Raw genomic sequence first — 69,899 nt, forward strand, 5'->3', positions numbered from 1 at the left:
TCTACATAGTCCAACTGTGCCAGAACGTAGAATGGGTCCTGGTCTTTCTCTTACATAACATAGCATAACATAGAAGTCCAACTGTGCCAGAACGTAGAATGGGTCCTGGTCTTTCCCTTACATAGTGCCAGCGAACGTAGAATGGGTCCCACTGGTCTTACATTCCGTACTGTACATATCACATCGTCATATCATAGATCGAGGGCATTGGATCATCCAACGTTCATCGACATCAATCAACAATAAAGTATGCAATGCACATATTCGTGAATTCTAATGCAAACAACCTAGTACATCTCATGGCATTCATGATGCGTGAAGCATGCTAAAAAGTCCATTAATTGCTTTAAAACAAAATGAGTTATTCCACTCACCTCTGGGTAGCTCTGACCAGACACTGGATCAGCTGACTCACTGTTGGGGTCCTCGGTTCCTCGGGTCCGAACCTACACAGGTGGACTCAAATGAGGGACCAACAAACAAGAACATAACTCTAATCTACTCCCCAAAAACCCCCCTAAAACATCATGAAACAATCATAGAAAAACATGCAAGAGAGGGCTGGACAGGGCACTTTCGGCGGCAGGTTCGGCGGCCGAAAGTCCCTCCAGAGCCGAAAGTTAGGCAGGTTCGGCGGCACCTTCGGCGGCCGAAACTCTCAGATAGAGGCGAAACTCATGCATGTTCGGCGGCACTTTCGGCAGCCGAAACTCCCAGACAGAGACGAAAGTCTCCTTTCAGGGGCAAGCTTCGGCAGCCAAAGGCTGCCTCCACAAGCATGTTCGGCGGCCGAAAGTTCCTTCGGCTGCCGAACCTGGTTTCTCCCATTGTGGCAGAAACTCAGCTCTCTTATGCACATTTGCCTCCAACTAATCCAATCATGCAAAAACCTATTCTACAACATTCCCAAACATACACAAACAAGCATACAAGTTCCTAGGGGCATCAAACCATCAAAAACCCCAACTACAACACATCAAGCAACTCACATTATTCATAAACACATATAAAACCCATAAACCTAACCATGAGCTAAACATGCATTCTACCCCATAGATCTACTTAAAACTTACTTAAAACATGCAATGAGCTTAAGATCGGCTCTTACCTCGTGGAGATCAAGAGAGACGACCTAAACTCAGAGATGGGAGGGGTTGAGTTCCTTTGAACCTCAAAGCTCCAAAACTTTGCTCAAAGCTTGAAAATCTTCAAAACAACGTAAAAACTCATGAAAATCGAGTAGGATTGGAAGGAAAGAACTCAAGATCGGTGAGGGACGGCGGAGAGCTCACCTTGGCCGAAAATGGGGAAAAAGCTCGCCCGTTTTCGGCTAAGGGACCCTTTTATAGTGGCTGGCCAGGCCACGTTCGGGGGCCGAACGTACCTCCGCATGCATGCCATGTTCGGCGGCCGAACTTGAGGTTCGGCGGCCGAACCTGAGTTTTCCTCCAAGGTTGTTTTTATGCAAAAACTCATTTCCATATTACTTAAAACTATGAAATACCTTAAAACATTTTTATGAAGACATGTTTCTACCCTACTAGAGGCTTCCGACATCCGAGGTTCCACCGGACGGTAGGAATTCCGATACCGGAGTCTAGCCGGGTATTACACCACGAATCAAGGCCACAAGGCAGTTTTTGCCAGGCTAGGTCATAAGGCGGCCTCCACTAGACCACTCGAGCATTGTTCTCACGAATTAAGGCCACAAGGCAGTTTTCACCAGGTCAGATCATAAGGCATTTTTCGTCAGATCACTTGGGCGTTGATCCCATGAATCAATGTCACAAGGTAGTTTTCACCAGGCCAGGTCACAAAGTAGTCTTTACCGGACTGCTCGGGCTTCGGTCCTATGAATTATAGCCATAAGGTGGGCATCCGCAGTACCTTATGTTTGGGCTTTTGTTCTATTCTGTAAATTCACTAAGTCTCTTATTTCATGGCCATAAAACAGGTCAGTGACTAGGTATCATAAATGAGTGTTAGCCCCTTGAGCGAATCTTTTCTCCTCAAAAAAATATTATATGCAGAACATATAAACGCTTAATAGCAATAGAGGCAACATTCTTATTAAAAAGTATAAAAAGTTACAAAAGGGCAGGGTCATCAGCCTCATCCGCTTGAATCTCCATTACATTGATATTTTTGACATTTATTAGAGGAGAAACCCGGTCAGAGGGTACATCTTCATCATGCTCTTCTTCGACGGGAGTATCTTCAGCATGCTCCCCTCCACCCTCATTTTCTTCCTCAAGGAGGATGTCATCTATCCAGGAGAAATTCTCAGAAGGAAAATAAATGCTTCATCGGCTCCTTCTTCATGAAATTCTGGCCTTGAACAAATATCTCCCCGTGCTGAGCCACTATCTCCTGAAGTTCTGCCTCGGGCTCGGCTACCCTGGTTGAGGCAGCCCATGCCTCTGCAGCTTGAGCATGCAGCTCCAAGACCTGGCACTGCAATAGGCCCACTTGATCTCAACAAATTTAGCTCGATTCTCAAGGCCCAAATTAGAGGAAAGGGTCACGTCAAGATCAGCCTAAAGCTTGTCCACCGACTCTAGGGTCTCCTTCATTGTATCCTCAACTTCGGCAACCCGAGTCTTCAAGTTTGAACATGCCTCAGCGAAAAGCTCCTTATACATCTCATTTGCACCAAATTCTCACCTCAAGGCTCTAAAATGCTCCTTTGCCACAAAGGCGCAAAGGGCACCCTCCAACACAAAATGAATGACATTAACAAACAGCTCATCCGTCTCAACCTCATTCAAGTGACGGTGATTTGCAGGCCTTAAGGCACTTTTGATTAGCAGGAGACCCAGAGAAGGGTCGTCAAGGAATGAAGACGCTCGATTTAGCTCCAAGGCTAAACATTGAATGCTAGCATGCTAAGAAGACTCGACCCCCACACTCGCATGAACAAAGAAAGAAGGGGCTTCAGCAGGGAGCACAGGGATTGAGGCAGAAGCACTCGGGGTCAAAGATTCAAGCTGAAGGGGTGCCAAATCCTTAGCCGTAGGTTGGGGAGGCAAAGGAGGAAGTACAATCACCGACTCCAAAGGGCGAGCACATTTTGCAGCGGAACTAGCAACCCTAGCAGCAATAGTCTTGCCCTTTTGAGCTACATGTACCACCTCGGCGAATCTACTTGACTTGGCCATATCTGCAAACAAAAAGAAAAATAAGTAAGAAATTCAGTTAAAAAAATAAAAAGGATGAAAAGAGAAGTACTCCGATCCTGAGATAGGAGTGTGCTTTCGGGAAGGATGGGCGGGTGAGGAGCGCGGATCTGGCTTGCTGGCAGATGGCTCTGCTAGGACAAGATGACGTTCCTCACCGCTTGAGTAATATCAATCTTTCTTAAGGCTTTAGTCATCGCTATAAGAGAAGTTAAAGCCTTGTCTTCCTCTCTCCTCGGACTGACCCCATCATTCTTCAGCTCTACCCAATAGTGGCAGCTGGTTTGAAGGTACCCAAGACCCCCTGATGTACGATGACAGAGAAAAAAAAACTTATTTTTCCATCGTTTCAAAGAAGAAGGCATCTGGTAAAAAATGTTCAAGTACTTTCGACTACCAAAGTATCAAAACTTCTCATTTTTATGGGTATCCGGTTGGTATAGCTGGGATAAAAGTGCTACACTTAGTTCAATGTGATTGTTAAAACACATGAACTGAAAGACCACTAAGATTCTCTAGCCATTAGGATGAAGCCAGGCAACAGAAGACTTGTAAAACCGGAGGACCTCCACAAAGAAGGGGTCTAAAGGGAAATGGAGATCCGCTTTCAATAGCTCCTCAAAGACAATGATAGTGTCACCAGCGGGTATTAAGTCATTAGCACGAACATGGGGAGAAATAGCAAAAAATTGAAAAGAATCCCGAGGAATGTGATAGGTATCATACAAATGATCCATGTTGCTATCCGAGAAGACGGACGAGATATCGCTAAGGGAGCCAATTTTGTTCTCAGGGGCCTCCCTCAATGGAACAATGGAGGCTGGTGCTCGGATGGGGCCATCAAAAGAGGATCTGGAAATAGAAGCCCCACTAGAGGAGGAAAAAGGTGTTCCTATCCATATTAAAAAAAGACAACAAAGTTATCGTGAAACAGGTAAAGATTTTAACAGAAACGAAAAGAGAGTTGTAGAAGTGAATTCCTCTAAAAAAAGGGAAGTTGCAGAAGAACGCAAAAGTGATGCTTGGAGAAGACGATGGACCTTTATAAAGATGGTTTCAATAGCAGGTATTAAATGAAGCACGATAAAAATTACAGTAGTCATCAAAAGGATCGGTAGGCGAAGCAACGTGAGTAGCAAGAAACCAATCTTGAGAGGCAACGTGTCCCGGACCTCGATAAAAGATGTCCCTTTCAAATCTGAAGAAACTAAGACTAGTGGGGGACGTTTGATGTTACATAACATCTGCCCAAAATAAGTTATGAATTGTCACCACAAAACAGGGGTCATGTGGTAAGGATCTGACAAGTAGGAAAAGCGGTCCTACTCGATGAAAGGGAGACCCGGATACTTTAACACTCAGCATACCGTCAAGACTTGCCCTCTCCCGATAGGTCGAGTCTCGGCACAGCCGTTATCAAGCACATTCCCATTTCACTTGTGATCGCGAGATCACCAACCTATTGTTAGTATATATGCCCTAGGCCATTATCTTGGATCTTTTTGTATGTCGTTTTGGTTATTAATAAAAGAGGTTTTTATCATTATTATTTGTTTGCATGTTACATAATAATGATTATCATCCCTAGTTACTTATTATTATGTTGATAATAATAAAATATAACTGGTATGATTATTGATTGATAATCCTGAGATGATTATGTATATGTTGATATAATTCAATAATCATAAATACTTGTTAGAGAACAAAGCATTGGATGGATCCGCATTGAGATCACTACATGGGTCATTGTCATAAGTGAATCTCAAAGTAGTTATGTCTTAATCCTTTGACTTGAGATTGTCATAGTTTCCAACATAAGGACTGTTATGTTTTGACATAACCAAACGTTGTCTTTAATCGGACAATCGTAAAGGTTATGATTGAGCATAATAGAAATTATGTAGAAGATAATAAACAATCAAGATAGGATTTGTCCATCTCTATAAGAGAGATATCTTCTGGGCCCCTCGATAAGTGAGACTGAGAAATGCATGGCCGTGCTCAAATGAATTGATAGTGTGATCAATATCATTTGAATTTATCAGTCTACTTAGAGATCGAGAAATTATAAGTTTGAACATTATAAGTTTGACATTGACCATGACTTATGTTCAAACTAGATATTGTGTGACAAAGAGATTAATTCATGTTCTATTTATTAGGCTTTTTGGACTATTGATCCTCATATTAGTTGGGTAGTCATAATGTCTTGCTAGAGGCCACTTAGGACTTATGAGCCTTGTGGGACTGGGCCTATTGCCAATTAATGTGAGCCTATTGGGTCACACACAAAAGAACGTTGTTGATGTGCTATGTCATATTAATGGGCTAAAAGCCCAAAGCCCATTAATATAATTAATAATAATAAAGTGTTTTATTATTAATCATTAATATAATTAATAATAATAATAAAGTGTTATTATTATTATTGATATTAATTATTAATATAGTTAATAATAATAAAGTATTATTATTATTAATTATTTATTATTATGAGATAATAATATTTAAAAGATCTGCAGTCTATATGTAAGTGTTACAGATAAAGGACTCTATTACATAAGATATTTGAGTATCTGCGAGATTGTGATAGTGGGTTCTGAGCACAACTCTTTTAGGAAAAGAGTTGGTGGAAAATAAAAGACTGAAATATATAAATACTCCTACTACGAATTGTGGGTGTTGACGACGGTTTTGAGAAAACTCAGTCTAAAAGATTGCAGATTGTGGAGCACATAATCTATCCATCTTTGAGAGAGCTAGCACTCTAGAAGGATAGAAGACGTTCGTGTGGATACCATAGAGGGTGTTCGTTTGAAAAGGCAGCACCATCAGTCCGGCATTGTTTCTTCTTGACGAGATTAACAGGTTAGTCTCATATCCATCTTTTGAATTAAACGAAGCACTCAGATTCTGGGAAAAGAAATCAACAGAGACCGCGCGCCTCATGGGTCGCGCGCCCGGTGGGTCACGCGCTCGATGGGTTGCGCATTTTCTTGGCAGTAGTCGCAGGATGAACCCAGCAGCTTTGACGTCTCCGGGGAGCGCAAGCGTTGCGCCGTCTCCAGCCTCTCAGGCTGGCAGCTTGAGCAGCCAAGGATTCGTCCAGTGGGCCGCCGGGGCTTCGAAGCCGAGATGTGTCTTGGCTCCTCGTGATTTATGCGAATCGCGAGTTGCCGGTGCCGTTTCGAGCTCGACTGCGAATGGATGATCGGAGTTGCGCAACTGTTGCGCGATCTGGTTGTCGACCTCACCGTCGACGGCAATCCATGCTGGCGACGAGGAGTGGGCTGCTGGATCTTCGGGCAGGAGCTATCTTGAGGAAGAAGAAGCCACAAATTACAATTTTGCCCTTAATTAAAAATATATATATATTAATGAGAAAATAAATTTTAAAATTATTTTCTTTTAGTCTTTAAATCAGATTTAAATGACTATGTAAAATAATTTTATTATTTTGTCATATATTAGTATGAGATACTATAATATATATATGCAAGACAAAATAATTAAAATTAAAAGTTGAACCCTCACTCTAAAATTTTAAGTTTTAATGCCACCCATATATTAAACACCTATCAAGACTAAGATCACCAAAATGCAGGTTTTGCCAAAGCAAAGTGCATTAGGTTATCCTAGTAAGATAGGATGAGTAATAGTTACTCATTTATTTAATTTTGGTTGAGCTTAATTAGGCTATCAAAACGGTTTTGGGCCTAAGGCATTAGATGGGGTATAACATGCATTTGACATATGATGTCAACACCTCATAATCTAAGAGTTACATTAGATGTAATTGGTAAGGGGTTATCTACCTAAATAACTTAATTCTAAGCGTCATGCCAAAGCTGACTTAGAATTAGGCGAAATATGGATCTTAGCCCACTAAAATATTATTATTATTTTGAGGGTTGTTGTAACGCCCTGGAAATCCGGACCGCTACCGGCGCTAGGATTCAGGTCGGCTTAAGGCCGCCGGAACCCGTAGCAAGCCTACATACATCCTGTTTACCTGTTTAATCCCATACATGATCAACAAACATACATAAGAATTAAAAACTTTTCTTTTTCTTCATTCACCAAACTCAACCTGTGCATGCACTATGTTCATCATATACATAAACATTAATCCCTCTGTGGGATTTCATCAAAGCCTCAATGGGCAATATATATATCCTGTGTTGAGTTGGTTCACATATACATCATAAAATAAGATCATGTACATACCAAGGGATTAACATATACTATGGTCAAGCACAACTCTATCCTCAATAACACAATTACATAAACATAACTGTTCAAAACTTTACATTACATTCTTATCATTTGTCATGTCCACATACTCTAGCTATTACATACATATGACTTTTCTCTTCTTTTCTTCTCTATCAATCTCATACCTGCAAACCTGGGGTTAGGGGAGAGGGGTGAGCTAGATGCCCAGTGAGTAGAACTATATAAAAAAAATATTTAAAACATGCTATAATGGAATGCATCATTGCACAAACATTTCACATCATGGAAGGACCGACCCAAAAATCCCTCAGCTTCATGCCCGGCCCTATTATGGGCACCACAGGACTTCGTATTGCCCGGCCCTATTATGGGCACCACAGGACTTCGTAAATCGGAGCTATTGCCCGGCCCTATTATGGGCACCACAGGACTTCGTCTACAGGACTAGTGAGTCGTGCAATGTCCCTCCTCATCAACCACAATATAATAATGCAATGTAGCATATTCGTGATTCTAATGCAAACATCCTATATTATAGCCATGATGCATGAAACATGATAAAATATTCACTTTCTTAATTTAAAAGATTAAGTATAGTTCCACTCACCTCTGGCTGACTCTGTCAAACTCTCAGCAGCTGGCTCACTGCTGGGGTCCTTGGTTCCTCGGGTCCGAACCTACACAGGTGGACTCCAATGAGGGACCAACATATATAATCATAACTCTAATGTATCCCCCAAAAAACCCCCTAAAACATCATGAAAACATCTCAGAAAATATGCATGAAATGGCTGAACAGGGCACCTTCGGCGGCACCTTCGGCGGCCGAAAGTCCCAGACAGAGACGAAACTCAGCTAGGTTCGGCGGCACCTTCGGCGGCCGAAAGTGCCAGACAGAGACGAAAGTCTCTTTTCGGGGGCAACTTCGGCAGCCGAAAGGCCTGCCTCCCCAGCCATGTTCGGCGGCCGAAAGTACCTTCGGCTGCCGAACCTGGTTTCTGCCAAAGGGCAGAAACTTGGCTCCCTTTGCACATTTCGCCTCCAAATCTATAAATCATGCACATTTTTCAACCAAAGCATGCATATAAGTTCCTAGGGGCCTCAAACATGCATATACCCCATCTACAACACTTCATTCATACACAATCAAGCTACATTGTTCATCAAAGCATCAAAACCATAAACTCATCAACAAACCTAAACATGTATCTCTACCCCATAGATCTTGCATAAAACTTGTTTAAAACATAATGTAAGCTAGAGATCGACCCTTACCTCTTGAAGATCGAGAGTGGAGGCGATCTAACTTGGAGTTGGGAGAGATTGAGCTCCTTGGGTCTCCAAGTTCAAAACTTGCTCAAAACTCGTTTCAAAAGCTTAAAAACTTCAAAGCAAGATGAAGACTTGTTAAAACCATGAAAGATCTAAAGGAAACACTCAAGATCGAGGGAGGAGCGGCGGAGACTCACCTTGGCCGACAATGGGAGAGAAAAAGCTCGCCCGTGCGGACCAAGGGGACCCTTTTATAGTGGCTGGCCAGACCACGTTCGGGGGCCGAATGTGCCTCCGCATCCATGCAATGTTCGGCGGCCGAACATAAGGTTCGGCGGCCGAACCTGCACTTCCCTCACTTAGACTTTCGGGGGCCTAACGTGCCTCCCAAAGTCCATGCATGTTCGGCGGCCGAAAGTGAGTTTCGGCGGCCGAACCTGGGTTTTTCCTTAAAGAATTTTCATGCTAAAACTTATTTGAAATCATACTTAAAAACATTAAAAACATTAAAAACATGAAAACATTTTATAAAAACATGCTTTTACCCTTCTAGAGGTTTCCGACACCCAAATTCCATCGGACGGTGGGAATTCCGATACCGGAGTCTAGTCGGGTATTACATTCTCCCCCCCTTAAGAACATTCGTCCCCGAATGTTCCTCAACTAGTACATGCATAGCAAAACAACATAACATACATATAAAACACATAGAGACTAACCTTAAAAGAGATAGGGATATTGCTGGAGCATGGACTCCCGTGTCTCCCAAGTACATTCTTCCATATTGTGGTGGTTCCAAAGGACTTTCACCATCGGGATTTCCTTGTTCCTTAGCTTTTTGATCTGAGTGTCAAGAATCCGCACTGTTTGTTCAACATAAGTGAGATCCTCTTGGATCTCCACATCAGGCTCACTAAGAACCTTGCCCGGATCTGACACGAACTTCCTCAACATGGAAACATGGAAAACCGGATGGATTCTCTCCATAGAAGCAGGCAAGTCCAGCTTGTACGATACGTTCCCAACTTTTTGCAAGACCTCAAAGGGTCCGATGTACCGCGGAGCTAGCTTACCCTTCTTTCCGAACCGAACCACCCCTTTCATTGGGGACACCTTGAGCAATACTAGATCCCCCTCCTGAAACTCTACCTGTCTCCTGTGGATGTCTGCATAACTCTTCTGCCTGCTAGTAGCAGTCTTGATTCTTTCTCTGATCATGGGTACCACTCTGCTGGTGATCTCTACAAGCTCAGGCCCTGCTAAGGACCTCTCTCCAACCTCTTCCCAGCAAACAGGTGACCTGCACTTCCTCCCATACAAAGCTTCATATGGAGCCATCCCAATGCTAGCATGATAGCTGTTATTGTAGGCGAACTCTACCAAGGGTAGATGTTGCCTCCAAGAACCGCCAAAATCTAGCACACACATCCTGAGCATATCCTCTATTGTCTGGATGGTCCTCTCTGATTGTCCATCAGTCTGGGGATGGAAGGCAGTACTGAAATCCAACCTGGTACCCATAGCATTCTGCAGACTCCGCCAAAACCTGGAGGTGAACTGGGTCCCTCTATCTGACACTATAGAAACTGGGACCCCATGCAGCCTGACAACTTCATCCACATAAACCTGCGCTAACTTATCCACAGAGTAGTTGCTCCTAACAGGGATGAAGTGAGCAGATTTGGTGAGTCTGTCCACAATCACCCATATGGAGTCTAGTCTGTTGGATGTTGCCGGTAACCCCACTACAAAATCCATAGCGATATTCTCCCATTTCCACTCTGGAATCGGCAGTGGGTTAAGCATTCCAGCCGGCTTCTGATGTTCCAGCTTCACCCTCTGACATATTTCGCAGGCTGACACGAACTGTGCCACTTCCCTCTTCATAGCTGGCCACCAATACACTCCCTTCAGATCCTGGTACATCTTAGTGGCTCCAGGGTGAACACTGTACCTTGCATTATGAGCCTCTCTCATAATGTCTCCTTTTAGCCCGATGTCATCTGGTACACATAGTCTATTCCCATAGCGGAGGATCCCCTTACTATCGAACCTGAACTCACTGTTTTTGCCTGACTGAACAGTCCCGGCAATCTTTACTAACTCTGGGTCCTCATGCTGTTTCTGAGCCACCTGCTCCAGAAACACGGGTGTTACTTTCATCTGCGCAATCAAAGCACCAGTACCAGACAACTCCATCAGTAGACCCTCATTGATGAGTTTATATAATTCCTTCACCACCGGTCTCCTCTCTGCCGTGATGTGGGATAGACTGCCAAGTGATTTCCGGCTTAAGGCATCAGCTACTACATTAGCCTTACCCGGATGGTACTGGATCTTGCAATCATAGTCACTCAACAGTTCTACCCATCTCCTCTGCCTCAAGTTCAGCTCTCTTTGGTTCAAGATGTGCTGCAGGCTCTTATGATCTGTGAAGATCTCACATTTTACCCCATAGAGGTAATGCCTCCACATCTTGAGGGCAAAGATAACTGCTGCCATTTCCAGGTCGTGTGTGGGGTAATTCAACTCATGCCTCTTCAGCTGTCTAGAAGCATAAGCGATCACCTTACCATTCTGCATCAACACACAACCCAGGCCTACTCTGGATGCATCACAGAACACTGTGAAATCCTCATTGCTGTTTGGCAGAGCTAACACTGGTGCTGAAGTCAACCTCTTCTTGAGCTCCTCAAAGTTTTCTTCACACTGATCGGTCCACTCGAATCTCTGGTTCTTTCTGGTTAATCTGGTTAAAGGAGCTGCAATCTTAGAGAAGTCCTGAACGAACCTCCTGTAGTAGCCAGCCAAACCCAAGAAGCTTCTGATCTCTGTCACTGAGGTGGGTCTTGGCCAGTTAGTCACAGCTTCAACCTTCTTGGGGTCCACTTCTATCCCATTCTCTGACACTATATGCCCCAAGAATGATATGCTCCTTAACCAGAACTCACACTTGGAGAACTTGGCATACAAGCCATGTTCCCTCAAGGTCTGTAATACAATCCTCAGATGCTGGGCATGCTCCTCTGCATTCCTGGAATACACTAGGATATCATCTATAAAGACAATAACGAAGTGATCCAGGTATGGTCTGAATACTCTGTTCATGAGGTCCATGAATGCTGCAGGGGCGTTAGTTAACCCAAACGGCATTACAAGGAACTCATAGTGCCCATATCTGGTCCTGAAAGCTGTCTTTGGTGTGTCTTCTTCCCTTATCCTCAGCTGATGGTACCCTGATCTTAGATCTATCTTGGAGAAACAACCCGCTCCTGCTAGCTGGTCGAATAGATCATCGATCCTTGGCAATGGGTACTTGTTCTTGGTAGTGACCTTGTTCAACTGCCTGTAGTCGATACAAAGTCTGAGGGATCCATCCTTCTTTCTCACAAAAAGCACTGGAGCACCCCAAGGTGAGGTACTCGGTCGGATGAAGCCCTTGTCTACCAGATCTTGCAACTGTTCTTTCAGTTCCTTCAATTCTGCTGGTGCCATCCTGTAGGGAGGGATAGAGATCGATCTAGTTCCAGGCATCAATTCAATCTCGAACTCTATCTCCCTAGCAGGTGGTAGTCCTGGAAGCTCTTCTGGAAAGACATCCAGAAATTCTCTGACAACTGGCACTGAGGCTGGCTCCCTGACCTGACTATCTAGCTCTCTCACGTGAGCTACATACCCCTGACATCCCTTCCTAAGCAGCCTACGAGCCTGTAGGGCCGATATCAGACCTCTAGGCGTACCCCTCTTGTCTCCTCTAAAGACAACCTCTGACCCGTTCTGATCTCTGAACCTGACTACCTTGTCCCTGCAGTCCAAGGTAGCACCATGGGTAGATAGCCAATCCATCCCTAGAATGACGTCAAAATCTGTCAAATCTAGAACCACAAGGTCGGCGGAGAGGCATCTTCCCTCAACAAACACTGGACAGTACCAGCAGACTGACTCTGCCGCCGTCGGGTCACACTTGGGTCCACTGACCCATAGGGGACACTCTAACCCAGAGACCATCCACCCTAGCCTCTCAACTGCCCTCGGAGAAATAAAGGAATGAGATGCACCCGGGTCCATTAATGCATACACATCAGAACACCCAATGATGAGATTACCTGACACCACGGTGTTGGATGTGTTCGCCTCCTGCTGAGTCATTGTGAAGATCCTGGCTGGAGCTGATGGACCTTCACCTCGGGAACCAGAAGAAAAGGCTGCCCCTCTCCCTCTACCTCTGCCACTGCCCTGTGTTGTGGCTGGAGCTGCTGGTTGTGCCACACTACCCGAAGCTGTCTGTTGGGGCTGGCCCATGAAAGGTGCTCTAGGACAATCCCGAGCTATGTGTCCCTCCTGGCCACATCTGAAACATGCATTGGTCCCCCATCGACACGCTCCCTTGTGTGGCCTCCCACACCTTTGGCATTCTGCACCGTCCGAGCCTGAACTCGAGCCACCGCCTAATCCCAGACCGGATTTCAGCTTATTCCAGAACTTATTCTTCTTGGGCTTCTTAGTGCTACTCCATTTCTTACTACCTGAACTCTGAGTAGAGGGTCCTGGCCCTCCTCTGCCTGGGGTCTTAACCCCTGAAGACTGGGTCACTGACTGCTTCACTGACCCCTCAACTATGGCACTGGCCTCCATTCTTCGAGCCATATCTACCACCGTGTGAAAACTCTCCCTCTCAGCTGATTGAATCAATGAGGAGTACCTGGACTGTAATTTCATGACATATCTCCTGGCCTTCTTCACATCTGTATCTAGAGCTTGCCCTGCGAAGGGTAATAGCTCCAGAAATCTGTCTGTGTACTCCTCTATGCTCATGTCTTCTGTCTGTCTCAGTTGTTCAAACTCAATCATCTTCAACTCTCTGGAACTATCTGGAAATGCCCATCCAGCAAACTCATTGGCAAATTCCTCCCATGTCATACTGTCTAGTCTCGGGTCTACATAGCACTTGAACCATTCCTTTGCCTTTTTGCACTTCAGGGTGAACCCTGCCATCTCAATGGCTCTTCTATCATCTGCCCCTAGCTCATCAGTGATCGTCTTCACTGCTCTCAGGTATTCAAAGGGATCATCCCCTGACTTATATTTAGGAGCATCCAGCTTAAGGTAAGCTGTCATTTTCACCTTACTCCCACTGGCTGAGCTAGGTCTAGGAGGTTGAGTATCTGGGGCTACTGGTTCTGTAGGAGGTGGAGGTGGGGATGCAGCATTCCCCGAGGTGGGGTTTGCTGGGTGAGGATGGAAGGATGAGGGTGGATAGGCTGGGTACTGTGGGTACGGTGGATAGAAAGGTGGATAAGGCATGTGAGTAGGGTAGGGATTAAAGCTGGAGTAATCCGACGTACTTCCCATCGGATACCCGGGACTCTGTGCATAGGGTGGGTAATAGGGTGGAAAACCATACCCCGAGGCCTGAGTGCCTCCTTGTGACTCCCCTGTCCCTTCTTCTGACATGCCGACATCCAGATTCCCATCCCTTCTCTGATCTTCTTCCATAACCTCCCTCACATCTGAAGAACTTCCTCCTCTTTCTGTCCCCCTTCTGCTAGTATCAAAAGACCTTCTAGGGTCCCTTGATACTCTTTCTCTGTTTGTTCTGCATGACATTGCCCTAGGCAATGTGGGAGGACGGGCGCTTGTGCCCTCATCCTCTGGTGGGACTCCTGTCAATCGTGCAGATCGACGAGTTCCTCTCATTCTGTTTCTGAAAAACAGCACATAACTCACAAGCATTAGCATCATATGGTTCATGTGGAGTCACATGAACCTACATCACATACATGGCAAACATAGCATATCATTTATGCGCATGAATATAGTCATGGCATATCACATCATCATAGCAAGACAGGACTCTACATCCTATCCTAGTGGACATGACCTTTCCTATTGTGCTTGACCCTCTAATACTTCTATGAGCCCGACACGCTAGGTCCGACCATGTGAACCTAGGGCTCTGATACCACTCTGTAACGCCCCGGAAATCCGGACCGCTACCGGCGCTAGGATTCAGGTCGGCTTAAGGCCGCCGGAACCCGTAGCAAGCCTACATACATCCTGTTTACCTGTTTAATCCCATACATGATCAACAAACATACATATGAATTAAAAACTTTTCTTTTTCTTCATTCACCAAACTCAACCTGTGCATGCACTATGTTCATCATATACATAAACATTAATCCCTCTGTGGGATTTCATCAAAGCCTCAATGGGCAATATATATATCCTGTGTTGAGTTGGTTCACATATACATCATAAAATAAGATCATGTACATACCAAGGGATTAACATATACTATGGTCAAGCACAACTCTATCCTCAATAACACAATTACATAAACATAACTGTTCAAAACTTTACATTACATTCTTATCATTTGTCATGTCCACATACTCTAGCTATTACATACATATGACTTTTCTCTTCTTTTCTTCTCTATCAATCCCATACCTGCAAACCTGGGGTTAGGGGAGAGGGGTGAGCTAGATGCCCAGTGAGTAGAACTATATAAAAAAAATATTTAAAATATGCTATAATGGAATGCATCATTGCACAAACATTTCACATCATGGAAGGACCGACCCAAAAATCCCTCAGCTTCATGCCCGGCCCTATTATGGGCACCACAGGACTTCGTATTGCCCGACCCTATTATGGGCACCACAGGACTTCGTAAATCGGAGCTATTGCCCGGCCCTATTATGGGCACCACAGGACTTCGTCTACAGGACTAGTGAGTCGTGCAATGTCCCTCCTCATCAACCACAATATAATAATGCAATGTAGCATATTCGTGATTCTAATGCAAACATCCTATATTATAGCCATGATGCATGAAACATGATAAAATATTCACTTTCTTAATTTAAAAGATTAAGTATAGTTCCACTCACCTCTGGCTGACTCTGTCAAACTCTCAGCAGCTGGCTCACTGCTGGGGTCCTTGGTTCCTCGGGTCCGAACCTACACAGGTGGACTCCAATGAGGGACCAACATATATAATCATAACTCTAATGTATCCCCCAAAAAACCCCCTAAAACATCATGAAAACATCTCAGAAAATATGCATGAAATGGCTGAACAGGGCACCTTCGGCGGCACCTTCGGCGGCCGAAAGTCCCAGACAGAGACGAAACTCAGCTAGGTTCGGCGGCACCTTCGGCGGCCGAAAGTGCCAGACAGAGACGAAAGTCTCTTTTCGGGGGCAACTTCGGCAGCCGAAAGGCCTGCCTCCCCAGCCATGTTCGGCGGCCGAAAGTACCTTCGGCTGCCGAACCTGGTTTCTGCCAAAGGGCAGAAACTTGGCTCCCTTTGCTCATTTCGCCTCCAAATCTATAAATCATGCATATTTTTCAACCAAAGCATGCATATAAGTTCCTAGGGGCCTCAAACATGCATATACCCCATCTACAACACTTCATTCATACACAATCAAGCTACATTGTTCATCAAAGCATCAAAACCATAAACTCATCAACAAACCTAAACATGTATCTCTACCCCATAGATCTTGCATAAAACTTGTTTAAAACATAATGTAAGCTAGAGATCGACCCTTACCTCTTGAAGATCGAGAGTGGAGGCGATCTAACTTGGAGTTGGGAGAGATTGAGCTCCTTGGGTCTCCAAGTTCAAAACTTGCTCAAAACTCGTTTCAAAAGCTTAAAAACTTCAAAGCAAGATGAAGACTTGTTAAAACCATGAAAGATCTAAAGGAAACACTCAAGATTGAGGGAGGAGCGGCGGAGACTCACCTTGGCCGACAATGGGAGAGAAAAAGCTCGCCCGTGCGGACCAAGGGGACCCTTTTATAGTGGCTGGCCAGACCACGTTCGGGGGCCGAATGTGCCTCCGCATCCATGCAATGTTCGGCGGCCGAACATAAGGTTCGGCGGCCGAACCTGCACTTCCCTCACTTAGACTTTCGGGGGCCTAACGTGCCTCCCAAAGTCCATGCATGTTCGGCGGCCGAAAGTGAGTTTCGGCGGCCGAACCTGGGTTTTTCCTTAAAGAATTTTCATGCTAAAACTTATTTGAAATCATACTTAAAAACATTAAAAACATTAAAAACATGAAAACATTTTATAAAAACATGCTTTTACCCTTCTAGAGGTTTCCGACACCCAAATTCCATCGGACGGTGGGAATTCCGATACCGGAGTCTAGTCGGGTATTACAGTTGTATTTTAGTGGGAGATTATTATCACCTCAATATTAATTTACTAAATTAATTATGTTTGCATATTTTTGTAGATAATTATGGCTGCTAATAACAATTCCACCTTATCACTGCGATCTATCCTTGAGAAGGATAAACTGAAAGAAAATGGGACTAATTTTGTTGACTGGTTTAGAAACTTGAGAATTGTTCTCAAGCAAGAGAAAAAGTCATATGTGCTTGATGAAGCTATCCCAGAACCACCTCCTGCTGATGCTACTAATGCTGTTAAGAACAAGCATAAGAAGCATATGGATGATTCTAATGACATTGAATGTCTTATGTTGGCAACTATGTGCCTAGAACTTCAGAAGGATCTAGAGCACCTTGAGGCCTATGAGATGAGTGTCCATCTCAAACAGGCTTTCCAACAACAAGCTAGGTAGGATAGGTATGAAACTACCATTGCATTGCATGATTGCAAAATGGCTGAAGGTGAATCAGTTAGTGCTCATGTTTTGAAAATGAAAGGCTACATTGATCACCTTGCTAGGCTTGGCTACCCTTTGAGTTTAGAACTCTCCACAGATTTGATCCTACATTCTTTACCTAGCAGTTTTTCTCAGTTTGTCATGAACTATAACATGAACAATATGGAGAAATCCATTCCTGAGCTGCATGGGATGCTAAAGACAGTTGAGGTAAATATCAAGAAAAGGCCTACCCAAATTTTGAATGTCAATAAGGGTAAGCCCATGAAAAATAAGGGAAAGCCCAAGCCCAAAGGTGGTAATGGGCCTATGGGACGAGGCAAGCCTAAATGGCAATCCAAGGCAAAAGTTCCTAAGGAAATAGTTCCTAAGGAAGGAATTTGCTTCCATTGCAAGGAACCAGGACATTGGAAGAAAAATTGCAAACTCTATTTGGATGAGTGCAAGAAGAAAAAGAGTAGTGAGACTACGACTTTAGGTATTTATGTTATAGATATTAATTTATCTATTTCTACTTCATGGGTATTAGATACCGGATGTGGCTCTCACATTTATACAAATGTGAAGGGTCTCAAAAGGAGTAGAAAATTGAAAAAGGGCGATGTGGACCTACGTGTAGGCAATGGAGCAAGAGTTGCTGCCATAGCTGTAGGAACATATGAACTTGTGTTGTCCAATGGGCTTTTGTTAGTTTTGAACAATTGCTTTTATGTTCCCACTTTGAGTAGGAATATTATTTCAATTTCTGTTTTGGACAATGAAGGCTTTTCATTTCTTATTAAGAATAAGAAATGCTCCATTAATAAAAATGATTTGTTTTATTGTATTGCAAATTCATATGATGGCCTTTATGTCCTTAATCTAGATGATTCTAGAGATAACAATATCTATAACATAACTTCTAAGAAAACTAAGCCAAATGAATTAAACCCAACATATTTATGGCATTGTCGTCTTAGCCATATAAATGAGAATCACATGTCTAAACTCCATAAGGATGGTTTATTAGATTCATTTGATTTTGAATCATTTGAAAATTGTGAATCTTGTTTGCTTGGTAAGATGATAAAGGACCCTTTTACTGGACAAGGTCAAAGGGCTTCAGACTTATTGGGCTTAATACATACAGATGTATGTGGCCCACTAAGCATTAGTGCCAGGGGAGGTTACCAGTACTTCATTATATTCACTGATAATTTCAGTAGGTATGACTATGTCTACCTAATGAAGCATAAGCATGAATTTTTGAAATGTTTAGAACTTTTCAAAATGAAGTACAAAATCAACTTGGTAGAACTATTAAAGTGCTTCGATCTGATCGAGGTGGTGAATATTTGAGCCAAGAGTTTGATGAACATCTTAGAAACTGTGGAATTGTTTCACAATTGACTCCTCCAGGAACTCCACAATGGAATGGTATTTCTGAAAGGAGAAATCAAACTTTATTAGATATGGTTCGATCTATGATGAGTCAAACAAATCTCCTTTTATCGTTTTAGGGTTATGCCTTGGAAACAGCTGCATTCATTTTAAACCGAGTACCATCGAAAGCGGTTGAAAAGACACCATATGAGTTATGGACTGGTAAAATGCCCAGTTTGTCTTTCCTTAAGATTTGGGGTTGTGAGGCTTATGTGAAACGCTCAAATAAGTTAGCTCCAAAATCTATCAAGTGCAATTTTGTGGGGTATCCTAAGGAAACCAAATGATACTATTTCTATATTCCCTCAAAGAACAAAGTGTTTGTTGCTCGAAATGATACCTTTTTAGAAAAGGAATTCATCTCTCAGAGATTCAATGGGAGTATAGTGCGACTTGAGGAAACTCAAGAACCACAAGAGAGCATTGAACCGCTGGTAGAACCACTTCCAGAACCACAAACAGTTGTGGAAACTGAAAGGGTAACACAAGTCCCACACAGATCTGATAGGACACGTCATCAGCCTGAGAGATATGGATTTCTCATGACTGACAGTCGTAAACTTTTGCTCGAGGATGTGTATATGACACAACCTAAGGGTTTTATAATCCCTGAGAATTCTGGAAAGATTTGCAAGCTTCAGAGATCCATTTATGGATTGAAGCAAGCTTCTCAGAGCTAGAATCTTCGTTTTGATGAAACAATCAGGGACTTTGGATTCATCAAAAATGAAGATGAACCTTGTGTTTACAAGATGGTTAGTGGGAGTGCAGTTGTGTTTCTAGTCCTATATGTGGATGACATATTACTCATTGGAAATGATATCCCTACCTTGCTAAAGGTTAAGACTTGGTTAGGGAATTCTTTTTCAATGAAGGACTTAGGTAAGGCCGCATATATCCTTGGTATTAAGATCTATAGGAATAGATCTAAGAGGATAATCGGTCTGAGTCAAAGTACTTATATTGACAAAGTGCTGAAAAGGTTCAGCATGCAAGACTCCAAAAGAGGATTCTTGCCCATGTCTCATGGTATTCATCTCAGCAAGAATCAATGTCCTATGACATCTGATGAGCGAGAACGGATGAATAAGATCCCTTATGCTTCTGCTATTGGATCTATCATGTATGCCATGTTATGTACTAGACCAGACGTCTCATATGCCTTGAGCATAACGAGCAGATATCAGGCAGATCCCGGTGAAAGTCACTGGACAACTGTTAAGAATATCCTAAAGTACCTTAGAAGGACTAAGGATGCATTCCTAGTTTATGGAGGTTTGGAAGATGAGCTGGTTACACAGATGCTAGTTTCCAAACCGACATAGATGACTTCAGATTGCAGTCAGGATTCGTATTCAATTTAAATGGTGGAGTTGTTAGTTGGAAGAGTTTCAAGCAGAGCACTATAGCAGATTCTACAATAGAAGCTGAGTATATAGCAGCATCAGATGCAGCTAAAAAGGCAGTCTGGTTGAAGGAATTCATCTCAGAGTTGGGAATGATTCCCAGCATTGCAAAACCTATGGACCTTTATTGTGATAATAACGGTGCCATAGCATAGGCAAAGGAGCCCAGATCTCACCAGAGATCTAAACATATACTCAGGCGATATCACCTTATTCGAGAGATCATTGATAGAGGAGATATCAAAATATGTAAAGTAGACACAAATGACAACATTGCAAATCCACTGACCAAGCCTCTTTCACAGGTCAAGCATAGCACACTAGGTCTATGGGTATTAGATACTTATATGATTAGGCCTAGTGCAAGTGGGAGATTGTTAGTGTATATGCCCTAGGCCATTATCTTAGACCTTTTTGTATGTCGTTTTGGTTATTAATAAAAGAGGTTTTTATCATTATTATTTGTTTGCATGTTACATAATAATGATTATCATCCCTGGTTACTTATTATTATGTTGATAATAATAAAATATAACTGGTATGATTATTGATTGATAATCATGAGATGATTATGTATATGTTGATATAATTCAATAATCATAAATACTTGTTAGAGAACAAAGTATTGGATGGACCCGCATTGAGATCACTACATGGGTCATTGTCATAAGTGAATCTCAAAGTAGTTATGTCTTAATCCTTTGACTTGAGATTGTCATAGTTTCCAACATAAGGACTGTTATATTTTGACATAACCAAACGTTGTCTTTAATCGGACAATCATAAAGGTTATGATTGAGCATAATAGAAATTATGTAGAGGATAATGAACAATCAAGATAGGATTTGTCCCCCTCTATGAGAGAGATATCTTCTGGGCCCCTCGATAAGTGAGACTGAGAAATGCATGGCCGTGTTCAAATAAATTGATAGTGTGATCAATATCATTTGAATTTATCAGTCTACTTAGAGATCGAGAAATCATAAGTTTGAACATTATAAGTTTGACATTGACTATGATTTATGTTCAAACTAGATATCGTATGACAAAGGGATTAATTCATGTTCTATTTATTAGGCTTTATTGGACTATTGATCCTCATATTAGTTGGGTAGTCATAATTTCTTGCTAGAGGCCACTTAGGACTTATGGGCCTTGTGGGACTGGGCCTATTGCCAATTAATGTGAGCCTATTGGGTCACACACAAAAGAACGTTGTTGATGTGCTATGTCATATTAATGGGCTAAAAGCCCAAAGCCCATTAATATAATTAATAATAATAAAGTGTTTTATTATTAATCATTAATATAATTAATAATAATAATAATAAAGTGTTATTATTATTATTGATATTAATTATTAATATAGTTAATAATAATAAAGTATTTTATTATTAATTATTTATTATTATGAGATAATAATATTTAAAAAATCTGCAGTATATCTGTAAGTGTTACAGATAAAGGACTCTATCACATAAGATATTTGAGTATCTGCGAGATTGTGATAGTGAGTATGGAAAACAAAAGACTGAAATATATAAATACTCATACTAAGAATTGTGGGTGTTGACGATGGTTTTGAGAAAACTCAGTCAAAAAGATTGCAGATTGTGGAGCACATAATTTATCCATCTTTGAGAGAGCTAGCACTCTAGAATGATAGAAGACGTTCGTGTGGATACCATAGAGAGTGTTCGTTTGAAAAGGCAGCACCATCAGTCCGGCATTGTTTCTTCTTGACGAGATTAACAGGTTAGTCTTATATCCATCTTTTGAATTAAACGAAGCACTCAGATTCTGGAAAAGAAAATCAACAGAGATTTTTATTTTTTCGCTGCGCAACTGGGTTGTAATAATCTTAGGATTTCCTAACACCTATTAGCTAGCGATGACTATTATTGAGCAATCGGTTACATCATCGCTAAATTTTCAGCAAACGATATATTTATCTCAATTTTCTTACAATATCAAAGGGGAACAATCACATAGGCAAAGTTATGCTATCGTTAATACTACTAAAGTTTTGGTTTATCTATTGTATTCTCTCTATTCTTCAAGTTACTGACTTGAGTATTAGAGTGACTAGCGTGGATATCCACCGCCACCTCACATTTCCTTTCTCATCAGTTTCAGCCTACTATAGCGCAGTATCGTTTCGGCTATGTTATCAGTCTAATCTCATCAACATAAAAAATATCGAAATTTATTATGATAATAAGTAATTACTATCAAATTAAACTGTAGTTTAAGTGCTACAGTGAAAACTCCAAAAAAACTTTTTAGTAGCTTTTAAGGTTGCAAATTTAAAATTTTTTCTAAAAATAGTAAACGGATCAAACCGGCTCTCTATTTTCTCATGCACACTTATTTTATTTCCTTATAATTTTATTTCTTTACTATTTAAAATTTGTTTATATTATTGAATATATATATATATATATATCTATAGAAATGAGTTTTACTTTATTTCATAATTTTGTTGCAATTTACATGGAAATTTAATTTTTTCGAGTATTAAAAAAATTTTATCTAAAAAGTAATAACATATTATGCAAGATAATAACTGATCAGTTATGATTGAACCGACAGAGATAATATTTTTAATCTTTAATTAAATTTATTTCGTATTATGTTAATTAAAAATTATTTTTAAAATAAATTAAAAATAATATAAATATTAACATAATTATGATTAATAATTACTGTAAGTTTTATATATTTTATTTCATAGTTTATGATATTTAATAATTATAAAATTAATTTATTTAATATTATAAAATTTTTTATTATAATCTTTATTTAAAGTAAAAAATATTTATAATATTGCACAAGTGAATTTAGTTTAATGTTATTCATTTTAAATTTAATAGAATTAAATTACTTATTATACTAAAAATAATTTATTAAATTTAATAAATTTTAATATTTAAAAATTTTAATTATAAACATATATTATGTAGTCTACATTTATCTAATTAGTTACAAATACATAATTAAAATGCACTCCGAGACTTAGCCTGGTGAAAGTGCATCTTTATAGTCTTGTGAGGTCAAAGGTTCGACTCCCCACCCCTATTTCAAAAAAAAAAAAATACATAATTAAAATTTAAGTAGACAATGATTTTATTGTTTAAATTACTTGAAAGTTAATAAAATTTAAAATTTTTATATATTTAAATTTATAAGTAGATTGTAATTTTATAATAAATTCATTATATAAATTAATTTATTATTAATAAATTTTTAAATTTTGAATCATATATAAATAAAAACTTAAATTTATGGTATAAAATTATTAAATAAAATACAAAATAATTATAAAATTATTAGATAATTATAATTTAAAAAAAAATTAAAAATGAGAAAAGTGAAATAAAAATAAAGTGGAAGCTGATGTGTAAACTTGTGTATTTGAAATTTAAAAGTGATTGGCAATAGAAAACATTGATTAGACTTGAGAGTAATGTTAGCAAAAATTTAATAATTGGGAGCTTCTCCACTAGATTCATGTGATCCACAAGTTTGCTGTCTCTTCTCTTCCTCAACCATCAACATGAATTGCTTTGTACTTTTCATAGGAATCCTATGCTTATTTTCATCCATGCCTTGTGACTATCAAAATTTACTCTTACTTGTTTATCAAAGGAAGCTCCATTTTTATTTAAATCAATTACTCTAAAGTATGAATTGAGATGGTGCTTGTCAATCTTTCTAAATACGGAATGCCTTTAAAAATTTAAAAGAAATCGCTTTAGTCTTCAATAATTCTGCCCAACGTGAATTAAACGAGTCGAATAAGTGAATTTCAAAAATCGAATGGTTTATAAAAAAAATCAATTACTTTACTATAATTTTAAAAAAATATCATACTAATCAATTTTTTTTAAAAAGTTTAAAAACTTATTTGATACACTTTGAAATTCAAACTATGTTTTTTCATATAATTTTAAAATATTTTTTAAATAATATTTAAGAAAATATCTTTAAACATAGGGTGTGCAATCGGTCGGTTTGGTTTCGAACCAAACCGAAATAATTAAAAATTAAATTGTAAAAATATTAAAAATTGAAAAGATTGATTATAAAAATATAATCGAACCGAATATAATCGATAAAAATCAATTCGATTTGATTCGGTTTGATTCAAATCAAAATCTGTAATTTTTTTTAATTTTCTATTTTTAATTTCAATAGAATAATTTAATAAATATTTCACATAAATTTATCAATAAATATTGTCTGAATATATAATGATAATACTTAAAAAATCTATAAAAATCCATGTAAAATTTTAAAATATGTATAAAATCAATATTTTACATAATAAAATATGTATAAAATCGGTTATTTGGTTTATCGGTTATTTAACACGTTTAAACCGAACCGAATTGAAAATCGAATAAGTTGAAAAATACTAATCAAATCGAACTGAATATTTCGATTAATCGAATCATTAAACCGAAATTGATCAGTTCGATTCAATTTTTTAGTTCAAACCGATTTATTCTCTCCCCTATTTAAACATACTTATTATTATATTTACTTTATTGACATATTTATTTGATTGTACATTATTGTTAATTGTAATTATATTGCAAATTATTATATTTTTTCATTATTGTAAAGGAAATTTATTAATAATCATTTAAAAATGAAGGTTTAAATAAATTTCAATAGGTATATAACAATTTCAAATTTTATCATTAATAAATTTTATAATATAATATTAAAAATATTATAAAAAAATAAATCCACATATTATTAGAGTTTATAAGTTAGTTTTGATTGAAGTGATAAAAAAAGGAAAAAGATTGAAATTGGTTACACCTAAAATATTTAGTGTAAAACAAAAATACACACAAGAATAGCATAGCATAGTTGTCAAAATGTGGTTCACACCAAAAATACCTTAGCTGGCCAGTTATGGTCCACCTCTCTTATTCTTCCTTTTGAAAATGACCCTATTCATAGCTTAGCTGCCTTAATTAATACTGCTTTTCTAATTTCCATTTTTATTATTTAAAATAATAAATATTTCATCTGTTCATAAAATATAAATTTATTTTTATTTGTATATAAATTAAAATAAATAAATAAATAAATTTTAAGATGAAATAGCGTATATCTCTTTTATTTTAATAAGAAATTTTAATTTAATAAATCTGTCCAGTTTAAATCGGTGAAATTAATAAAGTATAAAATAATTAGACTAGGTAAAGAATCAATTTCATCCTTTTTACCAGATCGTGGGTTGATAATATTGGAAAAAATAAGGAAGAAAAAAATAATAATTAAAAAAAAAAAGAGAGAGAGAGAAGGAATCCAATAGAAAGTGGTTAGTTGGGATATGTCTAATCTGAAACTTTAAGACAAGATTGACTAATGCGCTCCAACTTTTTCTTTATAGATTCTAGAATACTTGCTAGTGGTATGAAGATCCTTTTCATATTCCCCTTAATTCATTTATTTTTTAAATAATTATTTTTTATCTTTATTATTTAATAAAATTAATTGTTTATTCTCACTATTTTTTAAAATATATTAAATAATTTATGTATTTTCATAACATTAATTATTTAATGCCATTGGATAATTATAGAGATTAAATTATTATTATTTTAAAATTATAAAAATTAAATAATATAAATATTTAAAGTGAGTATTATTTTACAATCACATATTTCGGTTGGTAATAAATATATTTAAATAAATTTAAGAGATTTTAAATTTTATTTTTTTATATAAAAAAATTATTATTTTTTAATTAAAAAATTAAATAATTAAATTTTATAAAATATAAAATATTTTAATTAAGAGATTTTAAAATAAAAATAAATTATTGGATTTTAAAAAAATTTAAAAACCTAATAATAACTTATTAATAAAAAGAAAAGTCAATCATCCATCTGTCCACTAAATTCTAACAATTAAACCAAACGCATTTCAACATCCAACTGAATAAAATTCAAGGTTAAATGTTGGGTTACGAAAAGCCCCTCTTACCATTTAAACACAGATGCGAATATTCAAGGACCGACAAGTTTCTATTTCCACGCGCCTCCACAAGACAGTTGAAGTTGTTGCAATGACATCAGACCCTAAACCGATGTAAGTATTAAACACTCGCTCTTGGTGAGAGTGGGTTGATGACTGTGTATAGTCAGCATCAAGCGCCCAATTCAATCTTGAAGGTATTTTCTCTCTTTTCCATTCGGTCCATTCCTCAAGTAGACTTGTTAATTAATTAATTATTTATATAGAATATATATTTTAATTTTATATAAAAAATAAAAAAATTATTAAAATATTCATCGATAAAAATAAAATTAATTATTATCAATTAGATAAATTTTATCAAACATAAGTTTATTTTTTATTTGATTAATATAGAAATATTTAATATATTAGTAAAATTCACTAATAATATATTATTTAATTTTTAATAATATAACATAAATAAAAGACATATAAAAAATATTAAATAAAATCTTTTTTTTTTTTGGTTTAGATCCCCTATACAGAAAGGTTGTGGTGCACCTAATTTAAGCTGAACCTAATTTGTATATATTTATATTTTAATTTAATTAGCTAAATCTTTACTAATTTTAATTAATATGTAAATTTTTAAATTTAATAATTTATATAATAATTTAATAATTTAATTGGCATAATATGTGTATCATTTTACACATATTTTTTTATATAAATTAATGATTAAATAACTAAAAAATATTTAATATTTAAATTATTTTGTATTTTAATTCAAATGTTTAATTTTTAATTTAATTAATTTTATATTTGCATTTGAATGTAATTTTAATTAATTTTTAAAAATTAAAATATAAAAGTTATGTCAAATTTAATTTTTTATTATTTTTTAAATATAAATTAATTTTATACGTAGAAATAATATTAATTTATATTTAATTATAATTAAATAATATATTTAATTTTAAATATATTAGTAATTCAACGATTAAATATATGGTTCTAATTTCAAGAGTAAATAAATTTTATTTTATATTAATAATTATAAAAATTTTATAATAAATATATTATTTTTAATTATTTTATATACATTATTATTTTATATTAAATAATATATTTACTATAAAATATTTTATTATTTTTAAATATAAACTAATTTTATATATGAAAATAATATTAATTTATATTTAATTATAATTAATTAATATATTTAATTTTAAATATATTAATAATTCAACGATGAGAATTTTAATAATAAATAAATTTTATTTTACATTAATTAGATAGAATCTGAATCAGAGTGAATTAACCTGTAATTTTGCAATTTATTTCAACGGTCACCGTGGGGTATTTTAAGATAGAGCATGATCTCTGTAAAACAACAAAAGAGAAACTTTTCTACTACAATAGAAAAAGGCACTATTAAAACCCCGCTCCCATATTTAAACCCCACCATTACTGCACTACGAAAAAGCCCACTCCTTTGCAATTTTGCACCCACCATTTTTTTCCCCTTTCACAGACTAGGGGCTGCCTCTGCCTTCTTCCACTTCTTCTTCTTCTTCTTCTTCTTCGCTGTTGTCTCTGTGTGTGTGTCTTCAAAGACCATATTCATGTCTGGCTTGTATGCACAGAATTTTTCGCCTTCAAGAACTCTGTCTCCACATATAAGAACAACCCCTGATGTTGATAGGTAGCTTATATAACAATTTTTCATCTTTTTATTTTTAGAAATAATTTCTCTGATTTCTGTTGATTTCTGGGTTTCTTCTCTTTTTTTTTTTTCAGTGGTCAGTATTTGGCTGAGCTGCTTGAAGAGCATCAGAAGCTTGGACCTTTTACTCGAGTTCTTCCTATATGTAGCCGACTTTTGAATCAAGGTTATTCTTTAAACTTTTCATTTTTAATTTCGATCTATGATTTTCCTGTTCGATTTTCCATTTCTTGTTTTTAACTCTGTTGTCTGGTGTATTTAATCCTCCCCTCTTCTTCTTATTTGTGAACGAAAATAAAAAATTAAAGCTGAATTTCCCATAAAGATGGTGTCCTTGGTTTTCTTCTCCTTGTTCATTGAGGCTTTTGTTATTCTTATTTTTAATTCTATTGAATCACTACTGAATTGGAATTGGATATGTTGTCTTCTTTAGAAATAAGGCTTGCAGTATGCTTACGTAAAATTGCCCACCTTAGTGCATTGAATTTATCAATCTTTTGGATTGGGGAAGAGCCTTGTGAATCTTTTATGTGTACATTGCTGAAGCTACTTCTTCCAAACACAAGTAATTTTAATTGAGAAATGAGAAATCTGTTATCATTTGTTAGATTCCATGGATGAGTATCTGCATAAAATGTTGAAGACAACATCATAAGAGAACTGCATCTTCCAAATTATGTTTTGGAGTCATGTCTTGCTGTTTCTTGGTTAAATTAGTTAGAGATAGGAGGGCTGGTTAAGTATCTTAAGTTACTGGTCCATTCTGAGTTTGGTCATGAGGGATTCAGGATCTCAAACTTGCAAGGATAACAAGTTTAAGGAGTAGAAATTATGTTTAATTGCAGTTTTGCAGGAAAACCAAGTGGTTTTTCTTGTTAAATTATGAATTTTAGTGCCCTGTATGGGATTGCATCTACCTTTTAATGATCAAAATCTTCCTCTCCTTGTTTTGATTTGTAGGGTGACCTTTGGCAGAGAAGCTTACTCAGCACTTATGTGGTGGCTTCCTGCTCTTGAATTATGCAAAACTTTTTCTTTCTTGCTTTCTTTCTTCTTCTTCTGCTTATGAATCTTTATTGTTGATTAACGTTGAAATGTGAGCCTCCTGTGTTGTCCATACTTCATTTTGCTCATCTTTGGCACCTCTTAGTTATAAGTATGCAACTTCACAAAGAAAATAGTTAACTGTTTATGGATTTTCATCTTTTCTTTTCAAGAGAACCTAAAAACAAGAATTGCATTACTCTTTTATGTCAGCAGAAATATTGCGGGTTTCTGGAATGATCCCCAACCTGGGGTTAAGTGACTTTGATAGGCTGCAACGTGGAAGCTTGAGCCCTATGGCTTCTTCTGACTTATTGCCAAATAATAGAAGCACGGGGATAATTGGGTGGAATGGGCTGCCACATGAGGTAAGCTTTTACATCTAACTTGAATGCAGTCCCTTACTTTTGGCAATTGGCTTTCATCTTTATATTGCTTGTTCTGTCAGAAAATAGATGATTAATGTTTCACATTTACTTGCACATTATTAACAAGAATTGGGAAAGCCTAAATTAAGAAACGGAGCAGATATACAATGTAGAATATCAATTTTCTTTAATAAGATGCCTCTATGTCCACTTTTTACTAACTCACTGGTCTAGACATTGTACGTTAAGGTCCGTCTTCAAAGGCTTCTTAGTAGAAACTTCCTACTTTCATCAATAACCTACATTATGGCAATTGAACAATGTATTTAATTTTTGCTTCATTTAGAACACAAGTACTCTTCAATTGAACAACATTCTTCGCTTCCTGTTATGTTTTCTTATTAACATGGCTTGATGGTCAAACAAGTTTACTGCTAATACTCATCATTAGTTTAAATAGATGCATCTTCTATGACTTGCTTCACATGTTTTCTTTGTCATAATCGTTCTTTTTCTTTCTTCTTTTTCCAATCTAATAAATGTATTAATAAAATCCAATTACTGTAGTATAACATCATATTCATTGTATAGCAGAGATTAGGAATGCAGGGGATGAATGTGGACTGGCAAGCAGCACCAGCAAGCCCAAGTTCCTATGTTGTGAAGAAAATCTTGCGTTTGGATATTCCTGTTGATAGCTATCCAAATGTAAGTTATGCTATTCAACTTGGGATGCTCTTTGATATCCTTACCATTGAATGTGCTTCCATAAACTTTTAGTTCTTCAGCAATTTGATTGAGAAGTCTAACATTTTGTTTCTTTGTGGATTTTAGTTCAATTTTGTAGGCCGGCTTTTGGGTCCTAGGGGCAATTCGTTGAAGCGAGTTGAAGCTTCTACAGGGTGTCGCGTGTATATTAGAGGAAAAGGTTCAATAAAAGACCTAGAAAAGGTAATTTTTTTTATTATAGGACTGATCCCCCACCCAGCAATGTCCGAGCCGAGAATTTGGGACGATTATTTTTATTACTACTACTACTAAAGACTATTTGGTTGCTTAAACCATTTGTTTTCTCACCGGCCAAAGAACCAATAGGTATCAAGGGAACAATGGGATGAACTAAATGTGGATTTATTTTCTGGTCTTTTCTTTTATGCTTCAATCTGTTTGGCTTGTCAATTTCTTACTAAATTTTTCCTATGATCTTTTATTCTAAAGGAAGAGTCATTAAGGGGAAGACCAGGCTATGAGCATCTGAGTGATTCTCTGCACATTATAATTGAGGCTGAGTTAGCTGTCAACATTATTGATATGCAAATGAGACAAGCACAAGAAATCATTGAAGAACTGCTTAAACCTGTGGTATGTCTACCGGCCTCGTCCTTTATTTAGATATTATTTAGCTAGTCTAAATCTCAAGGAACATTACTTCTTTTAATTATTTTTTTTATCTTTTTTAAATGTGATAGTTTCGTTTGGTTCACGCATTTGGCTTTGTGGGATCACTCTTCGACAATTTTTTTTTAGGATAAATTACTATAATTTCCTTCGAGTTTATCAAAATTAACTATTTAGTTTCTATTTCTTAAAAAAAACTAATTAAAATGTTCTTATATTTTATAAATAAAACTATTTAGTTCTCTTATCAATAAATACACGAATGTTTAGTTTGATCTAGAAAATAGAGATGAAGTAGTTAATTTTGACCAACTACAAGGACCTAATAGTAATTTGTCTTTCTATTTGTTTCAATTAAAAAGAAAATTTTGACGATCTATCTTACATTTTTCTGACTGAAACCTGATTTGTGGGTATTCCTTTGCTTATTTTTCTGCTATTCAATGTGTAAATAAGTCCAATTAAGCACTTCTACATTTACTCGATGGCCAAATAAGTTCAATTTAATTTTTTTTTTACCAATTAAGCCCATGCACTTTTATTCAATGGTCAATTAAGCCCTCCTTTCCTAGAAACTCACTTATTTTCATTCATCTTCCAATTTGCAGGATGAATCACAGGATATCTACAAGAGGCAACAGCTGAGAGAATTAGCAATGTTGAATTCTAACTATAGAGAAGAGAGCCCTGTACCAAGTGGCGGCGTCTCTCCTTTCAACTCGAGTGGAATGAAGCGTGCGAAAACCGGCCAATAGTGTTTCAGGATCAAATCTCCTCATTGGTTTCTTTAAAAATATTGTTTTAATATTCTTCTGATTATATGTGAATCCTGTATAGCTACTAAGAAGTGGTTTGAAGCCATGGCTGGTAGTTTTCAACCTTTGGTTATTTGTTGGGTAACACAAAACTTTAACAAGGGAAAGGAAATAGAAATTCATTTGTTATAACTTTTCTCCATGTAATTGCTTGCAGGTGTACTACAAGTATTAACAATTGTTAAATTTATTCTGTAATTAACATGAAGTCTGTATTATATAGATGCCAATAGTGGAATCAGGTGTTGGTTTTGATTGCTGCTACACATTCTTTCAGCAATGTGAATTCTTCTCCTAGAAGAGTTATTTTGTTTTTTTAGGGTGATTTACATTTTTGTTCCTGAGTTATACTACAATTAATGGATCAGTCTATTTATTTTCAAAATCGAACACTTAAACCCTTTTATTTTCATTCCGTCCAAATACAGTCCTTTCATCCATTTTTTCTTCATCCATTTCTCCTTTAATTCAAGACTGATTAAATCTTTCAAAATTATTTTTTCTTTTCATATTATCTTTATTGCACCATACAACACATATAAAAGAAACTTTTACGTTTAAAAATCTAAGTCTTTTTTCTTTCAAATTCTGCAGTTTTGATGTATTAAAATAGATCAGTCTTGAATTCAAATTCTGTAATTTTTTCAAAGTTTTCACCATTTTCAATATCTTTAGTATCAAATCAAATTAAAAATTTAAAATTCTAACTTAGTTGTCATTTCTTAAATTTTCTAGATATAGATTTCAAGTAACTATAAACATTTAAATCATTTAATTTTTATATATTAAAACATATCAGCTCAAAAATAATTTGAAATTTTTTGTCTATAAATTTTCTGAGTACAGAATTCAAATAATTATAAACACTTAAATTCTTTATTTTTTATATATTAAAATAGATCGATTCTTGATTTTAAAGTTTGCAATTTTCTCAAAGTTTTCACCATTTTCAGTACATTCTATCTTTCTCGATCAAAGCAAATATTACAAAATAAACACTTTTATTCATTCAAACACCTCATACAACTAAACCATTTTTACTACTACTATAAGCAATAAAAATATACAAATTAATAATAAAGTTTTTAAATTTTCTAATACACATTTTTCAAATTGCTATTTATCTTTCAAGGAGAGAATGAGAAAGAAAGAAGGAGGATTTGAATTTTTAGATGTAAAAATTTCTTTTATATGTGTTGTATGGTGGAATAAGAGTATTGTGAGAAGAAAAAATAATTTTTAGAGATTTGACTACCTATTTCAAAGAGAAATGGATGAAGAGATTGTGTATTTGGCCGGAATGAAAATATAGGAGTTTAAGTATTTGGTTTTAAAAATATAGGGATTGATCCGTTAATTATAGTATAATTTAGGAACTAAAGTATAATTTACTCTTTATTTTATTTTTTAAAAAAGCACTATTTAGTTCTATAGTATAGAAAAACTCACTAATTAATCTATTGGTTTTAAAAAACATATTACAACATTTATAATATTTTAAAAAGTCTATTCATTAATTTTAACCATTAAATATTACAAAATAATATAAAATATCTTCAATATGGAAATTTAAAAGAAATTTTTATAAAACTGAAAAATCAATTAATAAATTTTTTTATATCACAAGAATTAAATAGTAAAATAATTAAAAATTACAACTAATGGAATGATTAATTAATAAATTTTTAATATTTTAGAAATATTTTAATATATTTTTTAAAATTAAAAAATTAACTAAGTTTTTATTATATAATTAAATAATAATTATTTTTTTTTATTTTTCCTTTGCATGTTGAGGATCTGGCAAAATGAGTCTAGCAGGACAGATGCATAAAACAGTAACAAATTTATTAGTTCATCTTGTAAGAAACACTCAAGGCCAGCAATCTGTTTCAAACTCGCCCCATCTTCCACCACCCAATCATTTTTTATCATTTTTTTCTGATTTTGTGACGGACGGAAATAGGATGTTCTGTTTGTCTTGAATCCCACAGTTTGTCTAAAACACTCGAGTACGTTAGGTCAAAGGGCATTTAACTCGATTTAAGGTCTTGATTTTGATTCCGTCTCCGTTGTTCTTAAATGGATTTTAAATACCATTAACGTGGTTTTTTTTTAAAAAAATCCAACAATTTATTTTGATAATAATTTATTATTTTTTAAGAAATTAATTTAATTTATATATTTAAGTACATAAATATTATAATTTTTAATAGAAAATATATTTAAATTATTATAAGATTATACATTTAATACGCAACTTATTTTTAGCATATAAATTTACATTTTTCAATGATAAATTGAAATAATCTTCTTTTAATGAATAAATTAAGAATTTTCATTAAAATCCAAATAACAATTAAAATTTGATCAAAATTTACAAAATAGTTGGGGTCATTTATATAAATATTTTTTCGCCATTTAAATTCTATACTAAGTTTTCAACGTTTTTCAAAACGTGTAAACTGCAACATAACGAAATTTTCGTTGAAACGGTCGTTTTTGAGTATTTGATCAATTCGATTTAAAATTAATTTAAATTTAATAAATTAAAAATTAAAATTTTAATATAATTAAAAATCATATTGAATTGATTTTGATAAAAATTAATTTAAATCAAATTAATTTAATTTAATTTGATCCGATTCGGTTTAATTAATTAATTTTTTTAGTTTTTATACTCTAATTTTAATATTTTAAAATTTAATTAAAATATTTCAAATTTAATTATAGTATAATTTTTCTGTATTATAAAAAATAATATAATATCGATTCAATTCAATTTCACAAATTTTTTTAATTAAAATCTAACTAAATTGAAATAATCGTTAAAAAAATAAAAAATTAAATGAAATACTACTTATTCTTAGTCTTGAACACATCAGATAGATAAACTCTTCAAAAAATTTTAAAAATATTTATTTATTTTCAAATAATTATTCATTTGAGAGTCAAAACGACTATCATTAAACTCTATTTGAACCTTTCTGTTTTTGCATATTAAACAAGAGTGGAAAAGGTTTCCCACAAAGTTATCATAGCAAATGTTGCAACACCATATGTGAATTTTTCTTATTTGATTTTTTAACTGAAGTTTTTTTTTTTCAAAATGATTTTAATTGAATTTTAAATTTGAAAATGGTAAAAAATAAATCTCACAATCAGTCTTTTGTTTGTTGTTATTAGATTATTTGATGTTTAATAACAAATAAAATTATTTAATCACTATCAAAAACAACTCGTGATGCGTTTGATATCGTCATTAGAATTATATATATTAAAAATTACAAATTTTAATCTATAGTATATTTGATATATTTTAATTTTAAAAATATAAAAAAAATAAAATTGATTTATTTGAATGTGGACTTATTTCAAGGAAATAAAAAAAGTCATTGAAGGTCCAGCAGCCCAATGGGCTTAAAGAATAACAGAATCCAGAAAAGGTCAAATTGCTATGGCTGCTGCAGCTGAGTGCTGCCCTGCCCGGCCCTGCAAATATAAACACCGCTCTTCATGTGATGTGTGAAAAGCGGGTTCTGGCTTAATCGTCTACTGATAATCAGGAGGAGGAAATCAAAACCCTCGGAAGGAGAAGAAGAAGAAGAAGCAAGAGATATGGGGAAGCAGCCTGTGAGAATGAAAGCGGTGGTGTACGCTCTTTCACCATTTCAACAGAAGGTTATGACTGGTCTCTGGAAAGATCTGCCCTCCAAGATCCACCACAAGGTCTCCGAGAACTGGATCAGCGCCACCTTACTTCTCACCCCTCTCGTCGGCACCTATACGTACTTCCTCTCCTCTCTCTCTCTCTCTCTCTCTCTCTCTCATCTTTTTCTTCTTATTTTCATTTAATTTTCATGGTTGTGGTGTGAAAACCCTATTCCCAAATAAGATTTTTTCACATGAGAAAACGATAACTTTTGGGTTTTGTGAAAATGGAAGAAGATCCAATAAAATTGATGTATCAAACTCGTGCTTTGTTTCTTCGTTGATGTTGATTATTGTAAGTGTTGGATTGATTGGGTGTAAGGATCAAATGAATCTAACAATGAGTTTCAAATTGCTTGAAGTAGTATTTATTGTTATAATCTGTTGTACGATTTAACCAATTCGCATATTTAGTTGTCCATTGTGTCTCCACAAATCGGCAGACTCATACTATCCATATTAATTGTGATTGTTGTTTGCTAGAACAGTTGGCAATTCCATTTACCAGAGTTTTATTTGTACTGTTTTATTTTGTGCCACTCTTGAAATGCTAGTATTATATCATCTATGATGAACTTGCTACATTTGAGCATGGTTATCTTGTGAATTGTAAGAGCATGAGTACTTTCTTGGTGCTTGTATATGAGAGTTGCATTGTTCTACTTCTATTCTTGCTTTAGATGCCTTTTTCATCAAGTATTTCATAATCATTTTGCAAATCTTTTTTCCTTAAGATATGGAAAGTATAATCTAGGTGCTATTTTCCAATTTAAGATGCATAATTTGTTTTCTTTCTTCTTTTCGATGTGTTCTATCTTCTATTAAACTATGAAGGAAAACCCATGGTCTTCTAATGTGTCCCAATGTGGCTGCAATGTTCTTTTTAACCATACAGGTTCAGGAAATTTTTTTCCATAGGATGTTAGTTACATGCCTAAATAATAAAAACAACCACCACATCTTTATCTAGGGATTTGTCTGTCTTTGAAATCTTCAATTTGAGCAATTCCATTTTGCTTTCTTTCTGTGTTTTTATTGGTTGTAGCTAACAGTTTGTTTATTCTCATTTCTTTTCATTTCTTGTAATCCATGCAGTTATGTGCAGAACTTCAAAGAAAAGGAGAAGTTGGAGCATAGGTACTGAGGTCATGCATGTGATCAAAGGACTGTTTACCTTTTTTTTGTGGGAAACTTGATAATTTTCTTGTTTCACTAAAAAAATAAAGCTCAATGCTTGGATTTTAGCTGCAGTTGCAGTTATCAATTTTTAGCAAGCTTTTGTTATGAATATTTCTATTTGTAGCCAAGGTTTAATCTATACTTGTCCTTGAAATGCTTTCTGAATTGCTAAATATTGAACAAATTTGGTGTTGAACTCTTGTCCATTATTTGATGCTTGTCATTCTAATTGTTGCTCAACTACACGAGTAGAGAATTCATCAATCTATTTTTAATGAATTTTTGCACTATTTTTGATATTCTAAGTTCCTTATCCTACATTGAGTATGGGTAGTGCATGGGAGAGATTGTTGGGGAGTGTGTCCGTGTTATATGTTAGTCCTAAGTGACCTCGAAGCAAATTTAGGTTTGTTCCAATGATTATGTGAGCAGTAAAAGAGTTGGAGCCCTCTATAGTATTACCATGCTATTGTGTCTCAGTTATTGTTCTGAAGTAGGTTGTAGCTTCGTAGTTAAGACTTTCTTGACAACCTCGAAAGCCGTGTGTTTCAATCCCTGGTGTTGTCTCTTTTGTTTTTTAGCTTTTATGATTTTAACACTTCATCATATCTTACCCGTCCATTAGAAGATCTTAGCCCTTAAAATTATGATATAGATGCTTCTTTACTTTCAAACCCTAGAGCCACTTTCCTTATTCTCTTCTTTTCTGCCATCACTTCCCTATCCTTTTCTTCCTCTTGATGCCATTTTCTTTCCTTTTTTTTTTTTTTTCTTACATGATAAACTCCTTCAAGATTTCAACTAAAGCTCCATATACACCGTACAGGAAGACCCAGCTTTAATGTCATCTTTTCCTGTTTTTCTCTTTCAAGTTTATTCGTAGTTGTACTTTTTTTTTTGGTTGGGGCTGGGGGGGTGTTTAGATGGTGAGTTTGTCATTGAAGATGAAATATCATGGTGTTATTCTATATGGGTGATTTTTTTATTGATTTATTGATTGATTCAAGTTTTATTTTAATTATTATAATTTTTTTAAAGTTCACCACTGTAGGATTTAATTTTTCTTCTAAACTGACATTTTATTATATCGGTTTTTCTTTTAGTTCTGTTTTTTATCTTAAGATTTCTTGATTTTGTCCTTCATCTTATTTTACCTTACAGATTGTATTCTTCGAGATGAGTGTGTCAAACCGTAGGTTGTGGAACTAATTTTCTCAGTTTTTGGGTTGAACTGTTTTTGGGGAACATTGAGTATATAGCTTTTTATTTATGAAAAGAGAAGAAATAATCTTTTAAATTGAACTGAACTGATTTCTTTTGGTTTTATTTGTTTGGGTATTTCAGTTTGGTTTGGTTCTTAATTTTCAAGAATGGGAGTATTGTGATTTATATTCGTGGAATCTGCCATACCTATTAATATGTCAACATGCTTGTTTTATTTGGAAGAAAAGATTTTCCATGATTCTCATCATATAGGTAGGTACTGTAAAGCGTCTCCCTTCTATCATCAATTCAACAATAATTTAGAGATTAATAATTCAGGTATTATAGTTTTAATGACCAAATACAATACTTTTAAGGTCTATTAAATAAAAAAGTTCAAAAATTTACTAATTTTTGTATTTATATTTTAACTTTAAAATCTTTAACAATAAAATAAATTTTTATATTTTTATTTCAATTTTAACTATTTGATTTAATCAATTTTTTAAAAAAAATATTTAATTTACGTGTCATATCACGATCAAAAATTTAAATAGTTTTGTTGATTTATATTTATATTTTAAATTTTAAATTTTGTATAATAAAATTATACCTTTCTTGATTTATCACAATTATAATTAAAAAAATTAAATTAAATCTGAAAAAATTAATAGTATATTATAATATAATTTTTAAATTTAAATTTTATATTAAAAATAAATTTACTTTATATTTATCATTATATTCTATAATATTAAATAAATTTTTATAAATAAAATTTTATTATATAAAATATCACTTATAAATATTATATATTAAAATATTTCATTAAAGATTTATATTTATTATTATAAATTATATATATATTTTTAATATATAAAAAAATTATATTTTACATTAATAAGTAAAGTCATCTTTTGTTAATTTTTATAAAAATTTAAATATATTAATGACATTTTTTATAAATTATTTAAAATATTTAATATTTTTATTTTGTTCATTATATAATAAATATATTTATGATAAATATTAATTTATTGATTGATCCAATAAAAAGTTATATTTCATCAATATTTTTATACTATACTATAATTTTTTTACATTTTAAATTTTATTAAACTAATGGCTGTATAAAAATGCAAAATAAATAACGGGATTAAAAAAATATTATTAAAATAAAAAAATATATTTTAGAATTATTTTATTAATATAATAAAACTTCAAAAATTATATTATAATTTTTTAATAATTTTTTTATATTTAATTTATTTAACTAGATTTTAATTAAAATAAAATAAAAAAAATTTATTTTTATTATTTTAAATTTTTTTTGAAAAGAATTTTTATTATTTAAATTTAAAATTTAAAATATAAATATAAATTAATTTAAATATTTCATTTTTTTATTCAAAAAATATTTTAAAAATAATCTTACATAACAGATTATAAAATTAAATAACTAAAATTAAAATAAATATAAAAAAATTAATTTTATTATCCAAGATATAAATGTGAAAAACAATAAATATTTAAAAGATTTTTCTATTAGACTTATTTTTAATAATAAAAATTGTACATGCCTAATATATCTTAGGCTGAATTATTAGAAGATTTTACATAATATTACAGGCATATGGTTATAGAGAACTTTGGTTGGAATGAAAAGAGAAATTTGGCTTTTGGAATTTAATTCATTCTTCAATAGAAGCGCAGCGCAGGATAATGAGACGTAATAGCGCAAGATAAGATGTCAAGTTCATGTTTTTTTTTTTCTCAAAAGAGCTGAAAATAAAATAGGGAAAGTACACTAGCTTCATATCAATAACATTAACTCATCATGTCCAAAAAGTCTAAGACACCAAGACTTTCAAAGAAAACCTCCCTCAGCAGCATAACTACTCAGGCATAAGCATTCAAAAATGCTCTACCAGGTTGACGCTGTGCCAATGGTCCATGACATCCGAGAAGCTACAAGACAAGACAAATATACAACCAATGTTTAGCTTCCATAACATTCAACTAAATAATATGGATAATGAAAAGCATGCAGTTTTCACAATTATAAAAATTGTAACAAAACCAAAGGACCAGATGCTAACCTTGGCATTGACTCCATCTGATATAATGCGGTTCTCTGCCTTCAACTTCACATAATCAGTGCGGTTGAACTTGGTGAACCCCCTGAAAATTACAGGTAGCAGGTCGGTAAGTTACACTCAAAACGACTTGGTAAATTTCCCATGGACACAACGAATAGAATATCCCCACCACACAATAATTTAAATACCAATCTCTAATGCCAGGAGAATAATTCTTCTGTTATTACTACAAGGAAAAAACAAATTGGATAATAAAATAAGACCTACGCCTTTAAATCTTTCCTTCTCTCAAGTGAACATGTAAACATAAGTGAGCGATATTTTAATAAACACATAATTGCACAGGAAATCATGGGCAGCAGAAAAATTGGAATAGAGTCCTGAAAATATAAAATAGAGAGATAACATGATGGGGAGAAAAAGAATAGAACATACCATTTCCTGCTGACAATGATCTTTTGGCGACCAGGAAATTTGAATTTTGCACGGCGGAGAGCCTCCTGTGCATGATGGCTGTTGCTGTCCTTGCAACGAACAGACAGAAGAACCTGGCCAATGGCAACTCTTGCACAAGTGCCCTGAGGTTTGCCAAAAGCACCCCTCATACCAGTTTGGAGCCTATCAGCTCCAGCACATGAAAGCATCTTGTTGATTCGCAAGACATGGAATGGATGTACCCTGACCCTCAAATGGAAAGCATCCTTCCCAGCAAACTTGGCCATATACTTGTTGCAAGCAATACGGGCAGCCTCAAGAGCTTCACTGGAGACATTTTCCTTCTCCCATGAGACCAAATGTACGCAGAAGGGGAACTCATCCACTCCTTTTTTCTTCATTCCTACATCATAGATCCTGATTTTGGGATCAGGCACACCACGGCAGTAGCGAGATTTTGGATATGGCTTATTTTTTATCTGGCGGTAACATCTTGCTGGTCCTGCAAAAGTCAGAAACAATAGAAGATCAACCCAGTGTAGATAACACTCCCATTCAAAATTCAGTCCCCAACACAACCAAAGCTTGTAGAACAAAATACAACTCATTAAAATCAATTACAAAAGAACATATATTCGATCCTATTGCATTCAAATTAATAAAAAGTGACAAAAAACATCTGATATAGATATAAGTTCATCTCATCACAAAACAACATAAAGATTTAACAAAAGATCTGAAGAATCAAAATTCACAGCACTTAATCACCAAATTGTACTGATCACAATATCAATCAGTTCTCAAAAATCCTAGTTTTTCAATAATATTCAATATTACCCACATAATTGACTTGCTAAAATTCCTCCTCAGAGTTTCTACATATGAAAAACGGAAATAATTCTAATACAAATCAAGATCTAGGGAGCAAGCTACACTAACACGTACGTAACCAGTGCATTAACAGGGATAACCACTAACAGGGTTTCCAACAAAAAAGAAAATGAAAAATAAACAGATCATGCCATCTATCCCTATAAGATGAAAGAAGATAATTTGCAACCAATTCGAAAACAGATACACGCTCAAACAAACGAAAACAATAAAAGAAAACAAATCCATAAAGAATCCGAGCGAAATTTCAAAATTGAACAATACAATCCCATGAAGACAAGCCATACAGATACAGGAAAACATTAGAAAGAAGGAAGCTTACTCCTCCCCATGGCGACGGCTCCGGAAAACGCGCAGAAGAAACCCTAGAAAACAAAATAGAGTAAAACTGGGTTCTACTTCCCTTATATTTATAGGAAGGAGAGAGGGACTTAGCTAGGGAAAGCCTAACACGTTTGCTGCTGTTTTTACGTGTGTGCTTGCGTCATCCTTCATGGACTCCGACCCGATTTTGCGTCCAAGTTCGCGGACCACGTCGGTCTCTCTCGCGTTTTGGACCCGGCCTCCTTTTAATTTATTTATATAAAAAAATATTGAAACTTCTTAAATTATCTTTATTATTTTTTATTAATTATAATTTTATTATTTTAAAAATTTTTAATTTAATTATTTAATTATATTAATATTATATTTAAATTCAAATTGATTAAAAAAATCTATTAACATTTAAATTATAGTTAGATTAAATTTTATCATAAAAAATTCTCTTAATATTTAAATTATTTATATTGTAATTTTATCATAAGTTAAATTAATTTTTTTTAAAAATAATTATACTTGTTATTATTTAAATTTTTTTGATTTAATTATTTAATTATATTATTAATCTATTTAAATTTAAATTAATTGAAAAAGTTCTTGATTAAATTTTATTTATAGAAGATATTTTTTAACTTTAAAATTTTATTTATTAAAATTTTATTGTAAGTTAAATTATATTTTTAAAAAATAATGAATTAAAAAAATTGTATATAAAAATAAATATTTTATATTAATAATCAAAATATTTTATGATATAGTATATTTAGAAATAAATTAATAATTTTAACATTAATTTAATTAAATTATTATTATTAATAAATTTATATATTTTTTATTATTTTTCATTACATATAATTTATCCATCTATACTATATATAAAAGTGAAATTATGGAAATACCGAGATCGCCAATTATACCTCAATGTTGTTTATTTATTTATTATACAAAAGTGAAAAGATGGAAATACTGAGATCGCCAATTATACCTCAATATTGTTTATTTATTTATTATACTTTAAATTTAAAAATAGATAATGATTTTTCATGTTGTTAATTAAAATTATGATGTAATCGGATTGAAATTATATTGTGATTGGTTAGACCTACAAGAGGGAGAAAGTAAGGTGGTTGGCACTCACGGCAAGTACTCCGATGTTCAAATTAGTAAATTGAAGAAAAAGGTGAGAGTGAGAAATCGCTTAGAATTTAAAATATTGGTGTGAGAAAATAGCGTACATTTATCTCTATGATCGTTAGTTTTTATACTGTAAGAGGATGGTTAATTATAGTATTTTTCTGATAATCTAGTGATGATGTGGTCGGCTCACTGGTAAGAAATCTTTACGGGCTAATTGGTTGAGTATCTTGTGATTGTAGGCATAAAGGAGATCTGCTGGATTGTAACTGTTAACGATAACTTCCTTATTGAGACTTGCCCTGAAGTTGAGAGGGCGAGTCTGTTCGACCTGAGGCAGGATCTTTTTTCTCTTGGTTCCAAGCACAACGGTCGTTCGAGTCTTCATAAGGAGTCGAGCGTCCTAATCTTCCTTTCTATGGGTGGAACCAGCTATCAACTTACTAAACTCTTGCCACATGACCCTGTCTTATGGTAACAGCTCACGACTTACTTTAGAAAATTTTCATATAACATCAGAGGTCCCCTCACTTGTCTTTAACTTTTTTAGATTTGAAAGTGTCCATTGTCTTCAAGATCTAAGGCATGTGACTTGTTTATTGGTCTTCCATACTAGCATCGCTTTGCCTGCTCCTACCCATAAATGACAATTATCTTGTGGCTATGATAATAATAAGCTGACCCTAACTTCCAGTCATGTCTTGAGAATCTTTATTAACGAGTTTCTGGGCATTTTCTAGTACTTGCGAGCTCTTTGGCCTTTTTCAACCCTGACAGGAGTCTGTGCATTTTTAGTCCTGACTTTCTTCCGAGCACTTTCTTGTCCTAATGGCCCTAGTGATCTTCTGAAAATTTTTTGCCCTGTTGAGCTTCCGAATATTCTCTGGCCTTGACTAGTCTTTCGATCATTTTTTCGCTCTATCAAGCTTTCGGGCATTTTCTAGCTCTAACTAGCTCTTAATCATTTTTTCGTGCGTCTTTCGGCTTTTTGCCTTAGACTTTAGTTCGAGTTTTTTCACTCCCTGTCATCTTTCGGACTCATAGCCCTGACTTTCATCCGAGCACTTTTGCTCTTGTGCAACTTCTGGGCTCTTTTGCCTTTAAGTATCTTCCGAGTATTTTTGCTTTTGCGTATTTCATGGGCTTTTTTGCCCTTAAACATCTTTCGAGTATTTTTGCTTTTGCATATTTTCCGAGTTCTTTTGCCCTTAAGCATTTTCCGAGAATTTTTGCACTTGCACATCTTCTAGGCACTTTTGCCTTTAAGTATGTTCCAAGCATTTTTGTTCTTATATCTCTTCTGGGCTCTTTTGCCCTTAAGTGTCTTCCGAGCATTTTTATTCTTGTGAGCTCCTTTTTCTCGAGCTTCCGGGTATTTTTTCAGCCCTCGCAGCTTATCATCAAATGACTCAGAAACTTCTTGTGACACGGGACCAACACCCAATTAGTCGACATGGTGTATACTCACTTTGCGGCTTAATATCAAAATGCCTTAGAAACTTTTCGTGAAGCGGGATTAAACCGGTTGATCGACTTGGTGTATACCCGTCTTGCGGCCTGGTATAAAATGCCTTAAAAACTTTTTGTGAAGCGGAAGTAACACCCGATTGGTCAACCTGGCATACTCGCCTTATGGCCTTGGTATCAAATGCCTTAAAAACTCTTACTCATTGGGACTAACACTCGGTTGGTCGGCTTGGCGTATACCCGTCTTGCGGCCTAGCATGAAATGCCTTAGAAACTTTTTATTCATCGGGACTAACACCCGGTCATGTACCATGAGGTTTTCCCCCAAAGCCTTGAAACTTTTATTCATCGGTCCAACACCCGGTCTTCTGGCCTGACAGATTTACGTCTTATGGCTGTGTTTTTGTGGGACTAATACTCAGTTATTAAATGCCTTATTATGCGGAACCAGCGTCCGGCTGACCTTGTGGCCTTTATGAATATTTGTTTTTATGAATCAACGTCCGGAATATGTATAGGACCCCTGTCCGGATGGAGGACTCATGCCTGGGTGGCCTTATGCTCTTTATGAATGTTTATTTCCGCGGACCAACGCCCTAAAGATGTGCAGGACCCATGTCCGATCTAGGATCCATGCGCACTCTTCTGGCCTTATGGCCTTTATGAATATTTATTTTTATCTCCACACTTTCATCCATCCAATATTTCTGATAAAAGAAAAGATTAAAGAATATGTCATAGTTTTATTTATAATATTTTTCACGAATTACCTTCTTTCAGGAATATAACAAAAGACTCGGTCATCTATCTTGACCAATGTCAAAACTTTGGAGTTTGACTCAGGGGCTGAATGTCTATGACACTCTTCTTATAGCCACCCCTATTAACACTCGGTCCTTCTACAATCACATGAATAATCTTCCATAGGTTCACTGTCGGGGGAGGTTTTGGGAATTCTTACCTCGAGCTCGGGCCTCCTATCTTTTCTACTCTTTCTGATAAACTTTCAAAGTGTGCCGTTCCCTACTAACATTTTGATCTCGTCTTTCAATTGCCAACACTCCTCCGTTACATGTTTGTGGTCTTCATGAAAATGGCAGTACCTGGTCCTATCTCATTTTTCGACTTTCTTAGGGTTGAGTTCGAGAGGCCATCTTATCCTTTTGTCATTTTTTCTAATCCATATTAGGCTAAGCATTCGTGAGTCGTCTAATGGAATATATTTTTTATACTTATCTCGACCATTCCTTCCTTGAAAAATAGGGTAACTTCTATGGTCTCCCTCATTGTAACAGCCCGGACGTGAACCCCGGCACTGTTACCGCTCACAGCCCGTGACCTTCCTCTGGGCCCAGCCACTGTGAGCAGCTCTTAACATCCCTTCACCCTCACGGGTTCCAGGCAGGATTTGTCCCTCGGGGGAGCCATTACGGCCCGCCCTAGCCCGAGTGGATTTGGCCCAATTCCTTCCTCTGGGAATTAGGTCTCACTCTCACCAGACTATTCCCTTAAAGTGGGAGGTCAAGGGTTCGAGCAGTGGGGGAGGCGACCTAATTCCCAGAGGAAGGAATTGGGCCAAATCCACTCGGGCTAGGGCGGGCCGTAATGGCTCCCCCGAGGGACAAATCCTGCCTGGAACCCGTGAGGGTGAAGGGATGTTAAGAGCTGCTCACAGTGGCTGGGCCCAGAGGAAGGTCACGGGCTGTGAGCGGTAACAGTGCCGGGGTTCACGTCCGGGCTGTTACATAAAAAATCTTTTATTTTACGAAATCTAATGCCTAAAGCATGTTCATGCATCATGATTACATGTAATAGGATTGATTGCACTAGTTTCACGAATGTGGCGCATTGCATTATTTGATGTTGATTCAGGAGGTTTGAACCAAGGCGACTTCAATAGCCCATTTCTGTCATTGAGTCTTGGGTGAGTCCTTTGAGAGCCAGACAAGTACATATAGGAAAGTCCCTGTGAGCTCTCTGTGGACTAGGCACCCTGTCATGTATGTGAAAGTCCTGTGTGAGCTTCCTTGGGGGAGCCGGGCACCGACAGAGGGATTTTTGAGGTCATGTCCGATCCTTGAGAGTAAAGGATGCTAGCAAAGAAAGAAACTCTCAAAAACAGTCCGTGGGGAATATTTTATCTGCATGAGCCCCGAGACGGACAAGATACAATTATGTGATTTCTTTGTGATATGACGCATTTCATGAGAGCATGTAATTAATGAACTGTTTTCTTTGTTTCTACTCACTGGGCTTTTTAGCTCACCCCTCTCTCCTAACCCCAGTTTTGCAGGTCAGTGGTAGGCCAGGAAGACGTCAAGGGTAAGAAGGCTTGTAATAGTATTAGCTTAGTACTTTTAGTGTGGACATGTAATGTAAACTGAGATATTGTAATGTAAAGTATAGTAGAGTTATGTTTATGGATTAGTACTGTGCTTGGCCCTAAGACTTGGTTAGTCCCTGTTTAATACATGTTGTATGTAAAGTTTTAAATGTTGAGTTGTGTTGAACTGAACTTGTGGCATGTGTTGTTTACCACTTTAGAGATTGATGAGGGCCCTGCAGGAGGTCTTATGTTTGTGGTCTGATGCATGCACAGGTTAGGTTCTAGTTCTTTGGATGTGATCCCAGCTTGATGTATGTTATGTTGACCCAACTAGAGTTTTGATGAGGGCTCTAGTAGGGGGTTCTTTTATGTTTCCAGCTATGTTGCATACAGGTCAAGCTCGGTCTATACATCTTATGTTTCAGTTTTTATGTTTAAGTTTTGATCATGTATGGGATTTAACCGGGTGATAGGAGGTATGTTTGGCTTGCTACGGGTCCCGGCGACCTTAAGCCGATCTGGATCCTAGCGCCGGTGGCGGTTCGGGCCGTTACGGTAGGGTATCGGTTTCCGGGCTGTTACACTCATACCTTTACTTTTCTGGCTTTTGACCTTGCTTCTGACTTGTCCTTTTGTCCTCTTACCATCCTTCCTAGCACCTTTAAGCAGGCCGTTCCAGCTTCCAGTCAGTGTCCTTGGGAATCTCATCTGATAGCTCTCATTCCTAGAACTTGTCATTCCCTTTAGAACATACTCGGACTGCCTCCATCCGAGTCCCTGGGATATCTTCGGAGACTTCTTCCCTTCCCCTGGGAGCCATAAGTGACACTTGTTCCTGAGTTTTGTATTGCTTGAAAATAACTTGCAACCTTCTAACCTACTGGAGTATTTGCTCAATGCTCAGATTGTTGAAATCTATTTCGTTGACTATAGAGGCTGTGTTTTATCCACTGTCAAGGGTGGAAGAAATGATAATATCCTCATTCGTAGCAGGCTTAGCAGCAGCTCATGAATTGTCGGCCATTAAAGATAAAAGAGAGATTTTTTTAAGAGAAAAATGAAAAAAAGACCGATTTTAATCCAAATGAACAGAGATAATTCAATGGATCTTCTCAGTAATGGAACCAATGATGTTGCTGGAATTAAAATTATGACGTGACCGAATCGGAGCTGTGCTATGATTGGCTAGACCTGCAAGAAGGAGAAAGCGAGGTGGTTGGCGCCTATGACAGTTACTTCGACGCTTCAGTTAGTAAACTGAAGAATAAGGCGGGAGTAAGAAATCGCTTAGAATTCAGAGTATTGGTGTGAGAGAATATCGTACTTTTATCTCTTTGATCGTTGATTTTTATATTATAAGAGGATGGTTAATTATAGTATTTCCTGATAATCCGGTGATGATGTGTCCAGCTCGCTGGTAAGGGATCTTTACCGACTAATTGATTAGGTATTCCGTGATTGCAGGCGTAAAGGGGATCTGCTGGATTGTAACTGTTAACGATATCTTTTTTATGGAGACTCGCCCTAAAGTTGAGAGAGCGAGTTTGTCCAATCTGAGACTGACCTGTCCTGAGACAGAGTTTTTTTTCTCTTGGTTTCGAGTACAATGATCGTTTGAGCCTTCATAAAGAGACGGGCGTTTGACTCTGACTGTCTATCAGTTTACTAAACTCTTGCTATATAATCCTATTTTATAATAATAGCTCATAACTCACGTTGAAAAATTTTCATGTAACATAATTATAAATTTATTAAATTTATAAATTAATTATTATAATAAAAATAATTTATTAAATTTAATATAAATTTTAACATTTTAAAATTTTAATTATAAATATATAATATGTTAAATCTACATTTATTTAAGTATATATTTGAAATTTAAGTAGATAATAATTTTATTATTTAAATTAATTTAAAGTTAATAAAATTGAAAATTTTATATATTTAATTAAATTTAAATTTATAGTGAATGATAAATTAAGGAGATAATTATTTCATTATTTAAATTAATTTAACATTAATAAAAAAATTTAAATTTTGAGTTATATATGAATATTAAAAATTTAAATATATTTTTTTAAAAAGTCAAATTTATGGCATAAAATTATTAAAATAACATATATAAATATTAAATAAATAAAAAGTAATATATAAAGTTTTTAGATAATAATAATTATGTATATAATAAATATAACTCGTTTGTATTATAACTAGTATTAAACACGCAAGTTACATCGATTAAGTTTAATTTTAATAAAAAAAATTACTATTTAAGCTTATAGTATGAAAAATTTGTTAATTTATTTTTTAATTTTAAAAATAAATTAAAATATCATAACATTATAAAAAAATTTATTAATCTGTCTCTTTATTAAATTTAACTATTAAATATTTTATATTTAATTTTTATAATTTTAAAAAATACATTAATTAGTCTTTTAAATTTTTAAAAAAGTCTAAATTTAACTGTTAAATATTTTATATTTAATTTTTATAATTTTAAAAATACATTAATTAATTTTTAAAATTTTTAAAAAATCTATTAATTATTCTCTTAGAGATTTTAAATTTATTTATAATGCTTAACGATTAAATTTAACAGAAATATTAATTAATAAATTTTTTAAAATATTAAAAATATTTTAATATATTTTTTTAAAATAAAAGAACCAATTAATAAGTTCTCTCATAATATAAGAACTAAATAACACTCGCTTCATTTTATAATTTTTTGCTATCTTATTTTTTATACATATTAAAAAATATAATTTTTTTATTAATTTTTTAATTACATTCATTTTAAAAATATTTAATTTTATTAAATATTATAAAAAAATTAAATAGAATTATAATAGTAAATTTATATATTAGTATATTATTAAAAAGAAAAGTGAATAATAATTTTAAAATAATTAAAAAAAATAAAAAAATTTTATGAGATAGAGAAAGTAAATTTTTCTTGAGATAATGACTAAATAAGTTTTCAACTATTAACGTTTTAATAGTTAAACCTTAGCTATAAAAGTTAAAACCTCAAACTATAAAAAAGTTAATTAATATATCTTTAACCAATTAAATTTATTTATATTTTATCGTATCTCTTATTTTAATCGGTATAAAAAATTAATATTTTAATATAATTTAAATAAATAATTATTAAAAATATTTTAAAGTTTATCAATTTTAATAATTATATTTTCAATTTATTTTTAATAAATATATTTTAAATTAGTTTTTAATTTTAATTCAATTAATTTATAATTTAAGATTACACATTTTTAAAAACTGATAATTCTTTTATCTATTTTTTATATTGATAAATTATAATTTTTTTGTATTTATCTATTTCTTTTATATTAAAAAAATTTAAACGTATATATATTTAAAATTTTAAATTTTGAATAATAAAATCAAATTTTTTAATTTATGATAATTATAGTAAAAATGACTAAATTAAATTTATATAAAATAATAATAAATTATAATATAGTCCTTAAAATTCTATTTAAATAATAAAAATTTTTAAATACATATTATTATTACAACAATATTATTTTTTAGTAATCTCATTATTCACTCCCATTCTCACTATTATTTAATATTGTAAATACTGATAAAAATTTAAAATATAAAAAAATAAAACTTTATAATTAAAAATATTATTAATAAAAAATAAAATTTTTTAAATATAAAAAATATACACATAATTTATAATATTGAATATAAACATTTAATAAAATATTTTAATATATATTATTTATACATAATGTTTAATAATTAAATTTAATATAATTTACGATTATAATTTATATATAGCAACAAATTCAAATTCGCCCGCAACTATATATCGAGGCAAATAAACACATTTCAAAATTTTTACCAATTTAACCCAGTTTGTAGAAATGGGTAAATAAGGTCTCCTCTTGTCGGAAACACAACGTGTGAAGTGCACCGCAAGGAAGAAGGGTGAAAAACTTATATATTCTACAATAAAATATAATAGTGGAGAGAGATGACATTACTTTTCAAAAAAGTGAGGCATCCATCAACAAATAAAGAATCTATTGATGCGCCTTATTTTCTCTAACAAATAATAAAGCCTCCACTCCAGTGTGCTGAACTTCTGACTTTGGACGTCAATGACTTCTCTGTGCTCCGATTAGCTCAGTAAATTAATGGAGATACTATATTAGACAGCTTTGGCTTCCCCTTATCATCGTCGTTGCCCTTTTTTTTTTTTTTGGGTAACGAAAGGGAGCTAAAAGCTGAAATACAAGAAAATCTCAAATTGCAAACACCTGTGATGTCTTGGATCAAACTAGGACTTAGATCATCTGGCAGCCTCTGCATGATGTGCAGACCTGAAATAAGCAATGAAGCCATTTTTGCCAACCACTCAGCACAACCTTTGCCTCTTGAAAAATATGCGTGAAGAATATATTAAACTTACAGGAGTACTCTTTACAACTGTGGACACATGAGCTGGCACGGCCCCTCCAATATCTGGAACTGGGGCGAGTCTTGAAAGTCCAAAATCAGCAACCTTTGCGTTATAATTGGAGTTCAGCAATATGTTGCTTGCCTTGATATCTCGGTGGAAAATTGGAGGATCAGCTTCCTTATGCAGCTAGAAGATGCCTTTCGCTGAACCCAAGGCAATTCTCAATCTCAATCTAAAACCCAGGGGTTCTTTAGATTTGGCTGTAATACCATTCACGTATAAGATTAATCAGTTAAAGGGTTCATCCATCAGTACACGAAAACTTAAAATTGAATAGTAGATTTCATATAGAAAAGAAAAAAAGATATGCACTTTAGCCGACTCTTGCTTACAATTTTCATAGGCCAATAAGCACAGAAAGGGAGAAATAGGAGACCAGAAAGTTTATCTCTAAAGGCGCCGCCATTTGACATAAACTCATAAACCAACATCTGCAGGAATAATGGCAACCATTTTAAGCTTTTCTCAAATGACAATTTTTAACATCACTTGAGCAGCATGCCTTACCAAGTTTGCACTACTGTCTGAGAGGTTGTAACAGATTTGTTAAGGCTTTTACTCCCACGTGGTTGTGGGATAAAATTGTGGTTTTTGAATTTTTGAGGCTTGCAGCAATGTGAGAGAGAACAGAGACTTACACCTCCAGCTTATGGGAGCTACTGAGGAGATATATGGTACCGTTTTCTGATTCGGATAAAAAAAGAACCTGAACTTTCCCCAATGTCTCCTAGAATCCTCCAATCTAATAGAATTGAGTTCCTAAGTGGATGAAAAACAAAGTTTAATATGGGCTAGGCTGTTGGCAGGACTTGATAAATTTAAGTGAAAATGTGAGACTATAAAGGTGGAAGTTAAAAAATTTGGAAAATGATATTCCAGGTACCTGTTCACCTTCTTCATCACCATATCCAACCAAAGAAACGAGATTCCTATGATGCAGCCTTGACAACAATTCTATTTCAGTTAAAGACTCCTTTTCACCCTGTAAGAATGCTCCTGAGCACGTTTGATGGTCACAACTGGGCTGTCTTATAAACTTTTCCATATCCTCCTTGACCAACTTGTGTGGAGCTACTAAACTTGTTGGTAGCCAAGGCCAGTTCAGTATAAGTAAAATCCTTCGCACCATCAATTTTCATTGAGGCTTTAGATGCTATGCACAAAAAGAGGCACATGTTAGAGATCGAACTGTTCAGACTAAGATTTTTATTTTCAAACTCTAAAACAGCATTGCACATCGATTTCAGAAAATTGTATAATCAAAACATATTTGTTTGTCATCCAAGAATAAACAACACAGAAAGGACACTAAAACTGCAGAGCATTAACCTAGTACTTAGAAGGACTCCTGAAAAGACAATTATTTACACGAACTGTCCATTCATAGGAATAGGAAAACTCACTATGATGTCTTTTTGAAATTGCACGATAGTCCCTCAAATGGTAGCTCCTCAAATAGACCCTCATAATAAGAAGTGAAACAATTACACACAATGCAGCTGTACGGCAATGGCACCCAGTATTATGCCAACCAAAGCACCCTTGCCTGTACCAGATGAAGATGATGACAAAGAATCACTGTGACACCCGGGAACCATAAGGATAATTATGCAACAAGTTCATCACATACTTCTGTAGGAGAAGAAAATGTACCAGATACATACCACATTTAAACTCATTCTTAAATTTAACTTTGTGATACTTCAGTTTCATTATAGGTTATACTCCATAGTAAAATACTACTAACAACATCACTGCCATAGCAAATGTATGATATGCATGGACAAGATGAAGTGAAAATAACACCAACCAGATATGCTTTATCCTCGATTTGACAAACTAAACACAACTTAATAACACATTTCCACATTGATATTAGAGGCATGCTTCAAATATGCAACAATATAAATGCATTGTCACAAAATTATATGTTGGGCATAGAAATTAGAGAATGCCTTCTAAGATTATTTAACAAGTGTGAGGTATTCCTGGCGTTCACAATGCAAATAAAAAGATATTCTTTATGTTAAGAAATAAGTTCATAACTTCATACAGATTACTTTTTTCTAGGGAATTGTTATTAGCTACAAACATAAGCAAAAGAATCAGATAAAACTTCAGCCAATGGCTAATAGTACTGGTAGGTCTTCACAATTCTTGAGCACATTACGAGGTTCTATTTAATCTCTAGAAAAATTCAGGAAAACATAACACCAAAAAGTTCAAAAAATTTTATATTTATACATACATAGATTCAATAAAATAAGAATTATTTTCATGATAGTAAAAGTTGAGACAAACCATTATTGTAAGGGTCCAACAGAGGGAAGTATGGAAGTTCATAAGGACCAAATATGTCACTATCAGGAACGTTCCATCCAGTTAACTTGCTCATGATATGCAGAACCTCACTTGTATTAAACACATGAGAACTCTTGTTGCTAGCATCATTGACAGGAAATAGCTGCAACAGCATTCTCAATCTAGGTCCTACAAAAATGGAGGTGACTTACAGAAAAACAGAGCCGCAAACCCTAGTCATTCACCATTAATAGGAACAGATTTCAAAGAAATTTGTAGAATTTGGGAAGAACCACCGAAGAACTTTAAGGAACCATAACAGAGTCGCAGTTAAACCTTATCCTGGTTATTTGAAGAGTAATTTTCCATTGAGAAATTTTGCCTCAATCTTTTAGGATGGGTTTCCACTTCTTGGTAGCTGGATCTGCCATCAGCAATGACACTGGTCTTATTGCTGCAGTAGTAGCCTTTGCTGCTTCTCTTATTCTTGCTATTTGTTTCTTTCAATTGCCCCAGAATATCTGGATTGGTTGCTCCACATACGTGACGATTGCACCAGTTCACCTCATCTTTGGCATATATCAACTGGAATCCACACTTTTTTACTTTCACCTTTACCCTCTTCATTGAATTTGAATCCCAACAGATGGCTTCAGCTTCGAAGTTGAATGATGCCTCATTCACATGGTAACAATTCTGTTTGAGCCAATCATTTAAATCTAAAGGGGAACGGTGATGGCCTCCATACCAAAAGAACACATGTTCTGATTCATATTCAGTCTCCAAATCACAAATGTATATTCCAAAATTGGCTATTTTGTTACCATTACTGTTTCTGAAACTACTTTCACATTCCAAGTATAAGTGATGAAGTGTCCCCACGACAACAGGAGCCTCAAATTCTAGAATAGCACAAAAAACAAAATCCAGGAACATATCATTGAAACAACCAGGAGGCAATGAAGTAGCTACTGAATTTCCTGAGCTTTCATAGCTCAACCACTCTGGAATTTTGCTTCCAGCTAAACTAACAATAAAATATGCAATTTCTTTATCAACTTCTTTGAAAATCTGTCATAGAAGGATAGGAAAATAAATAAATAAGAGTTAGATCTTAATATAGGGGGAAGAGAAAGTGAGAGGAAGGGGAGGCTTACATTGATAGCAATAGCTAGTTCTTCAAATTTCCGGAGAGCATCTGCCATTATGTTGGAACGTGCAGTTTGGTCCAAATTTACACAATTACAAAAGTTAAAAACATAACGGTAGTCCTCCCAGGATCCTTCAGGATATTTTATTGGTGGAATATATGAAGCAGATACTGCTGTTTGGAGTCTCTTGCAGTTGTTCAGACTCAGCCGTCTTAATAATGGCAAAGAGAAACTGTCAGGGGGGCTTTCTACTAGTGCAGTGCCATTTAGATACAGCTCCCTTAAAGAGCATAAACCATACAAAGGAGGCAATTCTTCAAGATTTGAACACCCATTTAGACGTAGCCTCTTAAGAAGTTCCAATTTGCAAATGCTACTTGGAAGACTCTTGAGCCTTTCACATCCCACCAAACTCAACTCAACGAGTGAGGAGTGGCAGCCAATTGATGAGGGCAATTCTTCCATTAAAGTCCCATCAAATATCAATGACTCCACATTTCCTATTATCTCTGGAAGCGTGATAAGATTCAAGTAGCCAATAAGATCAAGGAAACAATTATTATTGTAATTTTTTATTCTTGGAACACTTCTAAGATTTATGAAATGTCCCGTACGTAAGAGGTTGAGATTGTCAAGGAATAGGATAGACTGAGACCACTCTTCCAATCCAGAGTACCGTACTTCAAATTCTTCTATGCCTCTCGGAATTTGTGGAAAAATCTTCAAGTTGCAGCAGTAAAAGAGATTTAGATTCTTAAGAAATTTCAACTGTTTGAGGCTTGGAAGACTTCTCAACTCTTTGCACGAACTTAGATAAAGGGAATTGAGTCTTCCTAGGCACTGAATGGATGTGGGAATCTCAATCAAACTCTCACAACATATAAATTTTATGCTTTCCAGGTTTGTCATCAAAGAGAAATCAGGAAGTTTTTTCAAGTGCACTGACCGAGAAAGATCTAGTGATTTTAACTTTGGAAGCGACTGCACAAGACAAATACACACATTTTCAATAATCTTTGTAATAACATATATATATATATATAAGTTCTATTTTTTCCTCTTATTTTTCCTAATTTTTTACTCTGCACTTTTAAAGTAAAAAGTACAATTTAATTTGTTAAAATAAAATCTAAAAGTTAATTGAATAAAAATCTAATTAAATTGTAACTATTATACATTTTTAGCTATCAATAATTAAAATTACTGGAGATGAAGAATTCAATTTAAAGAAAATGTATTTTTTTATTATGTTTCCAGATCATACAAGTAGCTAAAATACATAAAAAGATTTTCATACTTATAAATGAATTTTGTCTTGAAAACTTCTCCAAATAGATATATTTTAAAGCTTAGTCATTTTAAAATAGGTTAATCAATTTTCTTGATTTATGAATTCAAAGATATTTTCTTTATATCTAAGGGCTTGTACAATATTTTTTTTTTAAATTTATGCAATTATAATAAACAAAAATAAAAACAATGACAGATATATACATGTAAAGCATACCTTAGATCCGTTCCATAGCTCTTCAGCTTTGCTTTCTGGCATAATGAGATGAACAAGATTTTCCAGGGAACGATCTAATGGCAAAGACTTGAAAGGGTATTCTTCCCAATGAAGTAAACTCAACTTGTTAGGAAGACTTTTTATATGCTTTGATGGACCATGTTCAATTATGAAACTGCTACCTTCTTTCTTAAACCAGGGGAAACTCCAATAAAATTTGAGCAATCTTAAGTTGGGTATTCGTGAGAAGACTGCAGGATTCAAATATACCCTTTCAGTTTCAGACATGTCCAAAAATAGGCCTTCCACTGCTTTATTTGCCTAACAATCAACAATGTAGAGAAGAGAAAGTTATAAATCAATATTCAGTAATTTTCTTTTTCCTTTTAAATGATATCATAACTTTTCTATACATATAAAACTCCTTGTCTTACTTACCTTATTAGCTGTGGCCAATATATGACAGATATCCTTAGAATTCCATAACCTATTACCCTTCCTCCGAGCAATATCTTGACCCATTTCCACTATCAAATCATGCATCTCTAACTTATTATTCACAATGGTTATGAGACACATGTCCATTAGACGAATTATTCCCCAATGTGAAGGAAAATCAAAACCATTTAGTATTTCTTCTACCCAGATTTTGTTATATCCTTTGAAGAAACATGCAATATCTAGAAATATGCTCTTCTCAATTGGATCTAAATCATCATAACTTATTTTTAAGACTTTCATAATGTTGCAGTCAGGAAATCGCTTTAGTTTATTCAATGCAGTTTCCCATTCTTCTGGAGTCCTTTTGCACAAATAGGATCCCAAAACTTTGAGAGCTAATGGAACACCTTTACAATAAGTTTGTACCCTTTCGGACAGCTCTATATATTTCATGGGAGGATGCTTTTGTTTGAAGGCTTTCATACTTAATAGCTGAAGAGCATCGCTATCATCCAATCCCTTAACCTCATATACTTCATCAACACTGCTAAGGACTTGCTTGTCTCTACTTATTAAAATGATTCTACTTCCCAAACCAAAACAATCATCATCATGTACAGCTAAAGCATCAAGTTGTTCTGCATCATTAACATCATCAAGGACAACAAGAACTTTCTTTCTCTTAAGTGAATCCTTAATAAAAGTGGGTAGCACGTGGAGCATTTCTATCTTAATTTCAACCCCAGAGAGTTCAGAAAAAAATCTACTCCTCAAACCAAGTAGCCCAATTTTTTCTGATTCTTCCCTAACATTCCGAAGAAAGCAAAAACAATCAAATTGATTAAATATTTGGCTAACAAGAACTTCAGCTATAGTGGTCTTTCCAATACCACCCATTCCCCAAATTCCTATTACCTGAACATTTGTTGGGTTAATGCATAACAGTGATATAATTTTTTTAACATTTAAATCAATGCCAACTAAGCCAGTAGAAGCAGAAAAAGAGATGGGATACAACTTCTTCAGAATCTGGTCAGCAACTTCTTCACTTAATTCAGATTCAAGCCTAAAATAATAAAATCAAATCATGTATCAATTCATTCGAAAATAAAAGTTGAGGCAAATTATGACAAGACCTTATTCTTCTTGCAATATATAATAATTGAAGAATCCAGGCGAAATTAATTATGGAATTCCATAAGAAAGATATTTTCAAAATAAGGCCTCTATTATCAAGTCATTCTCAGAAATTGAGTGAAGACTTTTATGATCATTTTGTTGGTTTTAACTTCTTCATTGCAAACGTTATGCAAATTGAGTGATGAACTATGCAAAATCAGAGGTAAAAGAGTTACCTATAGTTGCTGGAATCCCATCCAGATAGATTGGCTGCTTCCCTTAAAGCATTACTCCATCTCTCCACCCTGTCTATGCTCAGCTCCTTACATCTTTCTTTACGTTTCGCAAATGCTTCTCCAAAATTTCCAGTCTGGTTTCTAACATCAGACGGATCTACATGATAGAAAATGGGTATGACAAATTGCCCCATTGTCTTCATGCACTCTAAAATCTTCAGGAGTTCGTCCAGGCACCATCGAGATGACGCATAGTTTTCCGAGAAAATGATGACTGAAATCTTTGATTCTTCGATCACTTTCAAGAGGGTTAAAGATATATCTTCTCCTCTTTCAAGAGAATCATCGATGAATGTGGTAATATTTTTTCGATTCAAAGCAGCATAAAGGTGGCTGGTAAAATTTGGGCGTGTATCAGCGCCTCTAAAACTAAGGAAAACATCATAGCTCGATTTAGAAGATGAATTAGAAGCCATTGTTGGGCAGCGAAGACCTGCAATATGCTGATGAAACTTGAGAGACTTAGAACAAAAAATAGAGTGAAAATTGAGTAAATGATAAATCTGAGAGAGGAGCTTTATATTATATGAATCAAAGCTTCATCCTCGTTGTTTCTGTGTGGCTTCCACGAAATTCCCATTAAAATTACGTACAATTTATAGAAATATTTTAATTAAAAATTTTATTTTAAATAACAAAGTATTATAAAATTAATTTACTTGAAATTTTATCAAATTATTAATTCCAAATAGGTGGAATACGAAAGAAGGCCACCCTTGGGACCCACAGTTTACTTCTTGATTTGATGCAATTGCCGTTGACTTCCGCCACTGCTCTAATTTCTCGGTCAAATGATTACTTGCTTCTTGTTTGGTTAAATTTTTTAAACTAAAATTTTGTGAAATTAATTGAATTTTGGATACTATTCATTTAAAGTAATTTTATTGTTTGATTTGATATAATTAAAAATTGTATAATTTAATTAAATTTCATATAATTTTATTTGATTTAATTTTAAAATTTAAATTCATTTATTTTCAACTCTTATATATATACAAAATTTTCTATTATATAAAAAATTTAGTCATAAAAAATTTACAATAATTAATGAACATATAAATCCACTATTCATGTCCTGCTTATACTTGTTTTCATAATAAGTTATCTTTATTTTGCAAAGTTTGTATGTGAATTAAATTTAGAAAAATTTATTATTTATTTAGAAAAAAATTTATTAATTGATGATTTGATTTTAAAAATATATTAAAATATTATTATTATGCCTAATTATTTTATTAATTTTAATCATTAATAATTTTATTATTAAAGTATAAAAAAAATTGATTTTTTTAGTCTTTTAATTTTATAAAAATATTTATAAAGATATTTTAAAATTTTCAATCATACTTAACTGTTAAAATTAATATAAAAACTAATAAATAAATTTTTTAATATTTCATTAATATTTCAATATATTTTTTAAAATTAACAAACTAATAAATAGATTTTTTTTTCTATTAAATAGACTAAATAATAATTTTTTCTAGGGTTTTTTATATATAATGGATGAATCAACAATTGTTGATGATTAAGAGTTACGATTGAAAGGTTAAAATGCTGACAACTGAACATTTAGCTGTGTTATTTTAAATTGTTTACTTTAAAAAGAAAGCTAAATTTCCAAAATTGATAACTTATAAATTGAGAACTTTTCTTTAATTCAAAATTTTAAAATGGAATTTAATTTAATATAGTGCTATGATTAAAAATAACAATACAATCTCTCAAAAACTTTCAAACTCTAATTTCAATGTTATGAAAAAAATAAAATTACCTATACTTCTCTGTGTCACTATAGATCTTATAAAATATTATTTTAATTGTAATATAGAACTTTTGAATTGATTCGCAATTTGACCTATGAAAAAAATTATATCCAAAATTTAAGTCACATAATTAATAAAATTTAATAAATATAGAAATAAGCCTTTCACTAAAATACAAAATAAACTGCATACATAGATTTCTTTAAATTTTGGTCCATAAGTATGAAATGTTTAAGTCCTCGATTTTAAAGAATCTAAAAAATTTTTAGCAGGTATGTAAGTTAAAGAGAAAAACTTACTTAGATTAGGTTTACATAAATTTTTTGCGTAAACTGATAGTGATTCCATATGAAATTTCATGTATTTAAACTGTAAATTTATATAAATCCAATCTAGATATTGACCGTAAGCTAATAATGTGGTACCATTACAAACAAAAGACAAAATATAAATTGAAGGGATCAAATTTCCTTTTGTGGTCTTTTTGTATCTCGATATTCTCGCATTTTTCTCTTTCTTAAACCTAACTTCTTCTTTTTCTTTTTTCATGGAAGACGATCTGCATCAATTGACTATCGATAAAAAAGAAGATATTGTTGTCCCCATTAAGAGATCCGAAAATATTCCGATCGTCACTTATGATTTCTGTATGGTGGGGATGTTTCTCGCATACAATCCAATCAATTTTCAGAATATGCAGACCTCTTTGACAGAATCTGACATCCTAAGCAAAAAGATATCTGTTTCGGTTTTTTAATAATATTGATTTTGAAAATATAGTGAATGGGGGCCCTTGATTATACAATTGATTCCTCCTTATTTGGAAGGAGATACAAGGTCATGTGGAGATTTTTTGTGACTTGCGACTAAGGTTGAATAAAGAAGATATCAAGTTTGGTTGGAGTGATTTCCTCATAGCACCTGTTCGTCGAAACCAGAGTTCGATTCTGGCAATTCCGAATAATTGATGATGTTAAAAAAAGTCCAAGAAACACTAAACATAACGTTGTTACAGGTTTTCCTTCCTCTCAACAGGATGCCTCTAACAACACTCTTGCGAATGTTAATTTGACAGGCAATAGTAAAGCGGCTCATCCCGTCAAAGGTCGGGATAGCCAAAAGCAATGATCGTCCTGTGTTGGAACTGCCGAGGACTTGGCAATCCTCGGACAGTTAATGCATTGAAGGATTTGGTTACTAGTTACAAGCCAGATATTTTATTTTTTATGGAAACAAAACTCTTAGTTCTCCTGTGCAATTTTTTCGTGGTTTTTTACATTTTGATGGTTGCTTCTCAGTCAATAGACAAGGATTGGGAGGAGGCCTTTCGTTAATATGGAAGAATCATGTGTCTGTTTCTATGGTTGACTTTTGTTCAAATTTTATTGATTCGGTTGATTCAGAAGTTAATGTTTAATAAAGGTTTACTAGTTATTATGGGTTTCGAAACCTTATTCGAGTTTTATCTCGTAGAAGCTCTCTTCCGTGGCTTTGTTCGGAAGACTTTAATGATTTATGCTCGAGAGATGAGAAAGAAAAAGGAGTATCTTTGCCAAATTATCTTATGCAGGGGTTTGATTTTGAATAATTGTAAATCTTTGTTAGACTCTAAACTGATGTTTCTGTTAGATGGGTTCGTCGTAATGCTACTCTAGCTACTTATACTTTGGCTAGAAAATCTATTAGGCATAATTGTCTCTCTGTTTGGGATAATATCCCTTTTTATTTGATAAAATTTTATTAATACAATCATTTGTATTCAATTAAGAGCTGAATATATACACAAATTAGATTTCCTACAAGGAGAATTTTAAAACTTAAACAATCCATAAAATTAGAACAGAATAACAGTTACAAGATCAGATATGCTAATATATCCCCTCAAGCAAGATGGTGTGGAACAAGACGAAACTTGGGTAAATAACGATGAAAAGACTCATTGAAAAATGGTTTTCTATGCATACCCGCAAGCTAATTAGAGCTGGATATACTCAGTGAGAAGAAGTTGCTGATTTTTTATCTGTTGTCTTACATAACGTAAGTAGATAACAACATGTTTCATTCTACTATGTAAATAGGATTGTGATATAAGTAAGTAATACCTAAATTATCACAATAAATGGTTGGGGGCTGAGAAAGAGCAACACCAAATTCTTGCAAAAGATTTTTAACCCAAGTTGTCTCATAAGAGCATTTGCAATTGCTCGATATTCAGCTTTCGAGAAGAGAGCTACTGTTTTTTTGCTTCTTTAAATACCAACTAACAGTATTAGGACCAAGAAATAAAAGATAACATATAGTGGAACTACGGTCAGTAAGATTTTCGGCCCAATCAGTATCTGAGTACATAGATAACCGAAGAGCATTGCAAGATGAAAAATGCATACCATAATGAGCTGTGATTTTGAGATAATGGAGTAGACGTTTTACAGCTTTCCAATGTGCTTCAGAGAGAGAGTTTATGTACTGAGATAATTAGTTAATAGAAAATGAAACATCTAGTCAAGACAAGTTTTGCAGCTTGCCAATCACTTGTCTATACTGAGTAGTATCATCTGAAGGGTTTTATCATTTAGTTGCAGATGTTGAGTAGAGCTTATGGGAGTTTGAATACGTTTGCACTCATACATATTCAATTCATGAAAAAGTTCTGAAATATATTTGTTTTGCGAGAGAACTAGACCTTTTTTACTACAATGAACCTCAACTCCAAGAAAGTAAGTCACCTCAACCCAAGAAAGTAAGTCACTGAACCAAGATCTTTAAGAGAATAACGCAATGCCAAAAATGAGATAACTTCTTTTACCTCTACAGTATGATTTCTGGTAAGAATAATATCCTCCATATAAATAAAAAGATAACTAATAACTTTGGAATGTGGACAAACAAAGAGAAATAGATCTGATTTTGATTTAACAAAACCCATTAATTTAACAAAACCCATTGAAAGAAAATGTGATGTTAATTTATTGTACCAAGCATGAGGCGCCTGTTTAAGCACGTAAATTGTCTTACACATAGTCAAAACATATATTGGGTGAGTAGAATCTAAATCTTCAAATCCAAGAGGTTGTTTTATGAATACTTCTTCTTCAAGGGTTCCTTAAAAAAAGCATTATCTATATCTAGTTAATTCAGCACCCAATTGTTCTGGATAGCAAGGCAAAGAACAACTCTTATTGTGGTGGGCTTGACAACAGGAAGGAAAGTGAAGTGATAATCGATGCTAGGACATTGGGTGAAGCCCTTGGCAATGGGACGAGCCTTGCGCCTATCAACTGAACCATCTACTTTCCTTTTGATTATGTAAATCCACTTACAATTAATAATATTTGCATCATAATTTGGGGGACCAATTCCCACGTTTGATTCTAAATTGATGCATCAAATTCAACCTTCATAGCTTGACTTCCATTCGAAATTTTTATATGCTTGCTTAAATGTATGAGGGGTGGTTGGTACAGGAAGATGATCAAGATAATCAAATGGTTTCCTGAGGCAAAAAATATTATTTTGGGATCTAGTGGTGGGTCAGTTAGGGGGTGAAGGCAGTGATAGTGGTGGGACATTTTATAATGGAGTCAGAGTTGGGGAAGGCTGGGTTATTGGCCTACGCTAGTAAGAAGAGGATATTGTGTATTTTGCAAGGCTAATTGAGATGAGGTTTGCAAATTGAGAGGAGAGAAAAAATTACCTAGAATCGTAGAGCTCTATGAATTTTAGTCGGAGGAGGTGGACTGATGTTGCTGGCGATTGTCCCAAATCAGTATTAGTGATGGGGAAGGCAATAAAGTTGGTGATTCAGTCTGATTGAATGGAGGTTGAGAGATTTCTTCAATGGGTTCCCATGTGAGAAATGAAAAACGATATTGAATATCAGGAAAAAATATGTTGAAAGGGGAAAGTGTGCTCAATAAAGTTTACATCTTGTGAAATATAAATTTTAGATTTTATAGGATCAAATCTGTTGGAGTTAAACGGATCAAACATAAACTGACATTAATAAAGAAGAAAGGAAGACAACATAGACATGAAAGAAAATAGACTTACAGCTACTGGAAGAAAACCCTTTTCTCTTATATTTCAAAGCACACTTACATACATCATCTTCAAAACATCTTTTGCTTTACATATATATATTTACAGAGATATTACAAGGGTTCCAGAAAATTCTAGGTGACAAAATTGTAGTCTTTACACTTGTTAACAAAAGAGTGGCTTGATAAGACACCACTAAAGTTTTCTAGAATTAACTACAACTATACTTAATTATTTTACTAAGTATTCTGGAACCTTCATTGAGAAAACTCTCAATTCTAACACTCCTCTTTGAGAGTTTTTTTAGAAACTATCAACTTGTTTCTCAAACATTCAAACCTGTTTCTTGAGAGTGCCTTGGTGAGGATATCAGCAATCTGCATCTCAGATTTGCAATGCACTAGCTTCACTTCTTGATTTCTTTTAGCTTCTCTGATTGCATGATACTTGACTAAGATGTGTTTGGTCCTACCATGTTACACTGGATTGTTAGCAATGGCAATAGCTGACTTGTTGTCACACCATGGCAAAGTAGCTTCATGTTGATCATTTCCAAAATCAGCAAGTAACCTACGAAGCCAAATAGCTTAATTTGAGGCTGTAGCAGCTGCTATATACTCTGCCTCCGCGGTAGACTGAGCAACAACTTCTTGCTTCTTAGAAATCCAAGAAAAATAACCTGATCCAAGAGAAAATAGATAACCTGAAGTGCTCTTCATATCTTCAGTACTACCAGCCCAATCACTGTCAACATATCCTTGCAGTTTTCCATTTTCATTCTTCGAATACAACACACCATAATCAGAGGTGCCTTTCAAATATTTCAGAACTCTCTTAGCAGTCATAAAATGAGAATTATTTGGAGAGTTCATGAACCTAGACAAGAAACTTGCTGAGAACATAATATCAAGTTTTGTTGAAGTTAAGAATAATAAACTCCCAACTAGACTTCTATAACTTGTAGTGTCTATTATGGAATCATTATTCTCTTTACTAAGCTTCATATTTGGATTAAGAGGAGTTGCCACAGCTTTGCATTGATTTAGATTGAACCTTTTAAGGACATCAAATATATATTTTCTTTGTGAAATGAAAATTCTAGAATGTGATTGCTCAATCTCCATACCCAAAAAATAGGTTATTAATCCCAGATTAGACATCTCAAACTCCATTTGCATTTGGAGCTTAAAATCTTTTATCAATTCTGAAGAGCTTCCGGTAACAAGCATATCATCAATATAGAGAGAAATAATTAAGATATTTCCATCTTGACATGTTCTTACATAGAGAGTAGCTTCATTTAAGCTCCTCCTAAAACCATGATGGATCAAATAATCATCAATTCTAGAATACCATGCCCTTGGAGCTTGTTTTAATCCGTATAAAGCCTTCTTTAGCTTATAGACTTTGTCTTCATGTCCAACAATAATAAATCCTTCAGGTTGGTGAACATAAATCTCCTCCTGAAGCAATCCATTTAAAAAAGCCGATTTGACATCAAGATGGAATACCCTCCATCCTTTTTGAACTGCAAATGCAAGTAATAACCTGATGGTGTCATGTCTTGCTACTGGGGCAAAAGTATCCCCAAAATCAATTCCTGGCAGTTGAGCATAGCCCTTCACAACAATTCTTGCTTTGTGTTTGAACACGGTGCCATTTGGATTCAATTTTGTTCTAAATACCCACTTTACTCCAATGACATGCTTCTCTTTTGGTTTGGCAATGAGCTCCCACGTTTTGTTTTTCTCAATCATAGTCATTTCATCTTCCATAGCATGCTGCCATTCAGGAAACTTGCTTACGTCTTGATAATTAGATGGCTCCATATTCACCATATTACATTTTTCATAAATTTCAGCAATTGACTTGGGTTTTACATTAGGAGAACCAAGTTCAGAATCACTTCCATCATCATAGGAAGCATGCAATTCTGAAATTGCATCTTCTTGTTGTCTTCTTGCAATAGAATCATTTGAAGGCATTTCAACCTCTTCCTTCTTCCAATTCCAAAAAGCTTGCTCATTCACCACCACATCCCTTGCAACCATTACCTTATTAGATTTTGGTTCAAGAATTCTATAACCCTTGGAATTTGCAGCATATCCGAGGAAAATTCCCACCATAGCTTTATCATCCAGCTTAGATCTCTTTACATCAGGAACATGAACATAACAAGGAGAGCCAAATACTTTGAGGTGTTTAACAGATGGTTTCCAATAAAACTAAGCTTCATATGGAGTCATTCCTTTGACAGACTTAGTGGGAAGCCTGTTTAAGAGATAAACAACTGTAAATACTGCTTCTGCCCATAAGTGCTTTGGTAAGTTCTTCTCAACCAACATACATCTTTCCATTTCAACAATAGTTCTGTTTCTCCTCTCAGAGACACCATTTTGTTGAGGTGTATAGCTCACAGTCAATTGATGTTGAATACTAGCTGATTCACAGAACTTCTCAAACTCCAAAGAGTTATACTCCATGCCATTATCTGACCTCAAGGTCTTAATTTTCATGCCACATTGATTTTCTGTTAGAGCTTTAAATTTCTTAAATACAGAAAATACTTGAGATTTGGCACTTAGAAAATAGACCCATGTCATCCTTGAAAAATCATCAATAAATAGAATAAAATACTTGTTCCCACTCATTGAGGGAACTGACATAGGGCCACAAACATCAGTGTGGACAAACTCCAGCTTTTTTTCAGCTCTAACAACTTGATATACAGGAAAAGATTGTCTATGCATCTTTCCAAGTTGGCAAGCTTGACACACATCATCATTTAGATGGATCTCAGGCATGCCTTTGACTAAATCAATTGAAGAGAGAGATTTTAAGGCACTTAAATTAAAGTGGCCAAATCTCTTATGCCATAACTTTACATCAACATCAGCAACATTATATACATGATGAGATGCATTTGTTATATCAAATGGAAAGCAATTATCAATCATGGTGACTTTAGCAATCTCAGCACCAGTAGAATCATAGATAATGCAAGATTCATCTTTAAAAAAGATAGAATAAATTTTTCTCAATAATTGGGCAACACTCAACAAGTTCTGATTCAAGCCAGGAACAAGTAACACATCAGAAATGAACTTTGTACCTGACTTGGAGTATACTGATACAGTCCCTTTGCCTTCAGATTGCACTAGTTGGCCATTTGCTAACTTAACTTTTGTTTTGATAGATGAATCTAGAGAAGAGAACAAATCAACATCTTTGGCTATGTGTACAGTGCAACCACTGTCAATAAACCATGTGCAAGAGCTGTTTAAAAAGGAAGAAGAGTGATGAGAGGCCATAAACAAATGCTCTTCAGCTTCTTGTTGTTGATTTTCAACAGAATTAGCATGTTGGGTTGATTGCTGCTTCTCCTGCTGCTCCTTTTTTTGCTTTGCTTTGTAGAATTTTTCAATATGGCCATGCTTTTTACAATACCAACATTGTAACACCGGTTTACCTTTATGCCAACAATCTTTCTCCAAGTGATTTGTCCTTTTGCAGATGCTACATGGAGGGAACTTGCCTTTTCTTGCATCTTCTCTTGAATTCTCAACTGATTTGCTCTTCCCCTGCTTTTCATGGGAGAATTTCTTCCCATTTTTGCTTGGAATTGGTTTCCCCTTTTGCTTCACTTGAAATGCAGATTCACTGATTTCTTGATTCCTCATGGAGCATCTCTGTTCCTGAGCTTGAAGCTTGCTAATGAGTTCAATAACCGTGAGAGACTTGAGATCACATGATTCCTCAATTGCAGAAATTTTTGACTCAAATTTCTCCGGAAGACTAATCAGAATCTTCTCAACAACCTGGCTATCAGTAAATTGAACACCATAAAGTCTCATTTGATTCACCAACTCTATTAGTTTTGAGGAATACTGCTTTATGGTTTCTCCTTCCTTCATCTTTAACATCTCAAATTCTCTCTTTAGAGTTAGAAGCTTGACTGATATAACTCTTTCACTTCCCTGAAATTCATCTCTCAGCTTGTCCCATGCCTCTTTGGCTGTTTGAGCTCCCAAAATTCTTAGAAAAATTGCATCTGAAACAGATTGATGGATGAATGTCAAGGCTTTAAATTTTTTAGAGCACTCATCATTATGATACTTGATTTGCGCCAATGTAGGATCTGCGGGTAATGGAGCAGGTTCTCTACCTGTAGAAACAACCTCCCATAGATCATGAGCCTTCAAGAATGTTTTCATTTTGACAACCCAGAAATCATAATTCTCTCCTGTAAAAATAGGAGCTGAAATGGAGGAAATGCTTGCTGACATTTTTGAGAGACCACCGAAATTAAAAATAAAACAGAGGAACACTTAATTACTCAAACAGAAAATGCAGAATCCGTAGGAAGAAGAGCTCTGATACCACTGTTGGAGTTAAACAGATCAAACATAAACTGACATTAATGAAGAAGAAAGGAAGACAACATAGACATGAAAGAAAATAGACTTACAGCTGCTGCAAGAAAACCCTTTTCTCTTATATTTCAAAGCACACTTACATACATCATCTTCAAAACATCTTTTGCTTTACATATATATATTTACAGAGATATTACAAGGGTTTCAGAAAATTCTAGGTGGCAAAATTATAATATTTACACTTGTCAACAAAAGAGTGGCTTGATAAGACACTACTAAAGTTTTCTAGAATTATCTACAACTATACTTAATTATTTTACTAAATATTCTGGAACCTTCATTGAGCAAACTCTCAATTCTAACAAAATCACTAATGGGCATAAATGGGTTTGGGAGAAGTCCAAATAAATATAAGGAGTGGACTTGGATTCAAGTTTATGAGTTGTGTAAGGCTTAATTCACAGGTAACTCAAGCAACCAAATGTCCAAAAAGTGGTAAATGAGTTTCTCACCAAATAATTTTTCAAAAGGAGATTGGTACTTTAAAATAAGTATAGGTAATCTATTTATTAGATAAACAACATATTGGCATGCAAAGGATCAAAAAGAAGAGGTAAGGAGGCTTCAAGCAAAAGTGTTTTGGCAGTTTCAAGAATGTGCATATGAGTTCGACTAAGGCAATTCTTTGAGGCATATGAGGAGGTGAAATCAAGGGTTATATTCCATTTGAATTGAGATATGACTCAAGGCTTTTGTATTTCCCTCCACCATCTGTATAGAGCGAGAATTTTGATTTTGAAGAATTTTTCCACTAATGCCTGGAATTTGAAGAAAATATATGTAACCTCATTTTTACATTTAACAGTATACAACCAGGTGTATTTAGCGTGTTGATCTATAAAATACAATAGTAGTATTTCTTGTCAATAAGAACTGGCGATGGACTATGCAAATCACTAAATAAAGTTTTAAAGTGGAGCATCACTGGTTAGAGCCAAATAATGAAATGGAAAGCGATGAAGCAACAACAAGAATTACACAATGTAAACTTGTCTCTGGAGGAAATTAGTAGAAAAAATTTATTCATAATAATTTAAAAACTTGAGAGTGAGTATATCCAAGACGGTTGTGCCACGTACGCTAGGAATTGTGGCAACCGGCAGTGGTAGTGTTGGTCGTAGGCTTCTGAATAGTGAAGTTGGGCCACTCGTAGAGTCTATATCCATATTCCGACCGTATACCAGTGGAGTCCGCCATAAGGTTTTGGCTATTTTAAAAATATTATTTGATGCAATTAATTTTGTAGAACCAGTGTGAGTAATTTGGAATAGTTTTACTATCATTCATTTGTATGCTTTCTGAACCATTTTATTTTTCAAGATTGTGAGGCTCAATGGTGACATGGTGAGAGGACCCTGTGTCAAGGATCCATTGATGAGCTGCAGCTTATTTTTCAGAGATAAAATTAGCCTTGGCCTCTAGATATTTGTGAGAATGAAACCAACAAACATTACTTGTATGACTCCGCTTGTTGCACATTGACAAAAAATTGAACTGGTGTCAGAATTGTTTGTAGACCGCCATGGGGTTGAAGTATTTTGATAGTTGTTGGAGGGTGTTGGATTTGAATTGTTTCTGGAATTGTTGTTGGTTCGAATTCATGTTTGAGGAAGAGCTCGTGATCAATGAGTTTTTTATATAACTCTTCATAAGATATGATAGATTCTTTTACCCGGATTGCAACAAATATCTCACAAAATTTTAGTCCAAAACCACTGAGAATTTTCACAATTAACTCATCATTAGAGACAGGAGCACTTGTTGTTGCAAGTTCAGAACAGATGGATCTAATCTGATGAAGATACTCAGATACAAGTCGTGTGTCCTTAGTAAGGCGAGCAAGCTGGTCACACAGGCTGAGAATTCGAGTCGGAAACTTATTTTGCATAGGCTGTGTGAAGAGAGTCCCATGCAATTTTGGAGGTGGTGGCTGCAGTTAGTGTTGGTGCTATTGTTAAATCTATCGTGGCCATGATTGCATTCTGTATCAGCTGGTCCTGACGGAACCATATGTTGTACTCAGGATTCACAATTTGCTGATTGTCTTGAGTGACAGTTTGAGAAGGAGCTGGAGAT

The 69,899-nt window shown here is 34.4% G+C and overlaps 4 protein-coding genes across 9 annotated transcripts; 2 read left to right on the forward strand and 2 right to left on the reverse strand.

Annotated features, from left to right (window-relative positions):
- Positions 1–27,601: 27,601 nt before the first annotated feature.
- On the forward strand, positions 27,602–31,764 carry LOC110605827 (KH domain-containing protein At3g08620). Of its 2 annotated transcripts, none has more exons than XM_021744476.2 (7): positions 27,602–27,852; positions 27,948–28,039; positions 29,134–29,285; positions 29,877–29,993; positions 30,120–30,236; positions 30,504–30,647; positions 31,292–31,764. In XM_021744476.2, the coding sequence occupies exons 1-7, from the start codon at positions 27,773–27,775 to the stop codon at positions 31,436–31,438; spliced, it is 849 nt and encodes a 282-aa protein (XP_021600168.1). In that variant the 5' UTR covers positions 27,602–27,772; the 3' UTR covers positions 31,439–31,764. The 2 variants fall into 2 exon arrangements, with proteins under 2 accessions (XP_021600168.1, XP_021600169.1); XM_021744477.2 differs by having other exon boundaries at positions 27,603–27,852; positions 29,880–29,993.
- A 3,209-nt stretch (positions 31,765–34,973) lies between these two features.
- On the forward strand, positions 34,974–36,584 carry LOC110606052 (cytochrome b-c1 complex subunit 8). The gene is made up of 2 exons (XM_043952966.1): positions 34,974–35,286; positions 36,305–36,584. Exons 1-2 carry the CDS (start codon positions 35,117–35,119, stop codon positions 36,351–36,353), a joined length of 219 nt encoding a protein of 72 aa, XP_043808901.1. The 5' UTR covers positions 34,974–35,116; the 3' UTR covers positions 36,354–36,584.
- A 2,750-nt stretch (positions 36,585–39,334) lies between these two features.
- On the reverse strand, positions 39,335–41,495 carry LOC110607024 (60S ribosomal protein L10). The gene is made up of 4 exons (XM_021746066.2): positions 41,339–41,495; positions 40,126–40,627; positions 39,691–39,772; positions 39,335–39,559 (listed from the first exon to the last, which is right to left on the reverse strand). The coding sequence occupies exons 1-4, from the start codon at positions 41,346–41,348 to the stop codon at positions 39,491–39,493; spliced, it is 663 nt and encodes a 220-aa protein (XP_021601758.1). The 5' UTR covers positions 41,349–41,495; the 3' UTR covers positions 39,335–39,490.
- An 8,619-nt stretch (positions 41,496–50,114) lies between these two features.
- On the reverse strand, positions 50,115–58,152 carry LOC110607161 (disease resistance protein RPV1). Of its 5 annotated transcripts, XM_043953591.1 has the most exons (11): positions 57,524–58,152; positions 56,166–57,234; positions 55,728–56,048; positions 54,227–55,201; positions 53,070–54,140; positions 52,172–52,314; positions 51,652–51,921; positions 51,276–51,527; positions 51,101–51,199; positions 50,718–50,968; positions 50,115–50,628 (listed from the first exon to the last, which is right to left on the reverse strand). In XM_043953591.1, the coding sequence occupies exons 1-5, from the start codon at positions 57,997–57,999 to the stop codon at positions 53,400–53,402; spliced, it is 3,582 nt and encodes a 1,193-aa protein (XP_043809526.1). In that variant the 5' UTR covers positions 58,000–58,152; the 3' UTR covers positions 50,115–50,628; positions 50,718–50,968; positions 51,101–51,199; positions 51,276–51,527; positions 51,652–51,921; positions 52,172–52,314; positions 53,070–53,399. The 5 variants fall into 5 exon arrangements, with proteins under 5 accessions (XP_043809526.1, XP_021601938.1, XP_043809525.1 ...); XM_021746246.2 differs by lacking the exon at positions 51,101–51,199; XM_043953590.1 differs by having other exon boundaries at positions 51,101–51,527.
- Between the last annotated feature and the right edge of the window lie 11,747 nt (positions 58,153–69,899).

Source organism: Manihot esculenta, chromosome 18 (assembly GCF_001659605.2).
Source record: "Manihot esculenta cultivar AM560-2 chromosome 18, M.esculenta_v8, whole genome shotgun sequence".
Classification (NCBI taxonomy): Eukaryota; Viridiplantae; Streptophyta; class Magnoliopsida; order Malpighiales; family Euphorbiaceae; genus Manihot; species Manihot esculenta.

What these genes read in the sequence shown, in the direction of transcription:
- LOC110605827 (XM_021744476.2), top strand. Translation starts at nt 27,773, where the DNA reads ATGTCTGGCTTGTATGCACAGAATTTTTCGCCTTCAAGAACTCTGTCT. An exon ending in GGAATGGGCTGCCACATGAG is followed by an intron (nt 29,286 to 29,876) that starts GTAAGCTTTTAC and finishes TTCATTGTATAG; the next exon opens with CAGAGATTAGGAATGCAGGG. An exon ending in AAGAACTGCTTAAACCTGTG is followed by an intron (nt 30,648 to 31,291) that starts GTATGTCTACCG and finishes TCCAATTTGCAG; the next exon opens with GATGAATCACAGGATATCTA.
- LOC110606052 (XM_043952966.1), top strand. Translation starts at nt 35,117, where the DNA reads ATGGGGAAGCAGCCTGTGAGAATGAAAGCGGTGGTGTACGCTCTTTCA. An exon ending in CCTCTCGTCGGCACCTATAC is followed by an intron (nt 35,287 to 36,304) that starts GTACTTCCTCTC and finishes TAATCCATGCAG; the next exon opens with TTATGTGCAGAACTTCAAAG.
- LOC110607024 (XM_021746066.2), bottom strand. An exon ending in ATCATTGTCAGCAGGAAATG is followed by an intron (nt 39,773 to 40,125) that starts GTATGTTCTATT and finishes TGTAATTTTCAG; the next exon opens with GGGGTTCACCAAGTTCAACC. An exon ending in CAGATGGAGTCAATGCCAAG is followed by an intron (nt 39,560 to 39,690) that starts GTTAGCATCTGG and finishes CTTGTCTTGTAG; the next exon opens with CTTCTCGGATGTCATGGACC.
- LOC110607161 (XM_043953592.1), bottom strand. Translation starts at nt 57,999, where the DNA reads ATGGCTTCTAATTCATCTTCTAAATCGAGCTATGATGTTTTCCTTAGT. An exon ending in TGGGATTCCAGCAACTATAG is followed by an intron (nt 57,235 to 57,523) that starts GTAACTCTTTTA and finishes TTATTATTTTAG; the next exon opens with GCTTGAATCTGAATTAAGTG. An exon ending in AGCTATGGAACGGATCTAAG is followed by an intron (nt 55,202 to 55,727) that starts GTATGCTTTACA and finishes TGTCTTGTGCAG; the next exon opens with TCGCTTCCAAAGTTAAAATC.